Source organism: Syzygium oleosum, unplaced genomic scaffold (assembly GCF_021117445.2).
Source record: "Syzygium oleosum isolate NSW1041296 unplaced genomic scaffold, Sole_v2.1 Sole_v2.58, whole genome shotgun sequence".
In the NCBI taxonomy this organism is placed as follows: domain Eukaryota; kingdom Viridiplantae; phylum Streptophyta; class Magnoliopsida; order Myrtales; family Myrtaceae; genus Syzygium; species Syzygium oleosum.
In genome coordinates, this window is record NW_026607542.1 from 450,510 (window position 1) to 522,598 (window position 72,089).

Below are 72,089 nucleotides of genomic sequence, written 5' to 3' on the forward strand. Positions count from 1 at the left end.
GAAAAAATACTTACTAAATTTTCCGTCATAATTTAAAATATTATTAAAAAATTTTAATGGTTATGAAAAATTATATGTATATCTGTGTATCAACATTTACATATTTTACTCATTTTTTAAATTTATTCGATTTTTAAAAATTCGAAGTGCCTTAAAACTTTGATTTAACTAAAAATAAAGAGTAAAGGTTCAAACACATCTTTTACTGATTGGTTTGTAGAAGTATTCTTTTGGACAAGTGGAATGTATTCATATTAAGACTCCATTTGTTTCATGGAAAATGAATGATTAGGAAACTCTTTTTTTAAAATTGATCGCTTATATCACTTGCAATAATTAGTCAATAGAAAATATTTTCATTATTAACATTGTTATTTATATCTAAATATTTTTGTGGACGATGAAAATATTTTTCGTTCATTCATTTTGTAAATGATACAAGCAACCATTTTTAGGAAAACGATTTAATCATTCATTTTTCGCGAAATAAACGAAGCCTAACTCTTTCCTACCTTTCCTTGCAAGTTACAAGAGGCTTGCACATGACCAAAAAGGACTTGCACAAGTGAACAGGCCCCCGATAGGAAGGTATTATAGGCATTACCGGACCTCATAATCAGGATCTTCGGAAGCTCAGACCCGCAACCACGTTGCAATATCTTGGCCCAACTTGACCACTCATGTCTTTCCTATCCAACGTCCTATTGACCCGATAAATTATCCAGTCTCCATCCATTCGCGTTGCTTTCTAGAGAGTGATAAGAAAGCACATTGCCGGTTCTTATGCCAAGCTGTCACACATCTTTACAATTTCCCTGTTGGAGTATCCCCTTCTTGTGCAAGCAAAGAATAAGAAGCCAGCAATTATCCGTCTCTGATGATATTATTCTTATTCGAAGTCCTTTTGCATCTCATCATGTCCAACGTCATGTGATGACGAGATAAGTATGTTTCAGTGGCCAATGTGGGGCTCCTTACAAATATAAACATGACTTGTCTAACCCAATATGCATTAATATATATAACTTCTCGTATACTTCTTCTTTTCCAACATGTTTCATTGTTTTTGAAGGATTATATATTGTCCTAACTAGTCATCTCAGATTGTCTTATCTAGCTCGGTGGTTTTTATTTGGGCAAAAGAACACTGGAAGTGCCAAAAGTTTTGTATGGCACTTGCTTTGGTGCCAAACTTTTCAATCAAATCACTCTAGTGCCACTTTAAAAAAAAAAAAGATCAATGAAGTGCCAACTCCGATTTAAAATTACCGGAAATCCAACATTGCAATATTTTTTTAATTCTCCGACTGATGAGGCTAGCCGGCATGCCTGGTCAGCATATATACACCTAACTACGTCATGTACATGTTTTGCCCTAAATATAAACCCTAAATCGAACCATCGAGCATTTCCCAAATTCAAAGACCCAATTCTCAAATTCGTGGACCGACTTCACTCCGGAAAATCAACAAACACATGGTGATCAGTTCAAATGAAGGATATAGATGCAATGGCGAAGCACCAATTCAGATCCAGAATATCATAGTCACATCAGAGTATGTTTATTAGATTACAGAATAAACAAGACTTGTCTAACCCAGTATGCATTAACATATATAATTTCTTGTGTAATCTTCTTCTTATTCCAATCTGTTTCATTGTTTTTGAAGGATTATATATTGCCCTCACTAGTCATTTCGGATTGACTTATCTAACTCAGTGGGTTTTCTTTGTCTCAACTTGAATAAAAGCTAAAAAAAATTAAATTTTCCATCAAAATTATATGTTTATCTATGTGTCAACATTGGCATATTTTGCTCTTTTTTTTTAAAATTTTTCGAATTTTAAAATTTTCAAAGTGCCTGAAAACTTTGATTTTAATAAAAATAAAAAGTAAAGGTTCAGACACATCTTCTACCGATTGGTTTCTAGTCTAAAAGTATTCTTTTGGACCGGTGGAATATATTCATATTAACTCTTTCCTGCCTTTCCTTGCAAGTTACAAGATAACTTGGCCAAGAGAATCATTTAACTTGACTCGCTCATAATTCGTTAAGAATCCAAAATATCAGTCGAGATATTTACCAAAAGAAACGAGAGGTACTAGAAAAGATAATTTTCATTTTTCATACTATGAAAAGTCGCACTCGGATCCATTGATAAGCCTTTCTAGGTGGATTTCGAAAAAAATTATCATAACAGTCCTAAACCTATTGCAATTATGCCAATTCAATCCATCCGGCCAATTTTGGCCGACTGAAGCTAATGTGGCATTTTTTAATTTTTTTTTCAAAATTGCTATTAATTTTTTTTATCCTTTTCTTTTCTTTTTCCTCTTTTTTTCTTTTCCTTTCCCCTTTTTTTTCTTTCCTTCATCTTCAACCTCTAGCCGGTCAACAGAACCGGCAACCCAGCCACTAGCCTCGAGTTGCACTGGTGAGAACAACCTCACCCAGCCACTAGCCTCGCCAATGACAGTCTGGCAAGGTTGGCCTCGCCATCGCTGTCACACACAAGGACAACCCTCGCTATGGCTGGGCGAGGCTCGAACTTGCCAAATCTGGCGGCCACAACAAGCCACTAGCATCGACCACCAGATATGGCAAGCTTGAGCTTCGCCATGGCTCCACCTCGCGAGCAACGACGAGGGTTGAACTCATTAGCGGCAGTGGCCAAGCTTGGGCATCGTTGTTGCTTGCGAGGACGAGCCTCGCCATGGTTGGGCGAGGCTCGAGCACGCCAGATCTGGCAGCCGACGCTAGTGATTGGGCACGGCCACCAAATCTGGCAAGTTCGAGCATTACCTAGCCATGGCGAGGCTCAAACTAGCGTGCGACGGCGATGGCAAGGTCGGCCTCGCCAGTGTCTGGGTGAGGTCATTCTTGCCAAGGGTGGCCGAGGCTAACCTCGCCGGCCCCTGCCTCTGGTCGATCACCAGAACCAACGACTGGCTAGAGGTTGAAGATGAAGGAAAGACAAAAAAAAAAAAAAAGGAAAGAAAAGAATAAAAAAGGGGAAAAAGACAAGAAAAGAATTAAAAAAATAATTAAAAAATTAGAAAATTTTTGTTAAAATATATATATTTAAAAATGCCATGTCAGCGTTGACTGGACGACCAGCACCAACCGGCCAAAATTGTCCGAATGAACTAAATTGGTACAAATGCAAAAGGTTTAGGACTGAATTGGCATAATTCTAATAGGTTTATGATTGTTTTGGTAATTTTCCCAGTGGATTTAATTTGATGGGAGCACTATAATTGTCACTAAAATATTAAGCTAAAGTATCTAAGGCTGCGTGCCTACTATCTCTTAACATGCAACAGATAGTATGCTAAATCTACAGTCCAATCTAAAATCTATCTACACGTGAGTGTACGAGAGAATAGCGTGATCGGGTTCCCATGAGAATCACTCCACTCCCCTTCGCGCCTATAAATATGGATGGTGTCCTAACATTCTTTGCCAAGCCCAAACCTTAAAATCTTATAAGAACTTCATCTCTATAGAGAGCTTTTTCACAAGCTCATCTTGAATGCCAATGGCCCCTCCAGCAAATCTCGCTGACATAGGACGGGAAGGCTTTGATCTCCTCGAGAAGACCTATGGCCACAAAAGAAGGCCTGCCATTGCTCCTCCACCCCCGCTGCCGCAGCGGAAGGCCCAACCCTGCGTTTACCGTCGGACCGAAGTGCCTCTGATCACCGAGAGGCTTCCTGAATATGTTGTTTCCCATCAGTCGCACCAGCATCAACAGCCAGGCTATCTGTCTTTCCACAGGAGTGAAGTCCCCCTTCATCACCATTATTACAGTAATCATCACCGCAATCCTTACCCGCCTGCGGAGGATGATGCCTATGGCGATGCCATGGACAGCAACAAAGCAGCCGTCTTGTATAGGGGGATGAAGATCATTGAGTATCATCGGGTTTGATTAGATTTTTCTTGCCTTTTTAGCTATTATGTTGTAGTAATATGGTGCTCGGTGTGAAGAACAACACATGAAGCTTTCTCAAGTATGTAGTTTGGTTATGAATAGAGTCTGTGAAGTCATGCGGTTGAGTAGAGTCTGTCAAGTCATGAGGTTGTAATTAGCTTTGTGTTATGCTTTTATCGTGACTCTTTCGTGGGTTTTTTGCGTGATTGTGGAAGAGTTGCTCGATCAACGCATGCTATGGGTTATGTGCTCATAACCATCTTTAAAGAAGATAGGGTTAATTGCTTTGGCAATGCACACTGGCCCCCAAACTTTAAAAAGTCACAAATTACCTTCCTGAACTTTGGCACCGCTATTAAAAAAACCCCTAAATTTGAAAAGTCAAAGATTACTCCCTCAAATTTTGTATTTTGTTGCAGCCGATAGCTTATGTCTGCATAACTGAAGTGTGCTGGAAAATGGAGTTAATGAAGTTATCAAAAAAGAAAAAGAAGAAGAGGAAGAAGAAGAAGAGGATGCATGGCTAATGAAGTTCATTGTTCATTCTCTGGTAAAACATAGCGGTTTTGCAGACGGAAAAACTTCCATTTTGAATGGCGTCAGATGGAATTATCCAGAACAAATGTGGTGCGACCATACTCAAGAGAGAGTTACCAAATAAATGTCCATGGCATATCCTTAATGATGGAGCGAGAATGACCCGTGCCAGGCGACGCCATTCCGGAAGATGGAGATTCGCAGCTCCATGATGTCCTCCGTCTTCTTGATGAGCTCGAATGCACAGACGTCTCCGACTCACGGGGAATTTCTCTTTTGCGAAATCTCCCCCAACTAGAGGTACTTGCCGCTGTCTCGGCCGAACAATGGCTTCACTGTCAACCATTCGATCTTTGGAGTGCTCCTTCACAAAGCTATATGGTATGTACTGCATAGCCAAACCCCATTCATGAGCTTTAAGTATTCTCACCTGCACAGGTTGATTATCTAATTCAGTGTAAACTCATTCATTAGCAAGCTGACATTTTCCAGACACGGAAAGTGCTCGGGATTCAATTGTGTAAAATTTACATGTGTACATTTCAAAAGCATATTGAATATAATAAGTAATGCTATAAAGTTCAATCAAAAAGCTTAAATTAATAGATAGAGAGATGACATGTATATTCAATGTGAGCTAGTTTAACATCCCTTTTCATATGTAAGCCGGATTAGTAATGACACATGAAATTTGACGAACGAGATGGACACACGCGAAATAAGCTCGGATAGAACCTGGCTCTAGTACTATATCAAAATGTCTAACTCAAAAGCTTGAGAAATGAGTACTTTTCCGATATTTCGGGTGTATATTCCAGACATGTTTCTGCTTGACTGCTTTATGGGAAACTATAATCATTAGGAGTTTCATTAGAATTTCACCACCTAAAATTAGTTCTATGCAAGGCACGAAGCAATAATTCCATGTATACAAATCACTTTGAACGTCGTAGGCCAGGACTCTCTTGAAAAAACGAGGAGGCCAGGTCAAGTAAGAGTCCTGCTAGGAGGACGGCGCAGTTATACTGAATTTCTAACGAGGGCATATTGACCACAAGTTTCACTTTAGGAGAGGTGGGCAACTGGATGTTACAAAGTGTGGAATAAAGGTTTTGTCTTTTTATTTTATTGAAGAATAATATTACCGGTGGCGCATCTATTTTTGTCCGAAAATCAAAATCATCCCTCTTATCTTTTTTATGTTTAAAAAACGCACTATATTAGTCCTTTGTTATAATTTTTCTTTTTTATGTGGATTTTTGTTGATATGAATTGCGGAATTGCTTACACAAACGTTGGAATACATGTGTCGAATTATGATTCGCTACACGTTATAATGTGCTGCCAAATAGGCATCACATCAAACAATATAAAAGAAAACAAAATAGAGAGAGAGGGGGTCCATCATGACCACCATAGCCGCAAGCTCAAGCTCTAAGCGTGTAGGCAGACATGAATGTACAAGTGCATGGGCGCAAGCTCAATCTGCATCGATCATGTTGGCTAGATCTTTTTTATTTATGGAAATCCCACCAAAGAAACCGGACAAGCTCCTTGGAAAAATATGGGGTCAAGATTGCACCGTCACTCTGCCAAGAGTAACTGTGCAGTCAGCCAAGCTTTTTCTTTCAAAGAAAACCACTCTCTCATCTATTCCTTGGGGAAACAGTCGAGTGTGAGTATCTCTTCACCTTTCACGTACAAGGACTCACGTACACATGCATTCACTTAATTGACCATTATATAGCTTAATTTTTATTTCAACAAACATAGCTTAATGTGTCGTGCTAATACGAAACAATAAAGTTTTGTGCTTGTCGCAATGTGTAAGGAAGATAAAAGTTAACAAGCTTTCTGGAGCACTTGTTAATTTTAACTAATTGAAGTGATCATGAAATTAGCAACCTCTAGTCCTGAATGGACGGACTTAGCCAAGAAAATTGGCCTGCATGGACAAGCATGGCTATTAATTTGGGCCCAATGGATTTTTGGGCCAAGTCCAACTCGCCCATTTATTTGTCCGAAAATACAAACATCGGAACCTTAATGCTGATTGAGTTGGTCGGACTAACCCGATATTTTCCCACGAACTTCTTGAGGGGAATCATCTATAGAGGAGACGGAAAGTATCAAAGATAAAAGTAACTATATTGGATTGGAGCATATAAGCTCTTCATTATGCCATACTCAAGGGGTAAAAGTAGGATTTTTAAAATAAACCAATTTGCCATGTTAAGTAAAAGGAATATGCACAACGTAAATCCTAAAACTTGTCATGAAAGTACAATTGAATTCTAAAACTTGCAAAAAGTGCAATCAAGTCATAAAACTTATCAAATTGGTGCAATCGAGTTCTTCTATTAACTCCGTCTAACTTCACTAACGGAAAATACCAATGTGGTTTTTTTCTAATATTTTCTCTCTTCTGCATGGCAATGATGTGGTTAAAATATAAAACATAAAGCTAAAACGACGATGTTGTGGCCCAAATAGGATTTTTAAAAGAAAATTTATTTAAATTAAAGTAAAATAAATAAAAATAAAAATAAAGGAAAAATAAAGGAGAGTTAGACCAAGCAATGCAATTGCAAAGCCTGCTGCGACCGCCCTACCATCGACAGGACGGGTTGGCGATGGTGGGGAAATGGTAGTCGTTGGCCATCGGGCCCCTGCCCTCGCCTAGCTCTGATTCTAACCTTTTTTGTTTATTTTAGCTTATTTTTTTAATTTAATTTAAATAAAATTTGTATTTAAATCAAATTTGGACAAAAAACCACATCGTTTTAGCCACGTCATCGCCACGTATGATAGAGAAAATAATTAAAAAAAATCACATCAGTATTTTCTGTTAGTCAAGTTAAACAGAGTTAACAAAATGACTCGATTGTACCGAAATGACAAGTTTTAGAAATTGATTGCACTTTTTGTAAGTTTTAGGACTCAATTGCGCTTTTGTAACAAGTTTTAGGACTTCCAATGAACATATCCATAAGTAAAATCTGAAAATAAACTAGTTTGCCATATAATTACGGCAAACTGGTTTATTTTCAAAATCTTATCTCATTTTCTTTTATGGAAAATTGGATTATTTTCAAAATCTTTTTTTCCCCCCCGTTAAGTATTGCCTAATCAAGAGCTTACACGTTCCAAATTAAAAACTAAGTTAGTAGCCAAAAGAAGTTCACAGGAGAAGAGAATCTTACAATCCGGCCGGTTTGAGTCTCATCGGCGAGAATAATCCCAAATAATATGGGGAGTCTCAGCCTCGAAAACAGCTCTTCGTCATTTCTCGAGCGATAACAAGTATGAATGAACCGCTACGAGCCCCTCTTTTTTCTTTTTTCTTTCCTTTTGCCGATTTTTGGTGTTACAGTTCTTGAGGGGAAGAGGTTCTTTGAGTACCTTCGGCATTCAGTGAATCGGTTCAAGACTTCAATTTTGTCCTTCGTGTTTAAGGATCGCAATGCCAAACGACCAAGGACCCACACTGTCTGCCTGCGCTCATTGCATTCATTACGAAAAACTTCATTTGCTAAAATTTCATAAGAAAAACAATGCCAAAGTCATCTGCATTTCTCCACCAGAGCCCAACAAGCCAGGGACCAGACTTGACTCACATCTCTACACCAGTCAAAAGTGATCACACCGATCTAGATCATTTGCATGCACCAAGCAAAAACACGGTATCTCCAAAAGAAGAGGCACAAGTGTATCAGTCCAAACGATCTTAGTCCACAAGATCAATTGTCCAAACAATCTTAGTCCACATGATCTATAGACAGTGCTAAGCCAGCTCCTACAACTCTCCAAAACATTTCTCTTTCTCAGCGAAAAGAGCAAAAGTTGTTCCTGCCCTTCCTTGAGAAAAGCATCAAAACTCCCTTTTTTAAGCCCGTTTCTCACAAGCCGGACCAGCTCCATTCCTTCCTGCTCTGCTCATTATCCTCAACGCTATGGCATCGCCGCTACCTCGACGGTATTCAAACATCAGGGTGTCACCAATTACGAAGCCGTTCGCTTTGACCACGCGTGGCCACCCACTAATACTGGTGCGCTTGACATATTGGCGCAACTGGACCAGCCACTTCCTCCCCAGTGGATCTTCTATGACCACGCTTCTCTTTGATTTTAGCCTCGCCTCTCTTGCAAAAGCTGCTGGAAGATTCTGAAATCCCAACATTTACAATCAGTACAAAGTAGGTCTTCCGACTAGTATATTTAAATCAAGGAAAAATACTCTTGGAGAGGAATAACGATTTTAGATTTGACTAAATCATAAAATTTGAAAGATTTTGACAAGAATATGTCCAGATAACCTTTCAGCGATGAATATAATCAGGAACAGAGTTCTTGTATGTCTCCTAGTAATAACAAGAACCCTTTTCCTCTAGCACAAGATGAGAGCCATGCCACAGTTTTGACCTTGAAAAAATGCAGCAAAAGAAGCAAATGCGAACTGCGCATAGGTCCCAGTCCCACTAAATCACCTGTGACAGTGCAACTGAGTACCTATGAATTCGACGAACAAAATAAAACAAGTCCATACTTACAAGCCAACGCATTTGAAATTTCCTCATGGAGCACACAAAATAAGGATGCCTAGCAGGCATGTTACTTTCAACCCCCATAAGCGACTCTTCCTCCTCTTTTTTGACCTCATCGAATGGACCGCTTTTTTCTTCAGCATATGCACCTGAATGCCTTGAAGAATTCCGTGACTACTTTCTTACAGAAAAATCAAGCAGGAATGAACAAGAAAACAAGGGCTTAGAGCTCACCAGGTTGTCCTCCATAACTCCTTGTAGAAATGGTTTTTCTCTCGCAGCAATCTGTGTCATATACGACCACTTCAAATGTCTCCTGACCAACCATTGAGAAAATTACCAGCTCCCCTAATTCCAAGTGTAGGTCCTTCACAAACTCTGCAAGACCTTGTGAAAAGCGGTAGCCTCGTCACTTTCTTCTGTCCTAATGAACCATGACCTCCGGCCGCATTTGACAAGAAGTTTCTTCGGTACATTTCCCTGGAAATTCTTCAGAAAAGCTGGTGGGATTTTCTGCGCATAAGTAAAAAAATCTGTGATGTATTTCTTATTGGATATCCACCTTCCCTCACCAAAATAACATGAAATGAAAATACTGTTCCAAGGAAATGCTTCAACAGATTCATAACAAGTATCTATTGCTTTTTAGATCATAATCAGGTTTTCAGACATTGTGAAGGAAAATTCGTTGTTGTGTGTAAGGGGGAAAAAAGTGGGAAACTCTGTATATAACAACATACTCTACTAGGCAAGGTCCTAATGATGAGACAAAAAGTTGAATCCTGGTTCTGTTAGAGTAAACAATTTGGAGATAGATGTGTATGAAAGAAGACTCACTTGATGTCATAAATTGATCTAGAATTCAAGAAATTGTCCGCCCATTTTAGACTAGGTGGTATAGCGACAATGCAAGTATGTCGCTACAGCAAAATGATATCCAAAGAAAGTCCATGTTTTCTTTCTGCCTGCATCTAGATTTCGAAGTGAAAGAGAAACCGACATTGTCTATTATCTAAGAGACCACTTTCAAAGGCCCAGGATCTTATCGCAAACGAGTTTCCTATTTACATTTCAAGTTTATGGTTGCCCATCCGACAATCGAACATCTTATCAAAGTAAAGAAAAGAGTAAAAGACCCTCGGCATACTGAACTTCGACCCGAGCAAATCTTGGCCATCAATGTTCTCAAATAGTGTTAAAGAAGCGCAAATAGAACTGTTCATGAGCAGTAATAACGCGGTAGACAACAGAGAAACAATCTGAATCAGAGAGTTACAGAACAGAACAGCACATGCTGCTTCCCGGATTTCCTCAACTTCCACAAAAGCTTAAAAGAAGACGACCCACGACAATGCAAAGATTTTCTTTAAGAAAAGATTGCGACAAAGACTGAGACAGAGAATTGGTGAATGCCAAGCACTACACCGTGCCACAAATCAAATCCTTCCCCCGCCCGCCATCAAAAGACAACCTCTTCATATGATGCATTTAAGGGAACCTTGTTTTAGTTGTGCTGAAGCAATAAGGTGCAAATAACTCAGAGAGACAGAGAGAGCGAGAGATAGAGAGACAGAGAGAGCGAGAGATAGAGAGACAGAGAGGAGGGTTACGATCTTGCGGGTGAAATCGCCTAGCAACTTCTTGAAGAAAGAAGGGGGACGCTCGCTCCGCTCCATGGCCATCTCCATTCCGTCGACGGTGAAGGGGTGGAGGTAACGAAAAGCCTCTACGAATAATTTAGTGTTTGCAACGACGCTTGCTCTCTCAGCGTCCACTCCGCGATCATAATTACTCGCACTGGTTTCTCGAAAAGGGACGCTGGAGAGGGAAGCCCAAAGATCAGGAGAAATGCATTGATGGAACTCCACGCTTGAGACGGAAGCTCAAAACTTTTTTGTACTAAATATGTAATCAACATGGATTTTGAGATCACTAGTTGACAAAAATCTTCTAATTTTTTCCATATCAAAGATCGAAAAACTATTTTCAAGACATTTTCTGTCCAATATTTTACTAGCTATTGTTCTTAAATTAGTTTTCATTCATGTGTGACGCACGGACTACAAATAGAAATCTTGCTCTAACCTATAGCAATTATAGAAGTACAATTCAAGTAATTTTGTTATTATTATTACTACCATAGAGTTTTTTCCCTGCACACTTGTTAAACACTAAATTTTAAAAAATTGTAATTTTCGATATTTTATCTTACTCGTATTATGTTTAACTAGTATATCAAAGATCAAAACTTTTTTGTATTAAATATAATCAACCAGTATTTTGGGGTCACTCGTTAACAACATCTTTGTAAAAATTACTAGTTTTTTCCATACCAAAGATCGAAAAACCTATTTTGAAACATTTTGTGTCTGATATTTTACTACTTGCTATTGTTCTTAGATTAGTTTTCATTCAAGTGTGATGCACGGATTACAGATAGAAATCTTGCTCTAACCTATAGCACCTATAGAAATACGATTCACGTATTATTATTATTATTATTATTATTATTATTATTATTATTATTATTATTATTATTATTATTATTAAGCCGCCGTTTGGATTCATTTACTTTTTTGTTCTCTTTTATAATAATAAAACCTTTTAACTTGTTTCGAATTTATTCAAATTATTCACAGTGAAAAATAATAGTTGGTTACTCCAAATAATAAAATGTTATTTAACATCATTTTCGCTAAAACAATGCATGTCACTTATACATGGACATTATACTTTTTGTTTATGTCAGGGCTCAGTAATACATTTCATTCATAAGTTAAATACTTTACATTGATATTAACTACTAAGAACTAACGAAAGCACTGCAATCTTTATTTGTTGATGGCCTCCATTTGTTAATTTAAGAAAACAACGGTACTAGTTATTAGTCGACATAAGAAAATTCTAATTATTCGAAGACAAACAAAAATTCAAAAGCAATAATTGCTCTTATAATGTGATATGAGGGGCATCACTATGAATGGTAATGATACGCAGCTGCCATTAATTTTGCAATTGCATGCCTCACAAAAATTTTAAAGGCACCAACAGCTTTTATTAATGTTATGATGAACAAGCAAACGATAGAGGTTCTTAGATGAAGTAGTCTTTTGGCTCCGATGTTTTACTTCGTTGATATCATGTTAAAGCTAATCAAAATCATTTTTTTTCCTATTTACCAAAAGCAAAATGTCTCTACTTTCAAACTTATATATTCGTTGATTGTTTTTTTAATATCTCTTGTTATCCATAGTCATCCAAACAGCTGTTTCATGTCAAAAAATGTTTGTTCTTTCAAAAACACAAAAACTATTTATACAAACATTACCAAACAGGCACTAAGTTGTCATGAAGAACTTAAAGAACCTATGGATTCTTATAGGGCTTTTATCTTTTCATTCACTTTTTTTTGTTTTTCCTTTGGATTCTTATGGATTTTTTTTTTGTAAACGATAGATCTGTCCACATGGCTGCTGTATTTTTTCTCTTGATGGACCGGTCTCACCAATATCTCAGACTATCACAAAAACTCTAAAACTAGTACCCATAATACATTTACGAGAGACTAATTTTTGTGTCATAAAAAGTAAAATGAACTTTTTGAAGAAAAGGATGAGTTTGAGACGAGATGGGAACGACGGAGTTAGACAAAAAAAAAATCGTCGATCCGTCTGAAAGCCCCTCATTGATTGATATGAAGAGATCAAACGTTGGGATCTCTTTTGCTATTCGCAATGTACATTCCTTGAATTATATTCAATTACAAATCTATGCTTCGACCTAACAAGTAACCATGAAAGTCCATACGTAAATAGAATAAGGCAGTGTAGAAATTGCAAATCAACTTTTATATAAATAGAATAATGGCAGTGTAGAAGTCTTACATGTATAATAACCTGTATTCAAGAAATGGGATAACGACACTAATAGTTTTTAAACTTTGGCTTAATGTGCAATGTTATCCTTATACTTTTGATTCGTCCAATGTCGTCTTTGAATTATTTTTTAATGATAAATGATGTCCTTTTGCTTGATCAAATAGGGAGAAAGTCACTCCAAGTCCTCAACCTATTGTGAAATGTGCAATCTACCATGGCCCAGATTTTCGAATATCTTTTTGTTTGAATACATTTACTTAATAAACAAAAAAAACGATATATTTATATTACCTTTGTGGTCTTTGTCAATGTTACTATAGTTACAATTAAGTTTATTTTAGCTTGTGATCTCTATAATAGTAAAAATGGAATCTCATTTAGAGTTGTATTGATTCAATATTCCTAAAATTTCAAGTATAATTGTTTTCATAAGGATATGTTCTATAGTTAATGTTATCACAAATATAAAACACACGGAATTAACTAAATTAATTAAGGAAACACGAAACGCAAAAGTCACAAGTAACTATTCTATTTTCCTTGTCTTCTACTTGTCCTTCTTACATACCAACAAAAGTAGTTATTTGTTTGAACTTTAAAAAATGTCGCGAGAAATTAACTATTCTATTCTCCCTGCTAAAAATTTAAAATATTTGTCATAAATCAAATAATTGTAAAAAAAATTATAGCTGACTCTACATAAATGGTAAAACCCGATCTTTCTCTCTCTCAACAGCATAACCATCTGGAGCAGTCCTCTTGGAGTTATAACCATACCTCCATGGGTCTGTTTAGTAACGTTTATGTTTCTTTGTTTTTCTGTTCTTTTGTTCTCCGGAACAGAAAAAGAACAGAAATCCATTTACTAAAAAAAATCTACTTTTTTGTTTCTGGAACAAAAAAGTGATCCCGGAATAAATTTGGAACAGAAACAAAAAGCAAAAAAAAATCTACTTCTTTTTTTCTGGGACAAAAACAAGAAACGATTTTTTCTGGAATCCTCCAAAAACAAGAAACAATCCATCGGCCACAACCCGCCTACCGCCGCCTCTCGCCGTCCTTCGCCGCCACCTACCGCCCGGCTTCCGCCGTCGCCCACCGGCTGCCTCCTACCCGCCGGCCACCTCTTGTCGTCAACCACTGTCCTCCGCCGCTCGACGCTTGTCGCCACCCGCCACTGACCACCGTCCTCCACCGTCGGCCGCCGTGCTCCATCGCCCGACGCCGGCCGCCACCCGGCGCTGGCCGCCTCCCCCTGCCAACCACCCGACGACGGCGATCACCCACCACCGGTCGTCGTCCTCCGCCGCCGGCGGCCACCCACCACCGGCAACCATCCTCCGCCGCCCGCCATCGTGCTCCATCGCCCGACGCCAGCCACCACTCGGCGCTGGCTGCCCTCGGCCGCCGGCCACCTCCCGCCTCTGGCCACCCGACGCCGGTGGTCACCCACCATCGGCCGCCATCCTTCGCCACCGGCCGCCGTGCTCCATCGACCAACGCTGGCCACCCTCCGCCGCCAACCACCTCCCGCCACCGCCCCCCGCTGCCGTCACCGCCGCTCAATACCACCATGCTCCGTCGCTCAATGCCTCCCGCCACCGGCCGCCATCCTCTGCCGCCGCCGACCACCGTCTTCCGCCCCCCACCGCCACCCGCCGTCCTCCGCCGGTAGCCCAAAAGGGAGAAACTCGTCCATGGAATAGAAATGGATCATTCGCGCCCTAAACGCATTTCTATTCTTTTTCTATTCCAGGAATAGAAATTTTGTTTAGTTACTAAACGCTATTTTTTACTCAGAAACTGTTTCAAGAAATAGAAATAGAAAAAACTATTTCTGATCAGAAATTATTTCTGGGAATAGAAACGTTGCTATGCAGACCCCATATCTCCAAGAATCTTGGGCCTATGTTCTCGCGATGCCATGATCCCGTCTTCGGACATTGCTCCTTTAAAATTGCATTTTGATCCTTCATGTCCATCTATTATCACCTTCATTCTTACTCCACAATTTACTAGACTTCGTCGCTTCATTCACCTATGATTTCAAATTTGAAATTCCATGACTGCATCATGACGCCATCTAGGTATCTAGTCTTCTCTTGGTGTTTCAATTGGTAATCTATCGACCTTCTTGCACCGATATCTTTGTCGACTAACTCTGTTACAATAATCGTCAACCATACTCTGCCGTGTTTGGACAACTAATTAATGTTTATTGATGCACATCAATATCGATAACATTTCTTATGGTCATCAACAATGGCTCGCGTGTTCATAATAACATCTACTCTAGTTGCGTGTCTATCCATATCAACGACCTGGTTACTTTTTGGTGCAAACACCCCCCAAATCCCTTCGGAAGGGTTGGGAAATGCGAGCGTAAATGTGTCCTATATGCATCACGTGTGACCAAAGTAAATGCAAAACGACATGCAGAGGTCCTATATGTAACATAAATGACATTAATTAATGCAAGACGGCATTTTCTGAGTTCATTTACACGACATGGATCCCACACTAATGATATTGTTCACTACAAAAAAAAGTAGGTTTTAGCGATGAATTTGGCCACGAAAAAAATGGAAAAATTCGTCGCTAAACGAATTTGCGACAAAAAAAATTCCGTCGCCAATTTGGCATCACAAAATTTAGCGACAAAAAATTTCAATTTTCATCACTAAATTGCGATGAAATATATTCGTGGCAAAATTTGTCGCTAATTATTCGTCGCTAATTAGTCACGAACTATATTCGTGGCAAAATTTGTCGCTAATTATTCGTGGTAAAATTCATTGATAATTTTTCATGGCAAAATTCGTAGCTAATTAGTAACAAATTGTATTCGTAGCAAAATTCATCGCAAATTGTTCGTGGCAAAATTCATCGCTAATTATTCATGGCAAAATTCGTCGCTAATTTGCCACGGAATTTTTTTTTTTGTCAGTAATTTGCGACGAACTTATTTGTGGCAAAATTCGTCGCTAATTTGCCTTGAAAAATTTTTACTTTTGCCACGAACATTGTTCCGGAACAAATTTAGCGACGAAATTTTATTAACTCTTTAGCGACGAAGTCAACGACGAATGTAATTTAGGGACGATTTCGATTTACAATATAATTAACAGCAAAATTATTTTCTAGAATTTTTATTTAGCATTGATTAAGCACTTAATAACATCAAAATTTAGTGCTTAAATACATAATGATATGATGATGAAATACATAGTGCTCAAAATTTAGTGCTTAAAAATATTATAATGATATGAAAATGGAAATTTTAACTAGCAAGGACTGACAAAATCATTATCATCGTCAGCAATGTCATCATCATCATGTCGCTCATCATTGTGGCCATCACCTATTGGATTAGTCGGAGGCACAAGAGGAACCTCATCGTGATCAAGGTTAAGGTGTCGCAAGGTCTATTGCATTTGTTGTTTGACCACTCTTATTTCTTCATCCTTCTCTAAAAGTAAATGTTTCGGTTTGCTCAATTCTTGGGTCATTTGCTTCTCAAGTCGTGTCCTCCTTCAAACAGCCGCATTGGAGGATGAAGTCACAGCAGCCTGCGTTGTGTATACCCTTGACAAGGATCCCATCCCAAATATTTTTCCTCTTTTCATCCCACCCGATGCCTCCACCCATAATGCAATACTGTCAACTAATGGCTCAGACGCAGCAACACCATCACCACCACTACCATTAGCAGTACTCATTAAAAGTTCATCATATTTTTCCAACATTAACAATATAGATAAAAATAAAATAACTTCATATATATAACTACCATAAATATTAAAAGCATTCATGGTTTTCATTCTAGTTTCCATAAACTTACATACCTTCAAGTATAACCTTACATACATTAATAGCTTTTGCTCGATCACCAGTCCATGTCTTATCTTTTTGAAATGTGCGTTCAAATGTAGCTGTATATGTCGGTTCCGTCCCCAATTCATCTGCCTACAAAATATAAACATAAATGAGTAATTGAATTAAATTAACTTACAACATGTTTAACAGACTTTCCATTCTTTTTCTATGCTCCCCGATGTTGATAGAGCCCCCAGCATATGTGGCAGACCCTTCACAAGAACTAGAAGCACGATTCATCTTATTCTGTTCACTCATTTGCTTATTCTTTCAATTTCCCAAGTTCTCTTAATTTCTGTCCAATTGTCACCCGTAATAAAATCTGGCTTTACTTGACTTATCTTTGCTTTATTCATCACATTTCGTATGTGATCACCGACTTTCTTCTTAAAAATTCTTTTAACTTTATCCTCTTCCGTTTCATCGCACCTGAACTTCCGCTGCATCAATAGAAAAACAACTGAAAGTTATTATGAGGGTCACATATCCATTACCATGCACCAGACAATTCGGCAATGGATTTTCTAAAGTTCATATCCATTACTACTTGATGTGGGACTTCCCACTTCTGACAACTAAAGAGTTGTATAAGCATTTGCATTCCCTCTCTTGGCAAGCCGACTTTTCGGAATGAGTTCTTCCACCCTTTATATATATCCATTGACATGATATTAGAGCAACTCTTCGGATGCACACACACCTTCTCAAACCGATGAAGTTGCAACCAAAGGCATATTTACGAACTCTGGCGAAAATGCAGGAACATATTTAGAAGAAACAATATCTGTTACACAAGTGAGAATGTAAACATGCCAAAATAATGAAGCCATCTACATTCTAAGAACTTGGAGGCCTAAGTAGGGAGCAATTTAACAATAGCACCCAGACTACATTTCGTAACACAAGGTGGCACTCTCGTATATAACATGCCCCCAAGGAACAATCAACTCTTGTCTCTTCTTCCTGCTATTTTACTTTACATATGAAAACAATGGAAATATAGACATCAAATTAAAAAAGAAAAAGAAAAAGAAGCTATACTATTGCTATTGAAAGTCATTCGCAACAAATACACAGGAGTAACCAGCCAAGGTCTTTAATAGTCTCTCGAAAAACCATTCCTTATCATTAATTGTCCTAAATATACACACTTTGTTATAGGTTCATTTTAGAATTATTCGTGATTTTTAATAGTAAATAGGTTCATTTTTATCATAAAAGTGCAAAAACGTTATAAAACACGCACAAAAAGAGAAAAAAAACTTAGTCACTTAAAGCGAGGATAATTTAGAATCTTTGTTGAGTTAGCATATTTTCCCTTTGGGCTTCCATTAACCCCAAACTTGCAACCTTTTAGGATGGCTTTTGGACTATCCATCACGTTGTGACTAACTCAGTTTGGTCATGGCCAAAAAACTGCAAGAATATATTTAGGAGAAACTTCAAAGTACCAATAATGGCGAGATCGAATCCAGAAAATGGATATCGGTGAGACACTGGACACAATTCCAAACTTAAAAGTACTAATAAGAGGGTATGATCCGATCCCTAACACGGCCACTAGAAACACCTAGAAGAACAAAACTTACCTTGAACTCATTCCACCACAAATCATTTACTTCTTTTGGAGCGTTGCTGTAACTAATATACTGCTCCCTCCAAGAGTTATTGACTATTTTATTAAGTTGCCTCACAACATACTTAGCATTCATGAATCTGCAAACAGGTTAGAAAGAACAATATGGACAATGAAATAATGAAGCATACAGATAATTTGCAACATGGACAATTCAGTTGACATCCATATCTAAAACCCTAAATATTACATATACTTAAAAAAATGAAGTACTTACGAATCTCCATATGGGCATATTATGAATCGGCTATCTTCTTCACCTGTATTTCCCTCATCATTCGAGTGTTACACTGAAGAAGAAGGTGGAACTGAAGGAGATGGAACTGAAGGACATGGACCTAAAGTAGATTCAGTTCGCATGTGTCCAAGTTGTCCCCTAACATGTTCTTGAGGGTCGAAGGAAGGGCCAATGTGTCCATATTATCCATCAGCATGTAGTGGTTGAGGGAAACATGAAAGGGCAGGGGAAGAGGAAAGGGACGGGGACGGGGACGAGGAAGGGGAAGGGGCTGCTCTTCTTTGTGAAACTGCACCATGCATGTAACCTCCATGTTTATACTGACAAGTAGGAAGGTTAGACAAATATCTTAAAAAATATGAACATGTATTAGGGACACATAATGACGTACATCATGAAGCTTACCATTTTGTTTCAGAGAGCAAGAGATAAACTTGAGAAAACGAAATAAACTTGCTATCGCCTTTGATAAATAGCAAGTTGTCCGGAAATGTCTACGAGCTTCTTTAGCTTTTTTTGCCACAAATAACAGTTGTTACCTCTGCCTACAAAAACATTCAAAAAGCTAGTGAAGTGAAGAACTTTCTGGTGATTATTATCTAAGAAGAAAACAGGAGAATGAATGATGGAGAGCATATTACATGACATGATCAAACTAGGATATTTTCACACCTAGATATAAATAAAAGGGGAGCATATTTGGCAATCAAGAACTAGAACCCTCTGTTCCAAAATCTGTTAATGAATATTAGAAAGCAGTTCCATGTGAAACACAATGTGTATCATGTATCTTTCACACGATATTTAAACTGGACTAAAAATCTATGAAACACGATGTGTTTCTGCTCGAAAACCTATCTAAACAACTCCGAAACGCAAAAAAATGACGTCCATCATGGCATAGCCATATGTATTGATCAGCGGCCCGTTTCCACACAGCTGACCAAATTTCAGCCAATTCCGAGTTCGCCAATCTAAATGCATCAATTAGGTACTTGGCTTAAAATAGACCCAATTCGAAACCGAACAATCTAATATAAAAACAAACCCTATCTAATATAAAATCCAATCAGACCCAATCCATTCAACCCGAGATGAGTCGAATCCAATATAAAAACAGAAAGAAGCAGCAGACTCAATCTAATATAAAAGAAGCAGTAGCAAACAAACGTCCCACAGAATCCAAAACCGAAAAATCTCCACCCTACAGAATCCGAAATCGAACAGCAGACCCAATCCGAACAAAAAGAAGCAGCAGAAATCCAATATAAAAGAAGCAGCAGCAAAAGCCCCACAGAATCCGAAACCGAACAATCTCTGCCCTACAGAATCCGAAACCGAACAGCAGACCCAATCTAAACAAAAAGAAGCAGCAGAAATCCAATATAAAAGAAGCAGTAGCAAACAAACGTCCCACAGAATCCGAAACTGAACAATCCGAAACAGCGCTCACCCGAGACAAAAAGTGCAAAAAATTCACGCGAACGTACCTCCTCTAAAACTCTCGGACGACGGTCCGAGCGCTTGAGGTTCCTCTCGAACGACGGTTAGCACAATCTTCCCAGCGTCCACCGAAGGTGTTCCTCTCTCCAGGAAAAAATCGCGCTGAAGAACGCCAAATCCGAAGAAACACTCATCGGAGGAAGCCACCGAGAATCGAGAGAGAGAGAGAGAGAGAGAGAGAACCCTAATTTTTTTTGCTCTGTTTGAAGAATTGATCGATTGAGAGAGAGCCGAATCCTAATTGTACCCCCAAATCAAGACGACACCGTTTCACAAATTAGCGACGAACTATAAAAATAGTCACGGCAAATTAGCAACGAATTATCTTTCGGAGCTAATTTTCGTTCCAAATTAGCGACGGATATGAATTCGTCGCGAATTAGCGACGAACTATAAAAATAGTCGCGAATGTGCCGCAAAAAGTTTGTTTTCGCCGCAAATTAGCGACGGATTTGAATTCGTCACTAATTAGCGACGGAATTAGCTACGAATTGCTAATTTTGCGACGAAATTATGTTTATCGCCAATTAGCGACGAAATTAGCGACGACCTTTCATATTAACAATTCATCAAATAAATAATAATAATAACAATAATAATGATAATAATAATAATAATAACAACAATAATTATGACAACAACAATAACACATGTCGCAATAATGATAATTACACATAATTAATAAAAAATCTCAAAAATCATAATCTTCATCTTCACCTTCGTCTTCGTCTTCATCTTTATCTTCACCTTCGTTTTCGTCTTGATCTTGATCTTCACCTTCGTCTTCGTATTGATCTTCATCTTCATCCTCTGTCTCAAAATTAGATTTTGCAACACCTTTTAGATTTGATTTGCGAATTTCAGTTGGATCCACATCTATCATTGCTCCACATGGATCTCGTAAAGTTAGAATGTTATATTCCTCAGTTTCAACCGCATTACAAACTTCCTTTTGTTGATATGATGTATCATTCCGGTGTTCCTCGATTTTTTTTCGTGAAGTTTTACATACAGCCCACCAATCAGCTTTGTCACGTTTCAAACTAGGATATGATGCATAATATACTTGAATTGTTTGTTGTGCCAAGACAAATGGTTCATATTTCATATACCTTTTCTTGTGATTTATTTCAACCAAATTAAACTTCGTATACACCTTCATTCCTTTGATGGGGTCGAACCACATGCACTTAAATAACACAACCTGCATTAATGGTCCATGGTACTCTATCTCTATGATTTCATCCAACAAGCCATAAAAATCATCTTTTGAACTGCCACCATTGGATAACCGAACACACGCCACTATTCATTGTGGCTTTTCCCATTCCATATTCTTGAGTGTGAAATTATACCCGTTTATGAAATATGCTTACCAGCTTCGTACTCTTGACTTTGGACCCCATGACAGATGATATAGCAATCCTTACTCTTCAACTTGATCATGATTACTGCGAACCTAAGGTCACACTCGCAAAGTCAATAATATATATTTTAATAAATTATGTATAAAATATTAATAAATTGATTTTGGTCCATAAGCAACTTACATATGTTTTAAACCATGCTGCAAATTCTTTATCGCACAAATGGTCAAACTCATTTGATGGTAGTTCGTACATTGAAGTTTGAAAAATCCTGTTAACAAATACCATTTATATATTAGCAAATGTTTGACACACTATACATATATTTGCAAATGTACACTTACTTGAAGTATAGCTCCACTTCTGGATAGTTCAGTAAAATATATGTATGGGCTGCCTGCCATTTTTCGTCTGTTAAGTAACGAAACTTACATGCGCCACTTGGTCGACCAAGATAATTGAAAATAGAGAATGATTTGCAATTGGGATCAATGGGGCTGTCATCATTTCTTCCTGCTCTCCGCCTCTTGCACTGCACATGCGGCTCAAAATAGTATGATGCAAATATTGTCACTTCTTCCATAATATATGCATAACAAATTGAAGCTTTAACACGTGCATTATTCTTCACTTTTTTCTTCAAATGATATAGGAACCTAGTTGCAATAGAAAGAAGTTTATCAAAACATAATATATAATAAAGTAATTTGGAATTTATTAAAAAAAAATTTACCTCTCAAATGGATACATCCATCGAAGTTGGACGGGACCTGCAACTTTGGCCTCATAAGACAAGTGAACTAAGAGATACTCCATTGAATCAAAAAACGATGGTGGAAATATCTTTTCTAAGTTGCAAAGAATAATTGAAATATTTTTCTCTAGTTTCTCTATGTGTGATGCTTTTAACACTATTGAGCAAATATCATGAAGGAAATTACTTAACTCTGTAATGGCGCCCCATGCAAAGTTTGGTAGAAGTTCCTTGAAAGCTATTGGAATTAGTCTTTCCATAAATATGTGACAATCATGACTCTTCAAACCTGTCAACTTACATTCATTCAAATCAACACATCTCCCGAGGTTCGAAGCATATCCATCAGGAAACAGCACAGATTTCAACCATTGACAAACAACCCATCTCTATTCCTTGTCCAATGTATAAACTGCTTTTGGTTTTAGTCCCCTGCTGCTTGCATCCACATCTAGTGTTGGCCGATCATAAATATCTCTCATATCTTTTCTTGCATTCGAGTTATCTTTTATTTTTCTAGTAACATCCATCACAGTATTTATGACATTGTCAAAAACATTCTTTTATATATGCATGACATCAAGATTATGATGAATAAGATGGGCATTCTAATATGGTAGATCCCAAAATATATTGTGTTTAGTCCACTTATATGTACTTCAGTACGCAATAATTGTGCCATGAAGGTTTTCAACAACAGTTAGAAAGTCATGCACTCACTCGTAAATTTGATCACCGGTCAACCTCAATGGTAAAGGTGTTCTTTCAATCCTATTCTTGATGAACTCTTTCTTATTCCTTCTGAATGTATGACTTATCAGCAAAAATTATCTATGACAGTCAAAATAGCTGGCCTTCTTATCATGTTTTAATCTGAATGACTTTGATCTCTCCAAACATATCGGACATCCTAAGATCCCAGCTGTACTCCATCCAGATAACATTTCATAAGCTGGAAAGTCATTTATCATCCAAAGAAGAGCAGCCTTCGTTACAAATGTTTGATCAGCACAAACATCATATGTAAGGACACTTTCATCTTATGGTCGTTGTAACTCTTCAATCAATGGTTACATATAAACATCTATCAACTTTTTTGGATTTTGCGGGCCAATCACGATCAATGTCAAAAACATATAAGGTGTCTTCATGCACATACCAAGTAAAAGATTGTACGGAGTTAAGATAATTGGCTAACATGAATAACTTTTTCCTGATTTCCCAAATGGGGCAAATCCATCAGCACATAGACCTAACCTGATATTTCGAGGCTCTATCGCAAACTCAAGGTATGTTCTATCAAAATGTTTCCATGCTTCTGCATCTAAAGGATGACACATTAGACCCTCTTCCGTTTCATGATTTGCATGCCAAGTCATGTGTTCAGCAGTGGCTTGAGACACATAAAGCCTTTGCAATCTAGGGATTAAGGGCGGATAAAACATTTTCTTGCATGGTCTACGCTTCTGATTATGACCCTGCTTCCTGTTAATCTTATACCTAGGTTGGCTACAGAATTTGCAAGATTCTGTATTTTCATCATCTCTCCAATATAACATACAACCCCTACTACATACATCAATCCTTACAACTGGAAGACCTAAGTTATCCACTAGTTTCTTCATGTCGTAAAAATCACTTGGCATGATGTTATCACGAGGCATTGTTTCCTGCATTACTTCAACAAAAGAGTTGAAGCAATTCTCAGACACATTATGCTCTGCCTTGATATTTAACAGTCTTGCTGTCACTAATAACTTAGTATGATTGTCACAACCTGCCCATAAAGGTTCATCTACTGCTTTCAACACTTCTCAGAACTGATTAGATGGAAAAGTTCCATTACACACATTCTCATCAAAACCTGTTATTCCTATCTCTTCCAATTGTGATGCATGACTAGTGCCCACTTGTTCAAGTGTAGAAGTAAAACTAGTACTTGCATGGATCGATTCTGAAATAAAATTCTGACCACCTGTATCAATCACCATCCTCTGGTATAGGTTCAATTGATTATAATAGCTACATTCTTCCCTAACTAAAAATTGGTCACTTCTTCGATATCTTTCATCAGATATAAATGGTTCACCAAGGCAAGTCCAATTATAGTAGTTTGGAGTAAACTCAAATCTACAAAAATGTTCTCTAACTTTATCACACAAACGAAATTTATCATTACTGTACTTTTTACACTGACACCTTAACTTATTTCCATCCATGAACTCAAATTTACTACTATCAAAGTCCAAAAATAGTTCCAACCCAGTACGAAACCCATCAATCAATCCTTGACGTCCAGGTAAGTTCTTATTATACATCCAAGCCCTGTCTCTTTGCATTGTGTCCGTATAAAAATTAAAAAATTTCATAAAATATTAAAAATATCATATCTATTGTTCTACTGTTTAATATTCTTAATTAAAACCATAAAATTCTAAAAATTAAAATTGTGTTTTTGACGAAACAATTACTTTGAAATTGAAAAAAAAAATAAAAAATTACCATATCAAGAAGACTTACTCAAGTATTTGACTAAAATCTTTGTAGTATAATGTGGTCAATTTGATGAGAATTGTAACGTTCACTTGGATTGCGAGACCTTCAAATGGACACGTACCTAAAAAAAAGAAAAATTACTTAATAATTTTTTTAAATTTTTTTTTTCTTTTTCTTTTTTTTTCCCTATATTCTTCACCGAACCGGCGACTGGCTGAGGCCGGCAAGTTCGACCAGCCTGGCTAGGCCGAGCGGCCTCACCATGGCCGCCGCTCGACCTTGCCGTTACCCAAATGTGGACGACGGCGAGGTCGAGCGGCCTCACCATGGTCGCCGCTCGACCTTGTCGTCACCCAAATCTGTGGGTGACGGCAAGGTCGAGCGGCCACGCCATTGCCGCTCGACGTCGCCATCGCCACAGATCTGGGCGACGGCGAGCGGCGGCCATGGCGAAGCCTGGGCAAGGTCCAGCGGCCTCACCAGCCTCAGCCTCTTGCCGGTCGCCGGACCGGCCACCGGGGGGAAGAAGATAGGAAAAAAATAATAAAAAAATAATAAAAAAATTCGAAATTAGTGACGAATAGTTTTGCGACGAACCATCTTCGTCGCCAATTAGTCATGAAATTAGCCACGACACTTACCAGCGGAAAAGCTTTACCGAGACTGATTTGCGCACGCGCGGAGAGGTTTTTCGAGAGAAATGAAAGAGGGAGAGGGAGGGAGAACAGCGAGGGGGGATACAATTACCGACGAATTTAGCGAGAGAGAAAGAGAAATTTGGGGTGAGGGTAGGTAGATTACAATTACCGACGAATTTAGCGACGAATAAACTACGTCGCTAATTTAGCAATGAATATCGTTTGTCGCTAATTAGTAACGTCCAAATACAAAATGTGGCAAATATCATCGCTAATTAGCGATGAATACGCTTTTGTCGCGAATTAGCGACGAACCTATTATATTAAAATTCAGCAAATGAAAAATTTAGCGACGAATTTTGCAACGAAAGTGCCACAACAGTTATTTTTCGTCACAAATTAGGGACGAATTATTTTTTGTCGCACATTCCGTTGCAAATTAGCGACGAATTTTTTTTTCCGTCACAAATTAGTGACGAATATACTTTTCATGGCAAATTCCGTCGCAAATTAGCGACGAATTTACTTTTCGTCGCAAATTCTGTTGCTAATTTGCGACGAAAAAATATTAGTCGCAAATTCCTTCGCTAATTAGCGACGAATTTTCTTTTCGTCACAAATTCCGTTGCTAATTAGCGACGAACTTTTTTTTCGTCGCATATTAGCAACAAAATTTTTTTCGTCGCAAATTAGCGACGAGTTTAGTTTTCATCGCAAATTCCGTCAGAAATTAGCAACGAAAAATTTTTCCTCGCTAATTTTCCATGGCTAAATCCTTGTTTTTTTTGTAGTGGTTCAAAGCAAGGATGCAAACTTTCTACATAATGGTGTCGGTCTTATCAAAAGCATGCGTGTGTCCTCAATTCAGGGGTGACAACCATCAAGCTCGCCAGATTATAGGTCCATCTGGACAGGATCCGCACGGTAGATGGTATATAAGGTTTCGTTTATTTGAGGGATATCTGTGATACAAAGCACTTCAGTATAGCCTCAAATACACCTTATCACTTCAACTTTTAATCCAGAGGAATAACAACACTTAATATCACTTGGACCTAATTCAGCAGAATGACAGGTTATAAATCACGAAAATTTGTAACCTTAAATTCAGTGGGAAAACGACTAAGTAGAATATCCACATAATTAAAACGAATCAATCAGCATAACAACTATTTTTTTAATTTTTATAAGCAAAATTTTATTATTCATCCAAAAGAGAGATTTTGGAGTCTACCTGGTCCTCAAATTGCATTCTTGGAGCTCCATCAACTCCACGACTACCTTGCAAAAACATAGATCAAAGTGAGGGATTAATACCATTAAAAATTCCTAACTAGTTTCTCACGACATATTTATCCAAAATTAATATTCGTCTTACAAAAAATATCAAAAAATTAGTACCCATGACACATATACCCCAAAATAATTTTCATTTTACAAAAAAGAATCCCAAATCAGTACCATGAAACATTACCCCAAACCTACTCTCCATTAGCAATCTGGGATTTGATGTGAAGGGTAGATTTGGGTCAGAAGTACCGGTTTGAGATTTTTCGAGAGGTGAAATTTGATGTGGAGTAAATGTGCCATAAAGTACCAAGTTAGGATTTTTTTTTTTTGGAAGATGAAAATTCAATTTAGTGTGAATATATGCCGAGAGTAATGATTTAAGATTTTTAATAGCGTTAACTGAGTAGCAAGAAAGGGGAGAGCTGCCTCCCAAATATAGCACAAGTAAAATGGACTTACCTTGAGGAAAATGACCATTTGGCCTTCCTATTTATAAGGAAAAATTTGACGCAAAAGAAAACCTTTTATAAGGTGGGTGGACCTTGCACAGGGTTGAGGGGCCTAGCACAATGCCACAAAAAGGGTTGCACAAGGCCAAAAGGTGTTGGAAAAACATTTCTATGGAATTTTGATGGTTCCAAATACTGTCCTTGGTTTGACGGAAAAAAAAAATAATGTCCTTGGTACTAATACCTACTGTGATAAGTGTAGATGATGTGATAATCTTGCAAATGTAAATGTTTCCTGAGATATAAGAGAAGATGAGAAACTAGATATTGACAATTCAGAGAACAAGTGCCAATATGACAAGTAGTCATGGTGGCTTGCAAGTGCCAAACCTCAATCTAGTGTTCTTGAAGGTCTTTGGAGATTGATAAAGTTGAAAGAATCATTGGTTCTGCAATCGCGCGTCATTTCGTAAAATACTGTTAGTGAAAATCGTCAACCGACTTGCCGATAATTTGCGCGTTCTGATGATGAGTTTCAGATCGTGCTAATGACGAGTCGTAAGTGATGATGGCGAAGTATTCATCTAAATATGACCGTTCATAGTACAAAAATTGAGCCGTTACTAGTGTGGAATCCGTAGCAGGAAAACTGAAAAAGAAATCGGAAAAGCAACTACCAGGTTCCTACATCAAACCAAGTATCAGTGACGGGACAGCTGCAGCAAACTCTATTTCAGGAAACTAGTATATGTCAGAGGAAACAATTGTATAGGCAATCTCGATTCTAGCAAGGGTTTCCACCTACTCTCAAAGGGCTACCTTAATCTTCTTCAGAGTCTTCAACGGACTGATTGAAGGTTTCTATATAAAGAGGATATGTGAAGCTAGGAAGAGATTAATCAAAAGAAATACTAAGAATACAGTAATTACACTTCATTGTTCGAAATCATAAATCTTCTTTGTTTAAAGTTCTTGTACTGCATTGTAATAGCAAATGGTCAAGTGTGCAAATGCAAGAGCAGTCGTTGTATCCTGTTAGTGTGATCTATCATCTAAGAGGAATAACACTTGTCAACTGTAACTTACATTGCTGATTACTAGTGGAATCCAGTATGTGTTAAGGTTGTTATCTGGAAAGTGAATATAGGCTTTGGGATAAACCCAAACCACTATAAATCGTTGTATGCTTTGCTTCTTTAGTTCATTATCTGTATCATCTATTCACTATTATCCTTTGCATTTCGGTTTACTCGTTGTTGCTTTTAACATAGTACGCAAAAGTCTTCTATAACCTTCTTTTAACCTATTCATCCCCTTTTAAGTTGTATTGTTAGCCCCAACGAAAAGGATTTGCACAAGGTAACAGGCCTACTGGCAAGTAATTATAGGTTGGCCGAATTTGGCCACTCATATCTTTTCTGTCCAACGTCTTATTGACCCGATAAATTATCCAATCTCCATCTATTGGTGTTGATTTCTAGAGAGTGAAAAGAAAGCACATTTTTAAGTTCTCACACACATGAATTATCATCTTCATAATGTCGAACGTCATGTGATAAAGGTATGCTTCAGTGGCCAATGTGGGGATCCTTACAAACATAAACATGACTTGTCTAACCCAATATGCATTGACATATATAATTTCTCGTATAATTCTTCTTCTTATTCCATTCTGTTTTATTGTTTTTGAAGGATTATATGTTGTCCTAACTAGTCATTTCAGACTGTCTTATCTAGCTCGGTGGGTTTTCATTGTTTCAACTTTATTAAAAGCAAAAAATACATACTAAATTTCCAGTCAAAATTTAAAATATTATTTAAATTTTTTAATGGTTATGAAAAATTATATGTATATCAGTGTGTCAATATTTACATATTTTATTATTTTTTTTTTAAAATTCGAATTTTAAAAATTCGAAGTGCCGGAAAACCTTGATTTAACTAAAAATAAAGAGTAAAGGTTCATACACGTCTTCCACTGATTGGTTTCTAGAAGTATTTTTTTGGACAAGTGGAATATATTCATATTAAGACTCCATTTATTTCATAGAAAATGAATGATTTGGAATATATTTTATTTAAAATGATCGCTTGTATCACTTGCAATAATTAGTCAATATAAAATATTTTCATTATTAATAACAAATTATATTTAAACATTTTTATGGACGATTAAAATATTTTTCGTTCATTCATTTTGTAAGCGATATAAGTAATCATTTTTTAGGAAAATATTTTTCAAATCATTCATTTTTCGCGAAACAAGCAGAGCCTAATTCTTTCCTTCCTTTCGTTGTAAGTTACAAGAGGCTTGCACAATGCCACAAAAAGGCTGGCACATGGCCGAAAAGGTGTTGCCCAAGTGAACAGGCCCCCGATAGCAAGGTATTATAGGCATTACTGGACCTCATAATCAGGATCTTCGTAAGCTCGGACCCGCCACCATGTTGCAATATCTTGGCCCAACTTGACCGCTCATATCTTTCCTATCCAACGTCCTATTGACCCGACAAATTATCCAGTCTCCATCTATTCGCGTTGCTTTCTAGAGAGTGATAAGAAAGCACATTGTTGGTTCTTATGCCAAGCTGTCACACATCTTTACAATTTCCCTGTTGGAGTATCCCCTTCTTGTGCAAGCAAAGAATAAGAAGCCAGCAATTATCCGTCTCTGATGATATTATTCTTATTCAAATTCCTTTTGCATCTCATCATGTCCAACGTCATGTGATGACGAGATAAGTATGTTTCGGTGGCCAATGTGAGGCTCCTTACAAACGTAAACATGACTTGTCTAACCCAAGATGCATTAACATGTATAATTTCTCGTATACTTCTTCTTATTTTCCACTCTGTTTCATTGTTTTTGAAGGATTATATATTGTCCTAACTAGTCAATTCAAATTGTCTTATCTAGCTCGGTGGTTTTTATTTGGGCATACGAACACTTAAAGTACCAAAAGTTTTGTACGGCACTTGCTTTGGTGCCAAACTTTTCAGTCAAATAACTATAGTGTCACTTTTTTTTTTATAAAAAAATCAATTAAGTGCCAACTCCGATTTAAAATTACCTGAAATCCAACATTGCAATATTTTTTTAATTCTCCGACTGACGAGGCTAGCCGGCGTGCCCGGTCAGCATATATACACCTAACGACGTCATCTATATGTTTTGCCCTAAATATAAACCCTAAATCAAACCATCGAGCATTTCCCAAATTCGAAGACCCAATTCTCAAATTCGTGGACCGACTTCACTCCGGAAAATCAACAAACACATGGTGATCAGTTCAAATGAAGGATATAGATGCAATGTCAAAGCACCAATTCAGATCCAGAATATCATAGTCACATCAGAGTATGTTTAGATTAAAGAATAAACAAGACTTGTCTAACCCAGTATGCATTAACATATATAATTTCTTGTGTAATCTTCTTCTTAATCCAATCTGTTTCATTGTTTTTTGAAGGATTATATATTGTCCTAACTAGTCATTTCGGATTGACTTATCTAACTCAGTGGGTTTTTCTTTGTCTCAACTTGAATAAAAGCTAAAAAAAAATTAAATTTTCCGTCAAAATTATATGTTTATCTATGTGTCAACATTGGCATATTTTGTCCTTACCAAAAAAAAAACATTGGCATATTTTGCTCATTTTTTTTAATTTTTCGAATTTTAAAAATTTCAAAGTGCCTGAAAACTTTGATTTTAATAAAAATAAAAAGTAAAGGTTCAGACACATCTTCTACCGATTGGTTTCTAGTCTAAAAGTATTCTTTTGGACCGGTGGAATATATTCATATTAACTCTTTCCTGCCTTTCCTTGCAAGTTACAAGATAACTTTGCCAAGAGAATCATTTGACTTGACTCGCTCATAATTCGTTAAGAATCCAAAATATCAGTCGAGATATTTACCAAAAGAAACGAGAGGTACTAGAAAAGATAATTTTCATTTTTCATACTATGAAAAGTCGCACTCCGATCCATTGATAAGCCTTTCTAGGTGGATTTAGAAAAAAATTACCATAACAGTCCTAAACCTATTGCAATTATGCCAATTCAGTCCATCCGGCCAATTTTGACCAACCGGAGCTGATGTGGCATTTTTTAATATTTTTTTCAAAATTGCTATTAATTTTTTTATCCTTTTCTTTTCTTTTTCCTCTTTTTTTCTTTTCCTTCATCTTAAACCTCTAGCCGGTCAACAGAACCGGCAACCGACCAAAGGTGGGAGCCAGCGAGTTGCACTGGCGAGAACAACATCACCCAGCCACTAGCCTCGCTAACGAAAGTCTGGCAAGGCTGGCCTCGCCATCGCTGTCACGCGCAAGGACGACCCTCGCTATGGCTGGGCGAGGCTCGAACTTGCCAAATCTAGCGGCCACAACCAGCCACTAGCATCGACCACCAGATATGGCGAGCTTGAGCTTTGCCATGGCTCCACCTCGCGAGCAACGACGAGGGTTGAACTTGTTAGCAGCAGTGGCCAAGCTTGGGCATCATTGTTGCTTGCGAGGACGAGCCTTGCCATGACTGGGCGAGGCTCGAGCTCGCCAGATCTGGCAGCCGACGCTAGTGATTGGGCACGGCCACCAAATCTGGCAAGTTCGAGCATTACCTAGCCATGGCGAGGCTCAAACTAGCGTGCGACGACGATGGCCAGGTTGGCCTCGCCAGTGTCTGGGTGAGGTCATTCTTGCCAGGGGTGGCCGAGGCTAACCTCGTCGGCCCCTGCCTCTGGTCGGTCGCCAGAACCAGCGACTGGCTAGAGGTTGAAGATGAAGGAAAGACCAAAAAAAAAAGGGAAAGAAAAGAATTAAAAAAGGGGAAAAAGACAAGAAAAGAATTAAAAAAATTAATAAAAAAATTAGGAAATTTTTGTTAAAATATATATATATTTAAAAACGCCATGTTAGCGTTGACTGGACGACCAGCGCCAATCGGCCAAAATTGTCCGGATGTACTAAATTGATACAAATGCAAAAGGTTTAAAACTGAATTGGCATAATTCCAATAGGTTTATGACTGTTTTGATAATTTTCCCAGTGGATTTAATTTGACGGGAGCACTATAATTGTCACTAAAATATTAAACTAAAGTATCTAAGGCTGCGTGCCTACTATCTATTAACATGCAACAGATAGTATGCTAAATCTACAGTCCAATCTAAAATCTATCTACACGTGAGTGTACGAGAGAATAGCGTGATCGGGTTCCCATGAGAATCACTCCTCTCCCCTTCGCGCCTATAAATATGGATGGTGTCCTAACATTCTTTGCCAAGCCCAAACCTTAAAATCTTATAAGAACTTCATCTCTATAGAGAGCTTTTTCACAAGCTCATCTTGAATGCCAATGGCCCCTCCAGCAAATCTCGCTGACATAGGACGGGAAGGCTTTGATCTCCTCGAGAAGACCTATGGCCACAAAAGAAGGCCCGCCGTTGCTCCTCCACCCCCGCTGCCGCAGCAGAAGGCCCAACCCTGCATTTACCGTCGGACCGAAGTGCCTCTGATCACCGAGAGGCTTCCTGAATATGTTGTTTCCCATCAGTCGCAGCAGCATCAACAGCCAGGCTATCCGTCTTTCAACAGGAGTGAAGTCCCCCTTCATCACCATTATTACAGTAATCATCACCGCAATCCTTACCCGCCTGCGGAGGATGATGCCTATGGCGATGCCATGGACAGCAACAAAGCAGCCGTCTTGTATAGGGGGATGAAGATCATTGAGTATCGTCGGGTTTGATTAGATTTTTCTTGCCTTTTTAGCTATTATGTTGTAGTAATATGTTGCTCGGTGTGAAGAACAACACATGAAGCTGTCTCAAGTATGTAGTTTGGTTATGAATAGAGTCTGTGAAGTCATGCGGTTGAGTAGAGTCTGTCAAGTCATGAGGTTGTAATTAGCTTTGTGTTATGCTTTTATCGTGACTCTTTCGTGGGTTTCTTGCGTGATTGTGGAAGAGTTGCTCGATCAACGCATGCTATGGGTTATGTGCTCATAACCATCTTTAAAGAAGATAGGGTTAATTGCTTTGGCAATGCACACTGGCCCCCAAACTTTAAAAAGTCACAAATTACCTTCCTGAACTTTGGCACCACTGTTACAAAAACCCCTAAATTTGAAAAGTCAAAGATTACTCCCTCAAATTTTGTATTTTGTTGCAGCCGATAGCTTATGTCTGCATAACTGAAGTGTGCTGGAAAATGGAGTTAATGAAGTTATCAAAAAAGAAAAAGAAGAAGAAGAAGAAGAAGAAGAAAAGGATGCATGGCTAATGAAGTTCATTGTTCATTCTCTGGTAAAACATGGCGGTTTTGCAGACGGAAAAACTAATGACTGCATAAAAAGTCAAAGTTGAGGAGGTTAATCCATAACTTTTCAAAACTTATGCGTTATTATGCAATGGTGCCGAAGTTGAGAGCAATAATCTGAAATTTCTAATATTTGTATGCTATTGTGCATCAATACAAAAGTTGGGAAATTTTGAGCAATGAAGCCAACAAAGCACGTGAGGATGTATGTCAGTCGAGAGCCTTAAACAACAGTTGTCGATGCATAATGATGAGCTATCAGCAACGATTGACATAGCAATGAGCAAACAATAGAAAGCCATCTCAGCTCTTTGGAAGCACAAGAAGCATGGGGATATAGTGACCAATTCGAGATGAAGCAGTTGGGAAACATTAGAATAATCGGAAGGGATTTGCTTAAAAAGCATAGAAGCACTACTACAAAATAGAGCAGTCAGATTCGAAGAGGAACGAACGTGCATGTTGGAGGGAACAGTTACCATTTGATCATGGGACATGTCATGACTTGGAAGACAAGATCATGGAACGGCAAGATCGTGAGACAGTTACCAATGAGCAATTACTAACATTCATTCAAGAACCATGGAATAGCTAGTGCAAAAAAATAGTTGCTCAGAAATGGTATTAGAAGCTAGATTTTCCGAGCTAAGAGACGCAGAAGAAACCCCCGAAAACCACCTAAAAGAAGTTACCATTAGATCATTATAAATACCACCAGTTGTCTACTAGAAGCCACCCCGCATAAATCAAATAAATTTACTCTCTTTATCTTTACTTTCCTACATTGCATTTTACTTTTCCTAGCAGTAGCTTTCTTATTCACGTTGTTGATTAAACTCCAGCGTAGTGTCATTACGTTACCAAGCTTTGTTATTGATTAAATTCCAGTATAGTTTGTTAATATTTGTTTTGTTCGGAACAATTGTACTTTCCAAACCTTGTTGTCAATTAAAATTCCAGCACGGTTCGTGTTTTGTATAGTCCTGTTTGGAGTAAAACCATTGATTTCTATACTCGCCTAGATATTTCATGTACGGAGTTAGTGCAAAACCCTAGTTTCCTTTAATTAAAAGCCGATAAACAATTTTTTATGAAAGCTGAAACACCTTTCGGTGAAACAGACACATCATCTTCTTATTTGGGCGGCAAAAATGAGTTCATCTTTTTGGGCACTCTTGTCATGCGGCCCTCTATGGTCCATTGAGAAATCGATCACCTATTGCAACTCAATCTTATCATGTCCATTTTATCGTAACTCCTATACAAAATATCTTGACACATAAAAGAAATGATTAATACCATGAAAAACTCAAAAATTGATATATTTATGACAAATTTACCCTAAACTAATTTTTTAACCACCGAAAACCCCAAACCAGTACATCTGTGACAAAATTACTCTACACTAATTTTTTAACCACTAAAAACCCCAAACTGGTACATTTGTGATAAATTTACCCTCTATTAAATTGGATTAATATCACAAAAAATCGTAAACTAGTTTACCTATGACAAACGGATGGTAAAACCCTAAACAAGTACACCCGTCAACTTTCACGTGTCATGAAACTCAGAAATTTGACAGTAAAATTTAACGGAAACTAACAGATGGTAAAATTGTCACAGGTGTACCAATTTGGGGTTTTTAGTGGTCAACAAATTAGTTTGGGGTAAATTTGTCACAAATATACCAATTTGAGATTTTTCATTGTGTTAAGCCTAAAAAAAATTAATTGATGTCGGATTGACCGGTGTGAATAACAACTCTCATCTTGATCCAACGATGATCACAACTCTTGAGGATCTAATTCTGCGGAATCTATAGAACTCCCCACTCTTGTCATTGCCAAAAGGTGCTCATCATCCCCACGTAAAATTCTTTGGCCACTCTCGTCACTGCCAAGAAAGATATATAGGTAAAAAAAAAACAAGAATTTATTTAATTCTTTAATCCATTCTCCTTTTTACTTGCTTTAGCTGTCGGCAAATAATTAGGGTTGTCCATGCAACATAGTTTGTGCTAATTCTGGTCAAAAAAACTTCCTGTCGGACAGGGAGTTTCAAGGATCAGCAGCAGCCAATTTTAGAGGCGCCAAATCATCACCACTCCAAACATAAATAAAGAAAACACCAAACACAACGAATCCATTGCCTAAATTAGCTCAAAACTGCGAGGATTTACAGACAGATTTAACAGCTATTGAATCAGTTGGCAACAAAATTTCAACTATATCCTAATCAGAAGACAAAGATTGCTTCTTCCCTCTATCTATTGCTCCCAGGTACAAAGGGGGCGTTCTTCCTCAAATTTAAACACAACTCCGACAAAGGAAAAACGAAGAACCCCCCAAACCACAAGATCTTTCGTTTCTTGTTTAATTTCTTGAGAGAGCGGCAATGATGGCCATTTCAGGAAGAGCGGCTTTAATCCTTTGTCTAGCTGTGGTAATTAGGTCTTGCGAAGCCCGTGGCGGGGTCAACCCATTGGTGCATCGAGCTCATGGAGCTAGCCATGGCATTGTCGACCCGAGTGAGAAGATCTTTGATGTTGTGCAATTTGGAGCCAAGCCAGATGGACGACATGAAAATTCATTGGTGAAGCTCTTCCTCTTACCCAAATGACAGATAGATAATTTAATTTCCTTCTTGCTCCTTTTATTATCAACCGTTCTAGATCTTTTGTTTATTTCCTATAAAGTTGAACTATTCACTGATAGGATAAGGATCCTGAGAAAAAGAAAGATTTAATGTTGGTGAAGCATCTAGGAAAGGTGAATTAGCGTTTGCATGTTTGAGAGATTCTTCAATTCCATTTTGATGTGTTGGATAATGACGAATAATAATTTACTTTATTCAGTTATAAATGCCATAAAAAAGCATCTGAACCTAATCAAAGCTGTACCACATCGTTCCTCATTATTCCAAATCTGTGCAGCAATGATTTGATATTCCTGCTTGCATTATTGGATGCAGGAATCACTTCAACCCTCTCCAACTTTTGTTTTTTGACACGGAATTCGGTTGTGAAAGCCGTTCGTCTTTAGCTCCAAAAGGCTAGAGGCAACGTGGCATATGCTATGTTTGGATAGACTGCATTTACAAGCACTTTAAAAAACAGTGAACAGATGTTCGGAACAAGATTTGTGTTTGCTGTTGTGATTACGATTCATCAATTGACCTCGTTGTTTTGGGGGGTGGGCAGCAATTCCAGAGGACGTGGACAGCGGTATGCCAGTGGCCAGGGAAGGCGAGGATGGTGATCCCACTGGGAAGATTCTTAGTGGGCCCGCTCGTTTTCACAGGCCCATGCAGAAACCGAGAGCCCATAGTTGTGCAGATCAAGGGGACGTTGCTGTCCGCATCACCAGACCAATTGGACGACTTTCCCATGGATGTCGACAATTGGGTTCAATTCTATGACATCAATGGGCTTATTGTGATTGGAGGAGGCACTCTTGATGGCCAGGGTGCTGCTTTCTGGTCGCACAGTCTTGGTGGCCAAGGTCCAGGCCTCCCAGTTGTAAGTGTTCCCAAATTCTAGCAAAGAAAAGAGAATGAAGAACAAAGCAGGAAGGATAGATAATGCCCAATTTCTTAATGGCCTTGCCGTTTTTCCTCTCTTCTTGTAGAATTTGATGTTCCAGAAAGTCACGAACGCGATCGTTCGCAAGCTCTCCTCGGTCAACCCCAAAGGGTTTCATATCGGAGTCGTCCAGTGCAACAACATTAGATTATACAACCTTCGCATTGTCGCGCCCGGAAACAGCCCGAACACCGACGGGATCCATATTAGCAGATCCAACCTGGTGAAGATAGCAAGAACCCAGATCGCCACCGGCGACGATTGCATCGGCATGATTCAAGGTTCTACCAACATTAGCATAAAAAAAGTAACATGTGGCCCGGGCCATGGTATAAGGTACCCAACCTGACTATCCCTCGAGTACGTAAGTTCGGTTCAAGTTCTTGAATTGACAGGAAAAAACTGTTGCGCGTCAAACAAAAGTAAGAATCTCTTGATTAAGAGAAATCTGTTGACCGCAAAGCGGTTCCTGAGTTAGATGATTGCTTGAATTAGATGATTTTTGTGTCTTTCTTAAGGGCTGATGAAAAAGTTTATGTATGCGTTTTTTGAACAGCATTGGCAGCCTTGGCAAGTACGAGAATGAGGCAGATGTTAGAGGGGTCATTGTGAAGAATGTCACGATTTCAAACACAGAAAATGGAGTCAGAATCAAGACAATGCGAGGTCCAAAGGCAATAGCAACCCAAGCTTCAAGCATAATTTTTCAGGACATTATTATGCACAATGTGAAGAATCCTATCATTATAGACCAAGAGTACAATGCTCATGGCAAGAAACAGGTACTAATGATTCGGAGTTCTCGAAGTCGAGCTGGTAATAATAACCTACAATATCAATACCTGAGTTTTTGCAATCACATGGCTAGTGCCTAAATCAACAAGTCGGTCGAAATTCTATTCCTTTAAACTTTCCTACCCTGCTTGTTTACTCAGATATCAGAAAATTTGACATTATCGATAATATCGCTGTTTTCTTCTTCTTTTGAATTGTGTAGGTCAATCCATCGATAGTTAAGATCAGTGATGTTCACTTCATCAACATCAGGGGGACAGCAACATCACCAGTTGCGGTTCAGGTGGTATGCAGCAAAAAAGTGCCCTGTCAAAACATCCAATTCTACAACATTAACTTGGACTACGTGGGAAGACCGGTGAAAGCTTTGCCTCCTATTTGCACTTCCACATGTAGTAATGCATATGGACTGTCCTATGGAGGCATCCAAAAGCCCCCAGCTTGCCATTAGGGTTATATTTGGATTATCTCGATTTGAACCCCCATTCGTTTAATCTGTATAGATGGAGAAGGAGGAAGGTGGCATTTTCTTGTGGGGTAAAGGGAAACTTTGGATCTTTGGGAGGATTGGTTGTGTAGAGATTCGAACTGCTATGATTCATGCAATGCCTTGAGAGAGATGTGACGAAAAAGAATGATTGCTGTGCTTCTCAGCAATTTAGTTCTCTACTGTGCATAAACCAACATGTCTTCTATTCAGATGAACATTGAACTATAATCAAAACATGTGGTTAAGATAATATTTGTTAAAACTCATGTTTAACATGAAGACCAATTGACCTCCCAAGGGCTGGCTCAATGTTATGTTCCAGCCCTTGGTGGGTACGCAGTAGACTTACAACAAGCTTTGACAATTTGGAGGAACAAGAATTGCCGCTAATGGAAGATTCGCAGTTCTATCAGAGGGCCGTATGATATTTTTGTCGGCGATGATAATGTCGTTGCTGGGAATGGCTTCTTGTAAATTGTTGTTGATGGATCTTAGCAGCAAGTTCTTAAATAATATTTGTTGCAAACACTGTTGGCAGCAAAGAAAAGTATGTTGCTGCGTAAAAGACTAATATTGGCAGACCAAAGATGCTGCCGAAAAAAAATTACTCGATAGCCAAAAAAAAAAAATTGTTGCCACAAACATAAATAGTATATTAATGGATGTTTTTTGCAATTTTTTAATAATGTCGGTAAGATATTATTTTGCTTGGAGAATGTTTTTTGATTTTTTTTGTGGAGCAAATATTCTTGTCCAGCAATTTACAATTGAATGATAAATGTGTGAAATTTGTTGCCCCGTCCTCATTTAACTAGCATTGTTATTTCTACATTTATATTTAGTTGTAGATAAAACCAGAAAGCGTAAAGTAGAGAAGAGAAAAATAATAAATTGCCAAAAAATGTGTGACATTTACAAATAAAATAGAAAATGCTCCTTGGCTCCAAAAAAAAAACTTAAATGGCTAGAAACTATGTCAAATAGGAAAAAGCTACGATATATTATGGGATGATTTTTCAAGACCACTCTGGATTTGTCACCGATGTATAATAGTCCCCGAATTTTGAGGGTTTAGAGATTATCCCCTTGAAATTTAGTTTTTATTATAGCAGCTAGCTTTTCCCTTCTGCATAATTGTTGAATGTTATCTGACTCATTTTTCGTGACCAAAATAACATTAAAGTATCAACGGTTAATACCACGAAATACCTTAAACTGGTACACCTGTGATAAATTTTTCCCAAACTATTTTTTTGATAACAAAAAACCCCAAACTAGTATACCCATGACAAATTTACTCCAAACTAATTTTTTGACCATAAAAAACCTTAAACTGGTACATTTGTGATAAATTTACCTTCATTAGTTTCCGTTAAATTGGATTACTACTACTAAAAACCATAAACCAATACACATGTGACAAACGGAGGGTAAAATCCCAAACTGGTACACACATCAACTATCACGCGTTATCCAAATCAGCAATTTGACGGTAAAATTTAACGGAAACTAACAAAGGATAAATTTATCATAGGTGTACCAACTTAGGATTTTTCGTGGTCAAAAAATTAAGGGGAAAATTTCAAATAAGGGCATGAAGTGGACTTTGTGTCTAATAAGGGCTTGAAGTGCCCTCATATTCTCAAATAAGGGTCTAAAGTAGATTTTATTTCGAATAAGGGCCTGAAATAGCTATGTCTATTTCAAAGAAGGGCTCGACTTTCAAGATGGTAAGTGCATTTTTGTCTTTTTACTTTTTTTGAATTTTTTTTCCTTTATTTTCTTTTTTCTTTATTTTTTTTTTCTTTTTCTGGTTTCTCTTTATTCTTCGCCGGTGGCCGACTAGCCACGGGCGAAGCCCCAGAAGGGATGGGCAAGGGTCACCCTCGCCCGATCTGGCGAGGGCCACCCTTGCTGACAATAGGCGAGGTCAACACTTAGTAGATCTGGGCGAGGGTTGCCTCGCTAGCTGCCGGCGAGGCGACCCTCATCCTGGGCGAGGATCGCCTCACTGAGGCGTGACTGGCCTCGCCCAAGGGAGGCCATCCCTCGCCAGCAACTGGCGAGGCGACCCTCACCCAGATCTGACGAGGGCGGCCTCGCCCAAGGCGAGGGCAACCCTTGCCCAGCCTTTCTCGGGCTTCATCGGTAGCCAGTGGTCGGCCACCGGCAAAGAACAAATAAAAAATCAGAAAAAGGAAAAAGGAAAAAAGAAAAGAAAGAATAAAGAAAGAAAAAGGAAAGAAAGGAAAAAAGAAAATATAATTATAATTTTCTTTGGACGAAAATGCCCTTGATCGGCCAGAATATTTCATTGATCGGCAACCAGCGAGGTCAGGCTCTTATTTGAAACTCTCATGGCCACTTCAAGCTCTTATTTGACACAATGTCCACTTCGGGCCCTTATTAAAGAAAATAATGGCATTTCAGGCCCTTATTTGGAATTTTCCCAAAATTAAATTTGGGTAAATTTATCACAAATACACCAATTGAGGGTTTTTCGTAGTATAACCCAAGTATCAATCATTCTCTATTTTCTTAACTTCATTAACGATATATAATAGAATATTTGATCAAGAAAACTGAGTCCGTCTATTTTCAAGTAACATTTTTTTTTTGGTAAAGGTAAGAATATGTATTACTTTTCAAAAACACCATATACAATATAGCGCCAAAGCCAACCCTTGACCCGATTAGGACACAGAAATGTCCGAACAAGGTCCACGTTGGTTCAGCAAGAACTATACAACAAGCCAAAGAGAGACCAACTAAATACAAGGTGACTTAATACACCGAATTAAGAGGCCATCTGGTTCGGTTCAAAGATTGAAGGTGGAAGACCCCACTTCCTTTGTAATTGCCGGTTCCTAGGAGTATCCTCAACTCCCCCAATGGATATGGCTTTATCCTTCACGACTTTGACTAAGTGCAAGCACATACCCAGGATATATATACACTCTTGTTTCTGAAGATGGCGTTGTTCCTTTCAGTCCAAATGACATGACATAGTGCACCAAAGGAAAATCTAGAGAGGCGGTGAGCAAAGGAAGATCCACCGCAAACTTTCATTGCCCACCTAATATGCTCTTGCCAAGGACGGTTGAGCCATGGAAGGTTGCATTTAGTTGCCCAGAAAGAAGCCAGCCTAGAAGTAGAAGTGCACTCAAAGAAGAGGTGGTTGATCGAATCTGGTCTATCACCACAGAAAACGCACAAGGCGGTGTCAATCCTGCGGATTTATAGGAGTACCTGGGAAGGTAGCCGGTTGAGAGAGATAAGCCACAAGAGAAAGGCATGTCGGGGGGCAATATGATGATCCCAAATGAATGAGTGACATGGGGCTGGATGCCCTTTCCTTCTGATATGATTCCAAGCTAGCGCTACCGAGAAAGAGTCAGAAGGATGTGAAGAACATATCAGTTTGTCCGGAGTATTCTCCACAAAAATTGGTGGTGAATCCGTCCAGCTCAGGATAGTGTCAAGTGTATATGAAGGTTGCCATAAACAATCATAGAATTTCCTAACCGAAGTATCCTGGGGGATCCGCGATTGGTATATGTCCACATTGCTGAATATGAGGTAGAGTGGGCCTTTGTTATGCCACCAATCAAACCAAAAGGACACCGAGCGTCCATTACCAATCTTCCACCGAAATAGTGCTTGGGCGGAAGCTCGCAAATCCAGAATTTTCTTCCATGTCCAAGAGCAAAATGTAGGTTTGGATACAATCCAAAAGTTTGATATTTTTAAGAAGGTTGAATGTATCCATTTTGCACCACATGGATTCCTTATCAGTAAAGAGAAGCCATATGTGTTTAAGAGTCATTGCTCTATTGTATTCCACAAGTCGCCGTATCCCAAGGCCACCTTCTTCTTTGGGTAAACATACAGCATTCCACGCTACCTTAGCTCCACCCATGCCAAGGTCAGGACCTTTCCATAGAAATTGTCGCAAAATAGCCTCAATTCTATATAATACTGATTTCGAAATAGAGAAGATAGTAGTCCAATACACTTGCATAGAATGCAGGACTGATTTGATGAGTTGTAACCGACCAGCGAAGGACAGGAAACGTTGAGTCCATGAGCGGGCTCGAGCCGTTATAGAATCAATCAAGATTTTACAGTCCTCTTTACGCAGTCTAGTCGATATAATAGGCACGCCTAAATAGCGAAAAGGGAATGTACCTTGTTGAAAGCCGAGGCATTGAAGTAATTGGCCATGCAGAACCGGATTCCCTCCCGAGAGGAAGATATTGCTTTTCCTATTATTCGGTTTAAGGCAAGACCAGTCGGAGAACAGGTCAAGAGATTCCTTAATTAGTTCAATCGACCTCAAGTGAGCTTCGAAGAAGAGGAGCACATCATCCGCAAAAAATAGATGAGAAATACGGGTTTTTGTGCATCGCCAAAACCAATGGAAATCCGGAGTGTCTGTTTTTGCCTTTAGAATTCCGGACAGGACTTCCATAACCAGTATGAAAAGATACGGCGATAGCGGATCGCCTTGTCATATACCTCGGCAACTAGCAAAAAACCCATGTAATTCCCCATTGATTGAAAACGAGAATTTGGTTGTTGACACACAAGCCATAACCAGCTTGACGAAGAAATCCGGAAATTTGAAGGCCTTTAGTGTCTTTTCAATGAACTCCCAGTCGACTGTGTCAAAAGCTTTCTGAAAATCCACTTTGATGGCACACTTAGGAAGGTAAGCCTCATGATGAAAGTCCGCGAACAACTCTTGAGCAATCATGATGTTGTCACTAATTCTACGTCCTTTAACGAAAGCCGTTTGGGAAGGGCTAATCAAAGTTGGTAAGACATGAGCAATACGCCTAGCCAGGATTTTAGAAATGCATTTGTAAAGGGTATTGCAACATGCAATCGGACGGAAATCAGTCATGGCCGAGGCATTAGGGGATTTCGGCACTAGAGTTAAAATGGTATTGTTTAACTCTTTAAGCATACAACCAGACTCAAAAAAATCTCTTACCGCCATGAGAATGGAGGGTCCAATGATCTCCCAAGAGGTTTTGAAGAAATCAACGTTATACCCATCCGGCCCTAGGGCTTTGCCTCTAGCAAGTGAAAACAGGGTAGACTGAATTTCCTCATCCGAAACCGATTGTGCTAGGCGGTTCCTCTGATTCTCATCTAAAACCCGGCCAATGAAATCCCTTATCTCACAGACAGATGGCTGGATAGACGTAGGATTACCATTGAGTAGCTCCTGAAAGTGACCAACAATGTGGTTCCTGACCACTTGTGGGTCAGTTAGTAGAACACCGTCATCAGCAGACACCGAAAGGATTCGATTTTGTAACCGCCTTTTGTTAACAAAATGATGAAAGAATTTAGTATTCATGTCCCCCTCTTTGAGCCATCGAATCCTGGATTTCTGACTGAAGAAGGATTCCTCTTGTAATCTCAGTGCAGAGAAGGATCGTATGTACTCCACTTCTCTATCAAGCAGGCTCTGATCAAAGGGATGACGCTCCAAGGCTACCTGAATAGCATATAGGTCTGATCTGGCCTGTTCAGTCCTTGTGGAAATAGCAAAGAATGAACTTCTATTCAAGTGTTTCAGCTTTGCTTTAAGCACCCGAAGTTTGCAGCAAATCATATACATAGGAGTGCCTACTATATGAGTATCCCAGACTTGAGTTACTAAGTCCAAGAATTTTGGATGTGTAGCCCAGAAGTTGAAAAACTTGAAAGGTTTATTGGAGCTAAGTGGCGGGAAAATTTTTATCACCATGGGGGAGTGATCAGAGATACCTGGCGCAAGGAAGGTGGCTTCCGAGAAGGAGAAAAGTTGGTTCCATAGGTCATTAATGAGCACTCGATCAATCTTGCGAAGTTTCCGATTATCACCTGAAGAATAAGTCCATGTGTATCTACAGCCCACATAACGAAGATCCTCTAGTCCCGCCTGGTTAAGGCAGTCCCCAAATTCATCAAAGGCCAGAATCCAGGGAGTTGTGCTACCCACTCTATCATCCGGGTCTCTAATGGCATTAAAATCTCCAGCAACAATCCAAGGCAGCTCACACGAAGAGAGCCGAATAAGGTCAGCCCAAAGCGACCGCCGATTCACAAATGTATGTTCTCTATATACTATTGTGATAAGACAAGATGTTTGTATATTCAAAAGCTTAAGCTGAGCATGAATCATTTGGCCAGAAGAGGAAATAATACTCGTCTCCAGCTCATTCGGGTCCCAACCGAACCGTATTCTACCAAGGGGGGAAAAATCATAGTTGGACACCCACCGCCAATTAGCGCATAAGCCTCTAGAAATATTAGCAAAAAGAGAGGCTTTTGCTTTTGTTTCCACAATACCAATACAAGAAAGACGGTTTGTCCTAATGAGGGCCCGAATTTCAGCTTGTCTAAGGGGTGCTACTAGACCCCTGATATTCCATATTTCAAAAAACATATATATAGGCGAGGAAGGTTACCTCTGGGATCTCTTTGCCTTCCTCCTCTTAGATTTTTTTTTTGAGGAGGACGGGCTATGTGCCTTAACAGGACACATCGAGCTAGGAGTTAAACCAGGGGAGGCCTTAGAAATCTCATCCGTGGCACTGGACGCCAAAGTTCGTGAACGAGTGTTGGGGGGGGGGGATACAACAGCTGATTCCATCTCCGCCATAACTTCTGAATCACTGTTCTTCTCCATTACTGTCCGGGAGTCAAGAGAGTCTTCTGAGGATGACTAAGAGTTTTGAGAAGGATCCTCACTCTGCTGGTCAGTTAGTCCAGCAGGACATAAAGCTGTGGAATGGCTCGGCTCTGCCTCAAAGACCTTGGAATAATTCAGATCAGTACCCATCAGGCCGGGTTCCACACCGGTATTCAAAACAGGAGGAAGGGGTTCCTCCTCCCCCAGATTCGGTGCCAATTGAGGATGAGACGCAGATTGAGGCTGGTTGATCGGCTTGCCATAAGGTTCTTTGCCTTTTTTCCTAGTGACGTGAGTCCAGCCATCTGCTCCTTGAGGTCGAACAATAGGCTGACCTCTATGTTCAGTATGTGCAGAGGCACATTCAAATCCACTGGAACCCAATTTATGGCCAAAAATGCCACAAGAAGAGTAAGCCAGAGGTTTCCATTCATATTCAATACTGATCAAATTCACCTCACCATCCCAACGAAACTTCACTGCTTCCACTCGGGATTTTGTGGCCTTAATTTCCACATAAACACGTGCATAAGAAATCCTGGTCATCTGTTCTGTTTGCACATCCACATATAGTGGTTTCCCAATGGCGCTGGCTATTCTTCCAATACCAGCCGGGGACCATAGAGAGAATGGGATATCTCTTAGTCTGACCCAAACCGGGAGAGTATCTAGAGAACCTTTCTTAAGCTTCAATTTCGAGTGCCATTGTTGGAGCATCAAAGTGCTACTAAAGATGGAAACCGGTCCCATATCAGTAATCTTCCTGCGGAAGTCAGCATTCGAAACTCAGAAGAAGTAGAACCCATTTTCATGTAGTTTTACATCAACTACTTGATCACCCCATGATTTCTTAATGGCTTCTTCAGTTAACTTGACGGAAATTTTCTTCCCTATATAGTGGCCAACAATACATTCCAGCCAAAGTGGATTCTCATCAGCAATTACCTCTGGTGTAATGTCCATAATCACTTCACCATCCTCCACCAGCGGTGGAACATATGCTAGGTTGTATCCTTTGGTCAATACCTTCGCCACATTTGCCCACGTTCTAGTTACGGGTGCAGGGGTGGGTTGGCCTTGAGGACGACTAAGGTTTTGTCCCACCACATTTCTTTTCCTATCTGTGTTGGGCCTGGGAGCAGAACGAATTGAAGGACCTGCATTATGAGCACGCCTAAGAGAACGGCTCCTATTCTTCGGGCGGCCCCTACTTCGGCTACGACTAGAATTGCCTTTCAAGAAAAGCCTAGGGCCAGAAGGAAGTTCAACCTCATGGGAAAAGGAGGTAGATTTTCTTTTGAGCTCTGCTGCCTTAGAGGTATCAGCAGGACCATCTACCGCCAGTTGAGTATCAGCAGGACCAACTACCACCGGTTGAGACTCAGCAACAAGGGAGAGGCCAGGAGAGGGGTTCCTTATAACCTCCTCCATAGGTTCGAAAATTAGCAAGCTACCACACCAATTTCACCAACCAGTCAACCCAATACAGCAACATATAAACCAGAACAGGGAATAGCAACAGCAGGTCTCCCACTACCCAGCATAAATGCGTCCACCAGACTCACAAAATCCAGCCCAACCACAGAAGAAGGGACACCGAAGAGAGAGTACCTACAGGAGGGGATGACGACCTCCACGAGGACAAACTAGCAGAAGGAGCACTCAGCGTGGCCGGATTTCTCAGAAAGAACGCACCAAGAGAACGATTCAGATCTGATGGCTCGGCCTCTACACTGAGAGAGAAGAGGAGCCCTTTGGAGGGGAAAGAGAAGGGAGTCCAGAGGACCTTACCTCCAAAAATCAGCTCCAACCACCACCGGAATCCGCCGGAATCAGCAAAACACCATCGGGTGAACAATACCCGCGAGATATCCGGGAGAGAGCATTTTCTGCTCGCATGAACAGTACCGCGAGATGGTGGAAATGAAAATTTTTTCAAGTAACATTTAATGGCCATGCAGACTAAAAAACTACAAACAACAACAAAAATCAAAGTTCAAGGGAGTATCACTTCTCAAAGTTGGGGACTATGGGGCAATGGTGCCAAAGATCAGGGGACCTTCAAGAAATTATCTTGGAAACTAAACGGTGATGCTTGGCCATCTCTTCTTAATTTCACATCTCCAATTCCCACATCATCTTCGGTGTGATATTTCTTGTTGAATGTGTCTAGAGTTTTGGGCAACTTCTTGAGCAAAAAGAGAAGCTCAGAGACGGAGACGAAGACGGATGATTGAAAGATGCGAGAAGACGGCCTGCCTAGCGCCCGGACAAGCTAGTTAGGTGGGAACCCGGCCAAGGGGTGGCTAGGCGTAAAGGCAAGACTAGCAGGACACCCAATAATTCTTTAGAATTAAAAGTTGTGGCCGGCTATTCGAACACCCGCAACCCCTCCCCCGGGCACCCAAACGTGTTTTAAACCCTATTTCGGTGAGCATCTTATGAAAAATGAGATTGCACGATTAAAAACCTCTTCGAGGTATTTCTAAGGTCTCTCTTAAGAGCTTTCTAAGGAAAGCACTTGAGATATCGAGTGAAACATCAGATTAGGATCGATTGGATGTAATTTGGGGCTTAGGTGTGACAAACCTTTTGATCTAATTTTGTTATTTGTAGCTCATAGTGGATTCTTCATCGCCGCTCTCCTCTTGGAAATGTTCCAGCATCCAAACCAAACTACGTAAATCTTACCATATTATTTTCTCTATTTATCACTTATTTTTCCATTCATCTCGCCAATGTGATCGATTGCACAATCCTCTTTCCAGCTTCAACAAGCTGGTATTGGAAATAGGTTAGGGTTTCTCATCGATTTAGGGTTTTTATGCTCAAGTGATTGAATGGATAATCGAAGTGCAATTGATCGTGGTTTTGATTTAGGATTTGATTCTAGAGCAAATTTGGGGGTTTTGTTGTAGCTTTCTTAATTGTTTTCGGGAACTCAAAAGCTGAGAAAGAGAGACTAGGTGTCATACTTTCTACAAGAACGACGGTGAAAGGCTCGGTGATATCTCTAGGTTCTACAGATAGAGACATCAGACAATCATGGCACATGCGAATACATGTCTTGCAACCGATTTTCCATGTCATGTCGCCTGTAATTATTGCCATTTCATGTCAACTCGTCGTCAATTCTTTGATTTGCCGACAAAGTACTACTTCAATCTAGGAAATACTGAGTAGAAACTACGGCATAGGTGACTTTCTACAGTGGCCTTCCACCTCGTTGGGATCAAATTTGTCATGTCATATTGCATTTAATTATTGTCATATCATGTCATTTTGTGCCCCCGAATCACCCGGATCCCACGAGTGAATAAAAAGTTTGATTTACATTGAATCTCACCTGAATCGCCATATCTATCCTCCTAAGGAGAGGTTTGGTTTCAACCCCGATTCAAACAGGAGAAGTACGCCATGCTATTGTGCCTTGGATGATCCACATCTCAGGGTTAGGCACTGATGAGTACAACATCTTATTTGCATTCAATTATCATGTCTTGTTGTATGTGATTATTGTCATGTTATGTCACTCTTGTGCTTTATAATAGAATTTTGTGTTCAATTGACATTTCCATTCGCATTTTTACACACATGGATTCATACCACTATGCACAAGAAAGCGTCCTCGTTAATCATTAGCGAAGTCAGATAGGTGCTTTGGCAACATTCAAGTTGTTAAAAACAAAAACGCATACTTAGGAACCGATTGATCAATGTTTTAGAACTCAATCAAAAAAATAAAACCATAATATCAAAAGGTTATCATGAGATGCTAATTTCTCCCTTGCGTAACTGAACCCTTGAACCTAAAACCTCATGTTGTCATTGGACCAGCTCTTTACAAGTGCACCTTGTTAGTTCACTTTCCCATCACTATTTGGACAATCTAGGTATTCTTTTTTTTTTTAATCCTAGGCTCGGACACTATGGTATTAGAATATACGATGAAAAGCTTAGTAGATTGTCCAAATAGTGATGGGGACAATCTAGGTATTCAATCGACCTACATTTACCTAAATTGATTGGTGGCAACTCCCATATCGTATTTAAGCTTTTCATTGTATACTTAGGATCTGAGAGATCCTTTGGGTCGAAGGCACCACCAGCGAACGGCCCCCCTTCCCCCCGACTTGCAAGATATGAGGCACTACACTAGTGATGAGATCAGAGTGTTAAAGTCATTTTCCTGATTAGATTCATGGGAGAGAGAGAGGTACTAAAAGAAAAAACACAGTGGCAAATTAGCTGCAAGAACTTTTATAATTCGACTTGTGATGATACCACAAACGATCCTTGAACTTTTGATATTGTGGGCAATGTCATCCCTGAACTTTTAATTTGTTCAATATGGTCCATAAATTTTAATCCAATATGCAATATAATCCTTAGATTATACAAAAATATCTAAAAGTTCATGGACCAGGACCACATTGAATATTGGACGAAAGTTCATAAATCACATTAAACAAATTAGAATTTTAGAGATGACATTGCACATTGAACCAAAGTTCATTAACTATATTGACCAAATTAAAAGTTTAGGTGATATTACACATTAGACTAAAATTCATAAATTATTTGTGTCATTTTTCCTTTCAACTTTCGTGTGAGGCTATATTATGTTTTTACAATACAAAAGGATTGGGAAAGGGCTGGCCAGGCCCATACCGGTTCCTTTCTATTTGACATCTATTTGGTTTATTCACAAGAATAAGGTCGGAATGATGCTTTCTACATCATCAAAATTACCTTATAATGTACGAATTACAACATGGTCTATCCAATGATTGATAATTCTCCTTTTACTAACTAGCTTCAACGCACGCGCTACACGTGCGGAATTGGTTTTTTTTAATAATTTTGTTTAAATAGCTATTTTAAATTAAATGTTAGCCTAAAATTATCGTAGGTTTACGTATCTTTTGTGTTCTTTGGAACGTGAAAGTAGTGGAGGAGAGCGCGTTTTATCTATATATATATATATTTTTTTTTTTTTTTTTTTTTTGTTTCATAGCATCTTGAATGGGTTGGTCTTCATCATCAACTATTCTTTGGCCGAAATCATCTACCTTATAAGCATTAAGAATTTGGTTTCTTTGTTCTTCTGTTAGATAATTATCCCACCATCCTTTTAGCTGACTAGTAAATCTTGCTACTAAAAGGTATGCTACCAAATGATCTGTGGTATCTGGGATAGTTTTATAAGTATTAGCAAGCATAATCATTTGGGTTAAAATATTTATAAGATTTTGTTCAGAAATACCATCTATGTTCCATTCATATATAGCATCAGAAGAGTATTTATTCTATATTTTTTAAGATGATTCTTCCATAAGTATATCAGGAGGTGTTGCCCTAGAAAAGTATAATTTTTGTGGATCTTTCCAAGTAATCTTATTTATTTCAGGGATTGATTATGTATCAGATTTATCTAAAACGTTAATATGTTTAGCAGTATCTTTAACAGTAAGGTTTTTGTATCATGGGAGTGTCAAGAGTTATAGAAGGTTCTGCTTTTCCTTTTCCTTTTTTAAGTCTTTTTCTTTCTTCTAAAACTCTAGCAAATTACATGCTAGGATTTTTTGGAAGTTCAAAATTTTTAAAAAGGGGTGTTTTTAAATTTTTTGAAATGTTTTTGGAGGAAGTGTTTTGGACTGCAGATTCTATTCGGTCCTATTGCTTTCCTATGGTATGAAGATGTTGATTTGAATAATTATTTTGTTCAACAATTTTCTTAGTACCTATACCTTCTATTTCTGAAGCGATTTTGAAAGGGGAAGCTACTATTTTGGTTTCTCTATGAGGAATTTTTATTTTTCTTAGAGGAGGATGATTGGATTCAATTATATGGCCGTTACGTAGTTTCCACTTATAAAATTGATCTAAAACAAAAAACCTGCTTTTCTTTTAAAAATTCTTTTTCAAACCAATCAAAAAAGAACAGTTGAATTTCATGCTGATACATGTATTCATAATATTCTTCTTTGATTTGGATAGCTTGATCTTTGAATTTGACAAAGAACCATTCTTTGATTTGCTTATTTTTAAAAAAATTAAATTCTTGATTTAAAAGAATCTTATTAGGCACAAATTCTTTTTCCAAAACATTAATTTATGGGTCTTCCATTTCAAAAGGAGTGGGTTCAAGATAATCGGGGCTTTGTTGATAAACAGGCCTAGATATTCTTGATCTATTATCTATACCGCTAATATTGGGAAGAGTAGGAGCACTTGGTTGTCCTACTTCTGGAGTGATTATAGAAGGCAAATTTGGATTTAAATCTACCGATCTTCTGGAAGAGCTTAGAATGCCATGAAAGAATGGATCGAATATCACAAGATCTTCTAGGAATATCAACAGATCTTCTAGAGAATTGTATTGTTACTTTTCCTCCAGGATGTTGAATAATATTTGTAGGATCGATATTATGAATAATTTGTTGGGGGACTTGGTTATCAACATCCCATTGCTCATGAAGGGTTATTTGATTCCATAGAATTGTCCTAGGAATGGTGACGTTGGCTTTTAAAATATCTATTTATAAAAGGAGAGTTTCTCTATTTAAATTGAGTTTAAAGGCTTTGCGTCCAAAAGCATAATTCATTACCTTGTAATAAACTCTATAAACTAAGGCTATGGGGATTGACCCTTCAGCTATAGAATAGTTGTGAGTTTTTATTTGAAGAGTTAATGATTTCAAAATATTTTTATCCTTGAGAGACTGTGTGTAACATCCTGAATTCGACCCACTTTCGTGATCAATGAAATAGATATTTATTTCTCATTCCATTTTAGTAAGTCTCGCCCGGAACGGATCCTTCTCGGGATACTAACCATTAGGGAATGGCTAACTAGGAAAACGGTACGTGGACCTAAGAACTCGATCGCGAATTGAGTTCAATTCCAAGAAACGACGAGGGAATATTTTGTGCCAATGTGGGCCGATCCAAGGAGGGTGATGGATTTGGTTTAGCCAACGACGTACGATCGGAACGCGGGTGATTCCGCACGACCGAGAGTGCGTGTGGCAAACAATCCCGAACTTATTCCGAACGATCGCGACCCCCAGAACTAGCGATAATCCTCGCGTTCTCTTGGAAGTCGAGACCGTCACGACTCAAGTAATCCTAAGTCGATACGCGTAACCCCTAAACAGCCGCCCGTTAGTGAGAGACGCTAAAATCGCATTTGAGCGAAATTAATCGTGGAATTGAGTCCGGACTTGAGTGTCGAATTTCATGGACGTACGCAACTATTTTGCAAGGACAACGTCGTATTAGTGTGGCCAATTATGTTTGGGACCGGTATAGTCGAAAAATGGAATTTCGGACCGGAATCGGAAAATTACCAAATTTCCCCTAAGCCTATGCATGGGTTCCGAATTTTAGAGGTTTTAATTGGTTTTATTTAGTTCTTTAGTGGCCAAAAATATTGGACATTGATGCTCCCATCACTCTTGCTCAATTCCCTAAGTGCCCCTAGATATTTTGTGTAAGAATTTTCGTGGCCCTTGGATCTAGCTTGCCCAACAAGACCAATTGTGAGCCATTGGATTGCACTTGATTGATATGTTGACTTTGGTCTCTCTTCTCTCTCTCTTCTCCTCCTCCCCACATCGCCGCTGCCCACGCCGCTGACTTCCTCCTCTTTCCCCGCCGAACACCCTACGTTGTTGACTCTTTTTCCGCTGACTTTCTCCACTTCCTCACGTGACTTCTGCTTCTGCTTTGCTGACCACTGACCATGCTGCTGCTACCCATGCCTCTACTGCTGCTGCCCATGATGCTTCACGTGGCTGCTGCTTCCTCCTGCTAACTTCTTCTTCCTTCTCTTCTTTACTTTGCTGTTTTGTTGCTGCTGCTACTTGCTTCTTCATTCTGCTTCCTCTGGTTTCTGCTGCTTCTCGCCCTCCATTCCAGCCTGGCCAGCACCGCCGTTCAGCCTCCATCTCCACCCGACTCCGCCGTGAGCCGCCATGAGCCGCCGCTGGTCCGGCGTCGTGCCGCCGCTGTTCAGCCCGTTTCTCTCCTTGTCCGGCCCACATTTGAAGCCTTAAACCTAGTGAGTGGAAACCCTAATCCTTATTTAGGCTTATGTGCACTTTAGACAAGTTTTATGGGTTATTAGGGTATTTTAGGGGTTAATTAGTGTGGGCTGATTAGGGATGATATTGTGGCTGTTTTGGTGGTTTAGTGTGATGATTTAAATGTGGTTTGGTGGCCTAGAATGGGCTGAGCATTGGTTGATTTCTGGTAGGGTTGCTGCTGCGTCGCTGGATTTTGCTATTTTTGGTGTGACTTGTGTGGGCCGAATTTGAGAAAGTATTCTTCATGAGAGTTGTTCATAACATCTTGAAGTATGACATATTTTAATTTGAGAATTTTTGGAAATCATTGGAGGACATTCGGAAGTCCATCTTTGGACCGAAATTAGTTTGCCGGAAACACAGTTCCTCCGACCTTCGAGTCTGTTCGAATTTTTATAAATTTTTCCAGATCTCTTTTCGACAAAATTCCTTCCCAAAAATTGTTAAGAACATTCGTGTCTATGATGTATAAAAATTTCAAGGCTTTCCAAAGTGATTTGGGTACTAGATGAGATGCATTTTTATGGTCAGGCGGCCTGACCGGACGGGTTGATTTTCGTCTGACTTCAAGTGACAAAAAGAGGTGTTTACAGTTGGAACTGGGTTTCGAGTTCTTCACAGAAAATGTTTATCAAGATGTTTTATACAACATATCCAAAATTTATAATTTTTGGAGTTTAATTGCTATTTATTTAAAAAGGGATTCCAGAACTGTGCACTGGCTCAGAATTGCTCTGAATCTGTGTATTCGATTTTCCCTTGTTCTTAGTGGCTGATCATTGTGGTCTTGATTTGGGCTATTATGTGAATTGAGCATATTGTGGCATTAATTGAGTGTGAAAATTGTGGATGCCGAGCGTGGACGTTATGGCCATGAATGTGTATATCGAGCATTGGCATAACATGTGCATTATGTGAGTGTGCACGAATGGCATGAACATGTGATCACCTAAATCGCCCTGAGGCGTCGTTTACACGGGCTTCAGATAATAATTGGTGGATTAGGCTTGTGTGATCACATAAACCCTGAGGCGTCGTTTACGCGGGGTAATGAACCCGTCCTGAGGCGTTTAACGCCGGACGATGTCCGGATTGCTGGAAGACGGCCAACCTGATGCGTTTACGTGGGTTCGGTCCGTATATGGAGATTGGTGTTGCGCCTGATGCGTTTACGCGGGCTAGAGACACTGGGCCTGATGCGTTTACGCGGGCCAGGAAGTGTTGGATAAGTGATGGACCTGATGCGTTTTACGCGGGTCGGACCTGATGCGTTTAATGCGGGTCGGTGAATAAATGGAAAGTTGGCACGTGTGCAAGTGTGCAAGTGTGCATTGAATTGTGCAAGCATAAGCAAGACATTGGCAAGTGTGCGAAGAGTGCATCAACGAGTGCAAACATGTGTGTGGCATGTAACAGTGGCCAATTGACATGTGTATGTGCATTGCTGGGCATAGTATTATTATTATTATGTGCCTAACCTTCAGGGTCACTATATGCTTGATTTGGGCCCGAGGGCCTAAGTCGTGTGATTGATCAACTGTGTGTTTAGTTGATGCTTGTCCGAGAGGTGCATGTTAGCCTAGTTTCGGATTAGGGGGCCTACTCGCTGAGATTTATTCTCACTATTGTTTAAACCTCACTTTTCAGAGCCCCAGCCTTGAGGATGGCAGGTGTGCCGATTCGTTTTGGGATCCGGGACCGGATAAACCGTTCGGTGACCGAGTACCCCGGTTGGAACGGGGAAGTATATATTAGTGGCCGTTGACCCATTTTGGTTCACACGTATAGTTCTGGTGTAATGGATATTGTAAATCCCTGTCATTAATGCAAGTATGTTTATGATGGTTGTTGTTCGATGGCTATCCTTGGTCATGTGTTTTATTGTTCCGGTGAATCGTTGCTTTCGCTTGTGCATTGTTCTCTGTTTGGGTTTTGGGTCGGCGACGCGTCCTGGGACGTCGCACTGAATAGACCTCGGAGGGATGATCGCACGCTCGTAAGGTTTGGAGCGTAACACTGTGAATCCTGGATGACTATCAAAATGAATAGGGCCATTGCAAAGACTGGTTTCTACTGCTCCGAGAATTGATTCATCATATTTCAAAAGTCTTGCATCTCTTAAAACAAGAAGTAAAGAAGTATCTAATCCTTCTTTAGTAAGAGGCTTGAGTCCAACTTGGACTAAACCTATGTGTATATAATTCCATTTCTGGGCGTGTTTTTTCATAGAATCTTTATTTAAAAGTTGTATTGAAGAAAAAGCATTAGAAAGAGGAACATCTCTTTCTTTAGTAACTATTATATAATCATTTTTCGCGAAAATTTTGAAATTGGAATGTTCGTAAATTTGGTTAAGCTTTACTTTAGGAATGATCCAATTTTCTATAGATTTATTAAAATCTTCTATACTAATTTCTTCCCTATTTATAGGTCCTTGGTCCGAAGACATTTGTGATATAGAACTAGAAGAGGATATTGATCTTCTTAATAAGTTCATTATGCAAAAGGCTACTTTCTTCTTTCTGATAGATCTCAAATGATGTTGACCAACGATCTCACTACCCCACTGGGTTTTACAGCCGGGACCACACCAACCACACAGATCTATAAGAAAGATCTCCACGATGGAAATCGCCTTTATTGCGAGAAAGAAATTATAAAGAGTATCTATATCATTCCCCTTGGCTCTGATACCATTAATGGCCTAGAACGAAACCTTCTTCTTCTTCTTCCTCATCTTTCACTTCTCCCCATGGGATGCCTGGTATGCCAGGAATACCATAACAGTCATCTTCATTTGAATTTCCACTATGGTGGGAGTGTAAAGAGCTTGAGTCTTCTAGTTGAGAAAGGGCTTGTTTCAGCATTCCTGCTGGTTGTTGGTGAGACTTAGCAGATGCCAATTTTGACAAAACAAACCCTTTGTTATGGAGAAATGGGGTGACATTATCAGAACTAGTTGGGTTGGATCCTCTAGAAATTAGCCATCCTGAGACGGCCTGTTCAGTAACTCTATCCCAGAATTTAAAACCATCCCACCATTTAATTTTGAATTTTCTGATTAAAATAGGGATACCTATTTCTGTTGCTTTTCTATAATCAAAATTCCAACCAAGTAGTACCCATGATACTCTGAAGTAATAGAAAAAGAGCATCAACTTGGGAAATTTTTTCTCATATGGAAGGAGAGTGAACTGGTTGGTAAATATTTCATAACTGGTTTGGATTTTAGGATGAAGGATTTCTTCAATGGGTCCAAGATGATCCCACCATCTGATAAACAAGCAGGGAACTTGTTGAATATCAAAGTTTTCGAAAAAGAATAGCCAAGTACGGGAGTTGTTGGCATTTTTTTCTCCAAAATGTATTATACCAAACTTGTTGGTAATCAAAATAAAAGTAAGAGGATCTATATGGTATGGGTTCAGTCATCTTGATATCAAATTTCTTCAAGGTTATAGGGTCTAGTTTCCATTGGGAAGGGTGGATGACCCTGTGAATCCTTGCAGTGGAGTAATTTATATGACCCTTATCAGAAAAGTGCCTGAAAGTGACAGATTTAGTTTCTGCTAAAATTTTCTCATAAAATTCCATTGTTTTGTAGGGATTATAAGGAGTGTAATTAAACTTATCAGAAACATGTTTTTTTTTTTGCAAAAATATTTGGATTTTCATGATAAAATTCATTTTCAACACTACATATATTTTGGAATATTGTTTTGGCAAAGAATTTTGATTTTGGAGGGGTTGCCTGAGTTGGCTGAATAACCACCTCGCTAGAAATTCTTTTTCCGATTGCCTTTTGATTGACCATAAAAGAGGGAGAATGATTGGTACTTACTATGGTTATTGAAGGTTGTGATTGGTTATTGAAGGCCTTCTGAAAAAGTTGTAATGCTTCTTCATGGGATATTTTAGAGATATCAAAAGGAGTATTTATGGATGGAGAAGCAGGTTCCTTTTTAACTAGGTTAGAAATAGTGGTAATATTCAAAGATGGTTCAGAAGGTTGGACTGCTTGAAGCCATGTCTTGATATTGGTTAATTTTTTCTCTGGGGTTTTGGCAATTTCTTTGCCTTTGTATCTTCGCGTTGGTTTATTGGGAGGATGCATTTTCCCTGTAAAAATTCTCTTGTAAGAAAATTTGGTAGAGAATTTGAAGAACCATTTATGAATTCAATATCAAAATCGAAGATAAATAGAATGGCTTGTCATCCGGCAAAAATCTGTTTAGAAGCAATATTCTAAACATCCTTTTGTAAAACATCTTTAGCAGATTTACAATCAATTCTTAATAAAAACTTTTGATTCAAAAGATCTCCCTAAAATTTAGAAATAGATAAGACAATAGTACGAATTTCTTATTTAATAGTAGAGTAATTCTTTTGGCAATCATTCTAATGCTTGGAGACAAATTGAACTATTTATTCTTTACTGTCTTTTTTATTGTTTAAGAATTCCTCCTGTCAGGCCCTGATCCCCGCAAGCACGTGACATCCGGCCTCGGTCGTTAAGAATGCAACATCCCAGGATTTATGGCCGACCCAAACTAACGAACTGAAGAGCAACACACGCGGAAGCAATTCGAACTCTCCATACAATATACAATCAAACGGGGTAATAAAGAGACACTTGAAACGCATCAACGAAACACTTTTATAAACATAATGTTACTTACAATTTCACATCATACAAGCCTAACCAGAGGTCGTCACTACAAACCACACACATCAAAAAGGGTCGGGTGGTTGGGTTAGCCTAACTTCACTACCAAAAGAAGTACACAATGGACGGGAGTACTAAGCTTATCAATCACCCCCATGATAGCCAGGCGGTGTCTCCGGATCTGACTCAAAGAACTCAAGCGACTCCGAATCCGCCATGTCGTCGGACGGCTCAGGCTTAGACTCCCCAGGCTCCAGCTTGGGATCAAACTCCATCGGCTCTGACTCGGGCTTCGAATCCTCAGGGCCGGTGTCCGGGCAAATGACAACACCATTTGGCGGCATGATCTCCATGGGTTCCCATCCCTCTACTCCATCATCCAGAGGACCATCAAACCCACACAGTGGCCCAAACAAGGCATCTCCCTCCCGGTAAAACCACGCTAAAAAGGTATCGGGTTTCCAAGCGACTTCACCCTCGTCTATCCAAACGGTACTCATATGTCTAATATACACCCTATCCTCTCCTACCGGGTACTCCGTCAACATATGGTCCATGACCATTGAGACCCCAAAACGTTGCGGAGGGTCGTTGAGGTCCATGGTCAGGGGTCTGAAAGGTTTGGGGAAACAACAATGAAAATAATCTCAATAAGTCACTACCTAAGCCTCGCTTAGGCTAACGCGTACCGCAGGACAGTTCAGAGCATGTAATTTTATCACTCAACATGCCACATCAATCACAGGCGTTCTTACCTCACCTTGGCACATACACAAGCCCTGCACGTTAGTAAACCACCACAATATGGCAACCACTCAACGAACATCACAACCTGAATCGGGGCAAGAACATGCATAGCACACCTAACAATCCAGACATGCCCAATAATATTCTCAATATGGCATACCACAATGCATATCACATTCACAAGGTCCAGATTATTAGTGGCCCCTCGGGCTTCCCAAACCCGCGTAAAACACATCAGGTTATCGAGCTTCCGGCGTAACCGGGCATCGTCCCACTATGTCAACGACGGCATCGTCCCTCGTCACACACATCAAGACGGCATTCTATGAGGAGTATCAATCCGGCCTCCACCGCGATTGGCATCCGGGCCTCCCGGGCATCCAATAAATCGGGCATCGTCTCGCGTAAAACGTATCAAGATGGGTTACAACCCCGCGTAAAACACCTCAAGGTATTTTGAGATCATACGGGCATTCAAGCACTCAAGCCCATTTCTCATCTTTTGATTAGCCAATTGCCACTCAATTCATGTTCAACTCACAACCAGCCACGACCCTCACATGCAACAACAATACCGAAAAGCTCCCGAGAGAGAGAAAACCAAATTGCACAAAATCGGGCTAAAATAGGTAATTGTGCAATAACCGAAATCCTTTCGAAATAAATAGTAATTTAACCCGAAAAATTATGAATTTTGGATATGTCCTAGAAGACATCTTGATAAACATTTTTCATGATAACACAAGACCCAGTTCAACTAGAAGCACCTTGTTTTGTCACTCAAAGTCAGACGGAAAATCAGTCCGTTGGGACAGACCGTTTGGCTTTCAAATCCATTTCAATCAATACTCAAATATCTTTGGAAAACCTTGAAATTTTTATATGTCATAGATACAAGTGTCCTCGACAACTTTAATGAAGGAAATTTATTGAAAAGAGGTCTGAAAAAATTTATAAAAATTCAGAAAGACAAGCCGGTCGAGTGAACAATAAATCTGGCAGGTGTGAGATGGTCCGAAAATGGACTTTCGAATGCCCCAAAAAGGTCTCCAAAAATTACAAATTTAATATATGACATACTTCAAGATATTAGGGTCAACTTTTATGAAGAACACCACCTCATATTCAGCCCACACAAGTCTCCACAAAAATAACAAAACAACATGGCACAGCAGCAACCAAATCCGAGAAACAACTCAGCAACAACCAATCATCAATCAAGCTCAACCAGCCATTAAACCAACTCTAATCTGCCCTTAAACATGCCATTGATAACCCATTGTCCTAACCAAGGCTTAGGAAAATACTTACTAGGAGTCCTAAGTTAAGCCAAGCCAAGCCAAGCCAAGGAGCTACTATTCCGGCGGCCAGACGGGAAGATTGGCGGCGGTGCTGGTCACGGCGGTCCACGGCTGGGGCGAACATAGGCTGGTGGTCACAGTGAGGGGTGGTATTGGCTTCGGTGGTGGCTGGTGATGTCCGAAAATGGTGAGGAATGAGAGGGAAAGAGAGAGATATAGTGGTGGTGTGCAGCAGCGTCGTCGGCGGCTGCTCCGGCGTGTCTCCGGCTGCGTCACAGTGGCTAGACAGAGGCTGAGATGGGCTGAGCTAATCGGCAAGGTGAGGGGGAAGATGGTTCGGCCAAATGAGGGAGGACAAGGGAAGAGAGAGAGAGTGAGAATGAGAGAATGAAGGAGAGAGAGAGAGAGAGACATGATCTTGGTGTCACTAACCCCACTCACACAAAACCCCACTATCAAACCCCACTTAAATCCAATGGCCAAGAATCGGCAAAAGGACACTATAAGTGCCATAAGTTGTGTACGGAGATCACTTTGGTGCCATAACTTTTTTTCGGATCACTTTGGTACCAACTTTTTTGAAAAACGATCACTTTAGTGCCAATGCTAACATGGCCGCCGGAAATCTAACGTGGTTCTTTTTTTATTAATTTATGATGCTGACATGGCTCACCGGAAATCTGACGTGGCTCTTTTTTTTGCCGGAATTTTGGCCGGAGTCACTAAAGTGATCTCTTTTCCTCCGATTTGGCGCCAAAGTGATCCAAAAAAAAAGTTATGACACCAAAGTGATCTCCGTACATAACTTATGGCACTTATAGTGTCATTTTGCCGCCAAGAATCGAACCCCTTCTTCAAGCCAAGATCCAAGGGTCCACAAAATTCCTCTCATTAATTTCCCAAAATTCATAAATGGCAAACAAAATAATAAAGCAAGATGAGAAGGGGCACAATGGTCCAAGAATTTCCGCCAAGGAGGGAAAGTCGAAATGTCCAAGTTGCCCTTCCACCTTTTAAATGAATTCAAATATCCTCGGGGGTAAAATGGTCTTTTTCCATACCCGGTCCAATTTACACTTTTCCAACAATTTTGAGCGATCTAATGGTTGGCCACGCTTAATGAGACGACGTTCGATAAATTTTCGTGAAATCTTGAAAATTCGACATCCCATACCGGATTCTAATTCATGGCTAAAACCAATCAATCGCGACTTTTGTGTATCTCAAACTAACGGGCAACTTTTAGGAGTTACGTGTATCGACTCGTGGCCGATTCGATATTGAGCCACATCTAAGTTTACCCAAGCCATGACAATCTCGGTTGTCATGTGATTGCGAGGGTCAATCATTAGTTCCAATTGACGCGATCGTTCGAATTAGGTTTAGGATCGTTCCAAATTCGTACAACGGTCAAGCGGAATCACCCGTGATCCAACTATACAACATTTGCGAATCGTTCGATAATCATCCTTGGATCGGCCTATAATTTCTCAAAATATCTCCTTGTCAATCTTTATGGTCGAAGTCCCGATCCATGGGCAAGTTCTTAGGTCTACGTACATAATTCCTAGCTAGCCATTTCCTAGTAGTTAGTCTTTTCGAGAGTGATCAATTTCGAGTGAGATTTAACTAAAAGTGCATCGATGAGATAATCATTTCATAAATCCCGAAAATGGGTCGAATTTCAGAATGTCACACCTTCATATCCAATTTCAAAAGCATCAGTTTCTACTATTTTGAAAGTAGTAGGATCAACAAGATGTAAACAAAGGATTTCTTTGATAGTACGCTTGATTTGTTTTATAATATCGGTATGAACTTAAGTCCAAGGTAGAGGATCTTTTTTAAGTCTCTAATGAAAGGGTTTGCAAATAATGTTGATATGAGGAAAGAAGTCAACAATATAATTTAAACTTCCAAGAAATCTTTGCAATTGGGTTTTATCTCTGATTTCATCAGGAAATTTTTCGGAGAATGCAATTGATCTTTCGATGGGTATAATACTCCTTAAATGGATATAATGTCCTAGAAACCTTATCTTTGTTTTAAAAAGAGATATCTTAGTAGGCGAAACTACTAAATCATTCTTTTTTACTATATTAATGAAATGATTTATATGTTTGAAATGTTGGGCTATATTTGTTGAAAATATCAAAACATCATCTATATAGACTATGATATAATCAGAATATGGATTAAAAATATCATTCATTATTCTTTGGAATTCAAAAGGGGTATTTTTTAAACCAAAGGGCATAACATTCTATTCATATTGACCAAAAGGAACTGTGAAAATAGTTTTATATCTATCTGTTTTATTAATCTGAATTTGCCAGAATTCTGATTTCATATCAAATTTGGAAAATATTTTTGCATTATGTTATCTATTTAACAAATCTTTTTTGTTATGAATTGGATATCTTATCCATTTTAAGGCAGTATTTAAAGGTTTATAATTTATAACTAATCTCGGAACTCCTCTTTCTGGTTTGGCATTTTTGTTGACATAAAAAGCTAAGAAACTCTAAGGTGACTAACTTTTCCTAATAAGTTTTTTCTCAAGAAGTTCTTGAACTTCCTTTTGTCAAAAAGTTAGGACTTCATGGTTCATTTGAGTAGGTCTAGCTTTAGTAGGAATATTATTTTCAGAAAATTCTTATTCATAAGGTAAATCCACTATATGACATTTTCTGGACCAAAAAGCATTAGGAATAGTTAAGCATATAGAATTTTTTATTTGAGTTTCAAGTTTGGAAATTTTCTTCTGGAGATTTGTTTCAAAAAGATTTTTCTCAATCTTTTTATACTCAAGATCTTCCTTTAAAAATTGGAGATAGGCTTCCTTGTCTTGAATAATACAATTGATTTCAGAAATAGAATGTTCTTGGAGAATGTTTAAATTTCTGGTTTGGAGTTTTGTTATAAACTCAAAACATATTTTCTTTTTCAAGGTTTTGGTTTCAATTCCTTTATTAGTGACTTTAAAAGGTTGTATTAATTCTATAAAAGGTGTTCCTAAAATTACATTTTGTTTGATACCTTTAACAAAAAGAAAAGGAGTTTTATAAGAAATTTGATCTTTGACAATTTCAGCTTATGGAATTTTATAACTTATATTTAACCTATTGCCAGACGCTGATTTGAGAGACTGAGTTGTTTTCTGAAAATATTTTGTAGGTATGAGACCTTCTTTAATACAGTTGAGATCTGCACCTGTATCAAAAGAGCTGTTGTTTCTAGAACAAATTCATTATTGATTTTTATAGTCATATTAATTATCCATTTTATAGATGTTATTTCAGAAAGCATCAATAAAAAGTTTGGATCAGAAGAACCAGTTACTTCAACATCTTCATCCTTTTCTTTTTCTTTTAAAAATTTAACTTTGATATCCAAACTTTCTTGTTGCATTTTGGCTTGAGTAAGTTTGAGGTTTTCAATTTCTTGTTTTTGTTGGTTGATTTCTTGGTTAAGATCGCTTATAGAAATGGGTTTGGAATCTATTTTCTTTGCTTTACTAAGGATAGTGGAAATATTATAAGGAATGTCAAAATGAGAAATAGGTTTTGATGATTGAAAACTATTTAAATATTTAATTTTTGTTTCAGGATCAATAATTTGATCAATGGTTTACAAAAGAATTTCTTCTTCTTTTGTTAAAACATTTATTTCAAAATTTGTAGTTTCCTCATCTTCATTTTCTGATGTAAAAGATGAAGAGGTTTCGGTATCATAAACTTGAAGACTATTTTCAGATTCATCAGAAGAACTGGTATCAGTCTCAGCCATAATTTGGCTAAGTTGATTGAGAGTTTCTTCATCTAAATCTAATTCATTTAATTTTTTGTTGATTTTGCAATATCCGGAAGTATGTCCTTTCTTTCCGCAATTATAGCATGTAATATTACAAAAAAATTTCTTAGGATTTTTTGGTTTTTCAAATTCTTTCTTTTCGTTCTTTTTCTCATAAAGTTTCCTTTTAATTTCTTTTTATGAAATTTCTTCTTGTCATTTTGCTTAAGTGAGCAATTTCCTGAACACTTAGATTTGGTTTCTTCAAAGGATTCAAAAGAGGGATCTTATTGGGCACAAAATTCTCCTAATCCTTTTTTAGAGAGTTTTTGTTCCTTTTTAATCTGTTTTTTAAGTCGGATATTGGTACACATTTATGTTCCTATTTTATAGACATAGGAAGTTAATTCTCCATAAGAAAGGTGGTTATATGGAATTTGATCTCCATATTCTTCCCTTATCTTATTGCGAACTTGTTTTCCTATGAGTTTTGATAAACCAGTAAGAAATTTTTCTTTCCAAAAAGGTTGATTACAATCTGTTCTTTGGAAAACTCTTTGCATAAAAATTTCTTTTTATTCTTTAAATTCTCCTAAAGACCTGCATTTCATGTTAGATAAGAGATCTTGATTCTTATGTCGTATAGAAGGGTCTCCTATGAAATGTTGAGATATAAAAAATATTAAGGCAAAAATGACAAGAATAGGAGAACAAGTATAGATAAATGGGCACAATAAATAAGGAAAAAATGTTCATATGTATATCAGTTTAGGATTTTTTTGTATTATTAACCCTTATTATAAATGCTCCACTTTCAAATTTGGTGTCCAATCCCGAAATGACTATAACGATCCTTTAATAAATCAAAGATGTAAGGTATTGTTATCAAGGGATTTATGGTAAAAGTATGTGGTGGATGTAACAGATTTCCCACAATTTAGCTCACTACAAGTAATTACACTAATCAAAATTTACTCCACTACTTTCACTGTCTAATGGAGAAAGTTTGACCAAAGGCCACTTGTCCCCTTAAGCCGGCTTCTTCTATCCTAATTAGACACTTAGCCTAAGTAATCATTTTCCTTAACCATTACTCCTACCGTATGAGCCATTGATTTCTTACACCTGGCCGTGATGAAGAGAGAAGATGCCACCTGTGAATACAATGTATTTATCCACTTCACCATCTACTTCTCTGTTTCATCTTCATCTGGGTGAATACCGAATGATAGTTTCACCCAAACCATAACACCCTTCTTCACTTTCTACTTTCATTATCGCTCGGTCCAAAAATCTTTTGGAGAACTTTAACTTTTGGGTGTTCAGATTCTGCACAAGATAAGTGAAGATTCTAGAGTTAAGCTAGTTAAATCTACTTGACACTTTTTAACTTGGTTGCTTGAGAAATGCTATTATGATGTGTGATAATAGTGAAGATATGGTGATGGTTTGATCTATTTTGCTGGTTCTATACATCTTCCAATGGATGTGTTTTGTTTTCTTAAAGTGTGTTGAAAATCGGCAAGTGTAATGGTTAAATCTGAACATGTAAATGTTATCTTTGAGGTGATTGTTGAATTCTTCTTGCTGGTTTTAAGTATGTTTAAAAGGGTAGAAAATCGTTTTACTCAAAGTGGTGTTTATTAGGTGAGTGTAAATGATGATTCTATCTACTTCTGAGCTGAAAAGATTCTAAACCCAAATTCTAGTTCTATCTACTTTACTTTTAAAACTGCTCAAACCTTACATTCAGCCTCTACTTTCAAACTTTATGTTCAAACTTTACCTTCAGACTTTACGTTCAGACTTTACCTTTAGACTTTACGCTCAAACTTTACCTTCAGCCTCTACCTTCAAAATTTACGTTCAGACTTTACCTTCAGATTTTACACTTAGACTTTACCTTCAGACTTTACGTTCAGCCTCTACCTTCAAACTTTACGTTCAGACTTTACCTTCAAACTTTACGATCAGACTTTACTTTAGACTTTACTGTTCAGACCCTACTGTTCAGACTTTACTACTCAGACCCTACTATTCAGACTTTACTATTTAAACCTACTACTCAGACTTTACTGTTCTGACCTTACTATTCAAACTTTACTACTCAGACCTTACTGTTCAGACTTTACTACTCAGACTTTACCGCTCAGACCTTACTGCTCGACTTTGCTTTTGAAACTGCTCAGACTTTATGATCAAAATCTGGTTCTGTCTATTTTTAAAACTGACCAGAACTTACTTTCAAAGTCTGAATAAATGTATTTTCTAAACCGATGAAGTTTTATCTCAAAATCTGGATATGAGTACCTTCTGAACTTGAGTAGACTTTAGCCTTTTGAGCCTGAACCCATATTTCTTCATATTTATTTGCTCGAATGATGCATTTCATGGCTTTAAAAGACAAAACCGTGAGGCTCGGTGTCACACCCTGAGATAAGACCGTGGCACTTAATCCCGGCTTAGCCTTGATTCATGTGGGTTTCGGGGATTATCTCAACATCCCATTATTGTTTTCTTGATTAAGCACAAGCGGAAGCATTTAACAAACAATAACGAAAACATAAAGTGAGCCAAACAACTTGTGAAACAAACACACTATATTTACATGATAATGGATTATTTATTATACAAGCCCATCTTTCTACAAGCCTTTCTTACTACGTGCTTACATCCGGATCTCATCCGATATCCGCTCACATACTCTATATGGCTGGGTTAAGCTTAGCTTCTGTCATGTCCCTGCTCGGAATCACGATCGATACTTAGTGACCGAACATGACCCGAACGGACCCGTGACTCGCGGAAATATATTAGTTCGTCCCGTTTATTTTAAACAATCAAATGCGCACGCAGAAGCAAATAAACGATAAACGAGACAAACATGAGTGATATAAGCAAACAACGCACGTTGTATTTACACGATACGTGCTTATTTCATCGAGCCCTTCTTTACGAGCCCTTACAAGCCACGCATATATTTTACATGCCCACTCCAAGGGCAGTTCTGACACAAGCCACTATCAAACAAACAAAACTTGGCTTGGGTTCCTAGTTTCGCTATAGCTTCTCATTCCTCTCGCTCCTCCCGCTCCTCGTCCGGCTGGCTATCTCACGCTCCACCCCCGGTTTGCCCCGGAACCGACCCGCCCGGTCCTCCAAATGGCCCGTTGAACCAGCGAAGGGGTCCAACCCATTCTCCGTGCGCTAGGCGGTACCATGCCTCATACGGGTGAGGGACTAACTTATCACGGCCTTCATCGACTATCACATAGGTTGTGATTCGACGGTAAGCGCGGTTCTCCCGGGCGTTGATCACAGTGAGGAGTTCGGCTCGCATTTCTATCGGGTTTCCAAACCGGATTGGAGGAGATGCCATATCATGGACCTGAAAAGGAGAAAAACAACGGGAGTGAGTCGTGGAGACTTAATAAGTAAAAACTCTAATATCAAGCGAGGACGAGACAATCGTCATTCACGCAAGTCGACTCTTACCGTACCGGCATCGATGGTAATTCAAATAGCAAAGTTTATGCTACGAAACCAACAAAAACAAACATCAAACATGAGCATCACACGTGAGCATCGTTGGTCGAGAAAGAACGAACTATAAACAACCATGAAACCAAGAAACGGGCCAAGCAACCCATGGTACAACGTATCGCAACTTCCTTTCCCGATATTAGGGAATTCACTTACTCAACAAATAACAAAACTAGAGAACGAGCTAGAGACGGATGAGCTCGGGAAATCTTAAGGCTTCCACCTTACTTGGCCGAGCAAACCTAGGCCTACAAAGGCCAAACCGTGGGCTCTTGGGTGGAAACGGGGAGAAACATGGGCCGGCTCGGGACTTTTTGGGCGTGAGCTTCTCGGGCCAAAAGGTGAGAAAAACAAGAAACAAAAGGGAGAGGAAGATGATGGTGAAGTTGGCGTGAGAGGAGAGAAGGGGGGTGTCTTGCTATTTATAGAAGGCTTGGAAAACCCTAGAATAAGCAATAATGGAGGCACCTCTTAAGTCAAAAGTCATGATGGTATGCATTTAATGCCATTAATGGACTAAGGCCAAAGGAAAATGATGAATGTCCAAGCTTATCTTCACCTCATTGGCCCTCTCTCTCTCTCTCTCTCTCTCTCTCTCTCTCTCTCTCTCTCTCTCTCTCTCTCTCTCTCTCTCTCTCTCTCTCTCTCTCCTTGGCCGAATGGCCTTCTTTCTCGGCTCCCTTGGCTTGGCCAATTATTGGTCTTGCCTTGGGTTCCATTATTGGTGGCCAATGAGTCACCAAGAAGCCTTAAATGAGCTATAATTAGGGGGGCACAACTCAGCTTGGTAACAATAATGGAGGAGGGACACCTCATGGGGGGTCCAATAATGAAGGTTTAATGGCAATAATTGCACCTTTTAACCAAGTCAACCATTTTTGTCTCTTTCTCCCTAGCAAAGCTGAACCTTGGGAGGCCTACAAGCTGGCTGGTTCCACTTTAAAACCTCTCGGGCCAATCGGTTTACCCGAAATCGGCTAAACGGTGCTATAATCGCAACCCCGCATCATATTAATTCTCAAACTTTCCGAGAGTTTTCTCGCGATAAATAATTCTGATAATCCCATTTAGAATGAGGTTTAGTGTGGAAAAGCCCTCACAAGTAACCAAATATGACTATACAAAAATCTAAGCCCAACTAAGCCAATTTGGGCTTCTCGGGTGGCCTGGGCGCGTGGCCGGGTCATCGGGCACATGGCCGGGCCTGATTGAGCAAATGGCCAGGTACGTCGCCGGGCCACACGGGCACATGGCTGGGCGCGAGATTGGGCCGCACGGGCGCTGCGCCGGGCCGTATGGGTAACGTGCCGAGCGGCTTGCCTGGCCATACGGGCGACGTGCCTAGTGCCTTGCCGGCCGCATGGACAACGTGCCGAGCCCCACGCCTGGTCACACGAGCGAGGGGTCGGTTCACGGCCAAACACGCGCAACGGCCCGTGAATGACACGATGCACAACTCATGGCCATATTTCTTGGGCACGGGACGAGATCGGAACCGGATCTTATGGGCACAACGCCTGGCACAAGGGTTGGGCACAATGGCCGGCGCACGACTGGGCATGTAGCCGGTCCGTGGCCTGGCTGAAGGGTACGATGGCCGGTCATGACCGGGCACATGGCCTTGGCCGGCGTGACTGGCAATTTTGCCCGAGCCGCGCCAAGCCACTAGGCACATGGCCTGGCACATGTCTCGTCCATGGCCTACCCGACTCAACGTAATGATCCGTGGCCGATTCGTGACCGAGCCACGTTCGAGTATCAACGACCCATGGTTGACCATCGATTGTCATGTAGCCTCGTGGAATCCAGTACCCCGGGATTAACTCATGGTCACCCGGGACTAATGCATGGCCGTGCGATATCACTCGCGACTGACACATGCCAACACCGGACTGATCCACAGTTATCCCAGACCGTTCTACTAACGGCCCTTATGGTCGATGGGTCATTCCACAGTCATATTACTCTAATCATTTGCGTAGTCAGGAGGTCATTTCATTGTCGATCCCTAGGCCAATTCATGGACAATCTTTCGATCGAACCATGACCAACCCTCAGTATACTCGTTCCAATCATACTATCCATTCCATTACCGACCCTCGACTCGACTTACCCGCCCATCCATTTATTACCAGTCCTCGGCTTCCCAGGCCCGAAATTGGGGATGTCACAGCTTCACTAACATCCCTTCACAAAAAGCACAAAAAGGTTAGTCTCCTTCTCGAGCTTGGTCAATACACTACGGTTCATCCACTCCAGCCCAGGGTGATCCACTATACCCCTTACTGGGACCACATCTCCATCCATCAAAACGAACCATGCTAAGTAACAGTGGGGGACCATCTTGTTCGCATTCACTTGGACCCAAACGGTCGTGCTATACTTTCGATATGTGACACTGGCTTCTACATCGATGATATCTACCACCCGAACATGCATTTCTATAGGTCGAACAAAACGGACGAGAGGTAGCGTGGCCATACCTACAAAGGTAAAAATAATAAAAGTGAGTCGACACTCAGTAAGTTAAATTCACTATGCTCCGGCTAGGAATTAGCCTCGCATTGAACAAAAGAAATACACATTACCGTTGGCTTGTCGATGGTTAATCAATAGCAAATGCATCTTACCTTGCCTTTGTATTAAACATGGCATATTCAACAAACAAGAAAACATCAAACATAGTTTTCAATGTTGCATCCAAAGATCAACACACGAGATTCATCATTTCATGACCGAAATCCATCGATTCTTCCAGCTTACCACCGAGCATCCGAATACTCCCTCGGGCATCGCCTCGAAATCCATCGAATAGCGGCATCATCCCGAAATCCATTGAAGACGGCATCTCCCCGAAATCTATCGGCGGCAGCAACGTCTCGAAATCCATCGGTGACGGCCATAGTCCCTCATGTGATCATGCAACAAGCAATACACATTTCCAGTTCTTATCTTGATCTTATTAACCCATGCAAATATGCAGTGCTTATGTAATTCATGCTCTCTAGGACAATTTGTCTAACATACTGGGTGCGGTCGAGGGCATGTGACTCGGTCCACCATGCCGAGTGTCGGCTCGAGGCAAGACTTGGCCCGGTTCTACACGCCTCAATGAAAAACCCACACCAAGTCGAGCTTGTCCCGGAGCACCATAACATAAGTACGAGATCATACGACATCCCGTTTCGTGCCTCGGTTGTGCCATGACTCATGGCCACATGCAAAACAACAAGACATGTGCAAACTCAAGCATCACAAACATAGTCACTCCTCGAGTCCAAACGCGTAACACTACGCCCTAACCAAAGTATAAGGAATTCACTTACTACTCGGGGGTTCTAGGGTATTTAGTGATGGTGCAATGATGCGAGTGAGTGACCGGAGAAGAGATGGCTAAGAATGAGAGAGATGGAGGCCGAAGGAGTGAGAGGCCGAGAGAGTAGGGAGAGGAAGAGAGGCTTGCTCGTTTTTTGGGGAAAAGAAGAAAGTGGCTTGATGTCTCTCTATTTATAGGCCAAGACTTCAATAATTGCCATGCCAAGTGGTCCAATGAAATTTATTCAAGTGGCACATAATAATGAGAGGCAATCTTGGAAAATCTTAGGGAAATCTTGATCAAATCCTAGGCCTAATTATTTGATAGCCCAATTGAATTCCAAGTGTCCATCTAGGATCATAATGCCCTATCTTAGGGTATATGAGTCACCATATACATTAAATTTCTAGAGGACACTTAAGCATATACATTAATGATCTAGAGAACACATAAGCCTCTATTATTGGTCTCTTCAATAATTGCCCTTGTCTTGGCTCTCATAATTGCCCTACATCTAGAGATTTCAAGATCACACTCATTAATGAAGATCTTATCTTATAAGATTCTTCTAATGATGGTCCTCCAATTATTGGTTCAAACCTTGACTTAGTCAACTTTTGCTTCTTGCGCCCCCTAGCTTCACCGAAAGATGCATGTTCTTGTCCTTCTAGAACACGGCTTGTAATCCTCTAAAATCAATAGGCAAAAGGACACTATAAGTGCCATAACTTGTGTACGGAGATCACTTTGGTGCCATAACTTTTTTTCGGATCACTTTGGTGCCAAGTCGGAGGAAAAACGATCACTTAAGTGTCATAAGTTTTTTTTGGATCACTTCAGTGCTAAAATTTTTGAAAAACGATCACTTAAGTGCTAAAATTTTTTAAAAACGATCATTTAAGTGCTAAATTTTTTTAAAAACGATCACTTAAGTGCCAATCTCCGGCGAGCCACGTCAGCTTCAGAAATTAATAAAAAAAATGCCACGTCGGATTTCCGGCGAAAAATTGTGTACGGCACCGGAGTTAGCACTTAAGTGATCGTTTTTCAAAAATTTTAGCACTTAAGTGATCATTTTTCAAAAATTTTAGCACTAAAGTGATCCAAAAAAAACTTATGGCACCAAAGTGAGCACCGTACACAAGTTATGGCACTTGTAGTGTTTTTTTGCCAAAATCAATAAGTATACTTAGCAAAATGCCTAAGTAAATGGGGAAATTTTGAGTTTAAAATGATCGATCATCCTATCCAAGTCGAGGTTCGGTGTAAAAATTCCTCCAAATATGATCAATCATATCCAAACCAGAGTCTAAGTCCAACGGTGTAAAGTTGGGCCGGTCGAGTTGCCCAAGCACATGGCCTGTACAATCGAGCCTGACAGGGCGCAGGGCCGAGCATACTTCCGAGCCACAAGGGCACACGGCCGGGCACATAGCTGGGCGTGTGGCCGAGTGCATAGGCGCGGTGCCGGGCTGCGCGAGCAGTGCGCCAAGCACGATGCCGAGCCGCACGAGCAAGGAGCCGGTTTATGGACCAAACACATGCATTAGCTCATGTTTGGGCACCATGCATGGCTCATGGCCAAATATTTTGGGCACGGAATTAAGTCGGAGCCG

The 72,089-nt window shown here is 39.4% G+C and overlaps 4 protein-coding genes and 1 long non-coding RNA gene across 6 annotated transcripts; 2 read left to right on the top strand and 3 right to left on the bottom strand.

Moving 5' to 3' along the window:
- Positions 1–3,445: 3,445 nt before the first annotated feature.
- On the top strand, positions 3,446–4,961 carry LOC130137006 (uncharacterized). Its single transcript, XM_056307706.1, has 2 exons — positions 3,446–3,927; positions 4,509–4,961. Exons 1-2 carry the CDS (start codon positions 3,535–3,537, stop codon positions 4,527–4,529), a joined length of 414 nt encoding a protein of 137 aa, XP_056163681.1. The 5' UTR covers positions 3,446–3,534; the 3' UTR covers positions 4,530–4,961.
- Positions 4,962–8,205: 3,244 nt separating this feature from the next.
- LOC115689319 (B3 domain-containing protein Os03g0619600-like) lies at positions 8,206–10,710 on the bottom strand. The gene is made up of 4 exons (XM_056307715.1): positions 10,628–10,710; positions 9,252–9,530; positions 9,024–9,166; positions 8,206–8,638 (listed from the first exon to the last, which is right to left on the bottom strand). The coding sequence occupies exons 2-4, from the start codon at positions 9,343–9,345 to the stop codon at positions 8,360–8,362; spliced, it is 516 nt and encodes a 171-aa protein (XP_056163690.1). The 5' UTR covers positions 9,346–9,530; positions 10,628–10,710; the 3' UTR covers positions 8,206–8,359.
- A 5,331-nt stretch (positions 10,711–16,041) lies between these two features.
- LOC130137002 (uncharacterized) lies at positions 16,042–20,157 on the bottom strand. 2 transcript variants are annotated; one of them, XR_008815686.1, is made up of 3 exons: positions 18,625–19,541; positions 18,286–18,487; positions 16,042–17,346 (listed from the first exon to the last, which is right to left on the bottom strand). It is a non-coding gene; the product is annotated as an uncharacterized LOC130137002 (long non-coding RNA). The 2 variants fall into 2 exon arrangements; XR_008815685.1 differs by having other exon boundaries at positions 18,286–20,157.
- A 15,533-nt stretch (positions 20,158–35,690) lies between these two features.
- Positions 35,691–38,458, top strand: LOC115690257 (exopolygalacturonase-like). The gene is made up of 5 exons (XM_030616554.2): positions 35,691–36,057; positions 36,665–36,982; positions 37,092–37,381; positions 37,602–37,827; positions 38,043–38,458. Exons 1-5 carry the CDS (start codon positions 35,860–35,862, stop codon positions 38,289–38,291), a joined length of 1,281 nt encoding a protein of 426 aa, XP_030472414.2. The 5' UTR covers positions 35,691–35,859; the 3' UTR covers positions 38,292–38,458.
- Positions 38,459–41,964: 3,506 nt separating this feature from the next.
- LOC130137005 (uncharacterized) lies at positions 41,965–45,015 on the bottom strand. Its single transcript, XM_056307696.1, has 3 exons — positions 44,795–45,015; positions 42,849–44,569; positions 41,965–42,263 (listed from the first exon to the last, which is right to left on the bottom strand). The coding sequence occupies exons 1-3, from the start codon at positions 45,013–45,015 to the stop codon at positions 41,965–41,967; spliced, it is 2,241 nt and encodes a 746-aa protein (XP_056163671.1).
- Positions 45,016–72,089: the final 27,074 nt, after the last annotated feature.

Bases quoted from the DNA above. Each gene is read 5' to 3' on its own strand.
- LOC130137006 (XM_056307706.1), top strand. From the start codon at position 3,535: ATGCCAATGGCCCCTCCAGCAAATCTCGCTGACATAGGACGGGAAGGC. The intron at 3,928-4,508 runs GTTTGATTAGAT...GCGGTTTTGCAG, and splicing joins AGATCATTGAGTATCATCGG to ACGGAAAAACTTCCATTTTG.
- LOC115689319 (XM_056307715.1), bottom strand. From the start codon at position 9,345: ATGGTTGGTCAGGAGACATTTGAAGTGGTCGTATATGACACAGATTGC. The intron at 9,167-9,251 runs GTGAGCTCTAAG...CAAGGCATTCAG, and splicing joins GAGTTATGGAGGACAACCTG to GTGCATATGCTGAAGAAAAA. The intron at 8,639-9,023 runs GTAAGTATGGAC...TTGGGATTTCAG, and splicing joins AATTTCAAATGCGTTGGCTT to AATCTTCCAGCAGCTTTTGC.
- LOC115690257 (XM_030616554.2), top strand. From the start codon at position 35,860: ATGATGGCCATTTCAGGAAGAGCGGCTTTAATCCTTTGTCTAGCTGTG. The intron at 36,983-37,091 runs GTAAGTGTTCCC...CTCTTCTTGTAG, and splicing joins AAGGTCCAGGCCTCCCAGTT to AATTTGATGTTCCAGAAAGT. The intron at 37,382-37,601 runs GTACCCAACCTG...TTTTTTGAACAG, and splicing joins GGCCCGGGCCATGGTATAAG to CATTGGCAGCCTTGGCAAGT.
- LOC130137005 (XM_056307696.1), bottom strand. From the start codon at position 45,015: ATGGAGAAGAACAGTGATTCAGAAGTTATGGCGGAGATGGAATCAGCT. The intron at 44,570-44,794 runs GTAACCTTCCTC...CCCCCTTGGTAG, and splicing joins AAGGCAAAGAGATCCCAGAG to AATACGGTTCGGTTGGGACC. The intron at 42,264-42,848 runs GTATATGACAAG...TTCTATGGAAAG, and splicing joins GTTTTTTGCTAGTTGCCGAG to GTCCTGACCTTGGCATGGGT.